Consider the following 72,089-nt stretch of genomic DNA (forward strand, 5'->3'; position numbering starts at 1 on the left):
TTGTCAGCATATTGATGATTGAATTTTCTAAATAAATTAATAAATTAATAAAGTGTTATTTGTTATTATTCATCATTTTATTGAACATCTTTAAATGAACTCTTATATGATGAAGTCCTTAGGACTTATTTTATGATAAAAGAGAATTTATCTTCAAGTCCTTAAACCTATTCGCGACCAAATGATATACTGTTACTAGGACGACAACATTATCGAGATTAGGTCATTGTGAGATATATACGTTGGTTGTCCTCTTAACCAAGAAGTACGGAGATACTGATATGTCACACAGGTGAAGTGTAGGAGTACATTTCATTGAACGTGACCAATTCCGGAACACTCTACTGTCGAGAGATGTTCCGAGTGGATATGGGTATAAGTTCCCTCAGACCTGAGATCACCACAGTGATTAGCAAGCAACTCACTGTACTTTAGTACCGGACTAGCAGAATTTTTAATTCTGGGACTGAAGGTTACTGGGTGCAGTCAAGTACTTGCGAAATCAGTGAGTGAGTCAAGATGGAATTGACCACTCCTGAAAATAGGAGATAATACTTTGTGTTCAATTTAGCAAAACCTTTGCCAGGATAATCCTTGTGAGGAGTCACGGGATTTCTAAAGTTGAATCACATCATGGATGCACTGATTACAGAGTTGACAGAACTCTAAGGTCATCCTGGCATTAGGAGTCAAAGGGATGAATTATACAGTAACCATAGTCTAGGGTTCCAAAATATTTGCTTCGCATATATTCGGCCAATCCAGACGTCAGGTACCATTGCTAGATGGTCACATCGATTAGTGCAGAAAGTCATTCCTGTACTATCGGCTTAGGTTCGAACCTATGAGGTCACATGCATATAAGTTTTCTAATTGATCAAAATAGCTGAAAGATGGTTGAGAATCATTCAGGGATAATTTGGTCAATTCGATTGGCAAATTATCTTATAAAATAATTAAAGTAATTATTGAAGAATTAATTAGTAAATAGATTACTAATAAACTCAATTTGATTAAGTAAATGGACTGAGGATGAGCCAAATTGAATTGGATTCAACTCTAGGCTCAATCAGGGTTTTTGACATAATTGGATTAGGTCTGAATCAAGAGGACTTAGGTTGACCAAATTAAATTAGATTAAATTTATGCTTAATTAGGGATTGACCTAATTGGATTAGGTTCAACCCAAGGTAATTGGACACTCCTAATTGTTAGGATTTAATTAAACTAAATGGGTTTGATCTGAAACTGTTCAGATCTTGAAATCCACATGTCACATATCCATGCATGGCGCCATAAATTGATTTTTAATATGATTAAAAATTAATTTAATTTATTTAATGGTGCCATGGGACATGTGGCACACATCAGGGACCTCCTTCATCATCAGATGGGGAGACATAGAGAGATAAATTCATAAAAAGAATTGGATAAGATCAAATTCTCTTTCTTCATGGCATATGTCATCCTTATCTCTATCTCACTTCTAATTAAGTTTGAATTTCGAATTGAAACACCACAAAATCACAACATGACTCCCTAATATGGTTGTGGGTATGGGAGATTGATTGTAATCGAAAGGATAAGGCACCATGATGAAGGGTTATGATGAGATCAAACACATCATGGCGCCATGCATTCAAATCGCCCAACTCCCTTTGAATTTGTTTTTTGAATTCAAATTCCACCAAATCAAGACCATCTTCTGATGGTTGGCATGGAAAAGGGAGGAGAGAGAGGAGGTGGGGCGACATTAAAAGGAGGTCTTCATCCTAGTGGCCGAACAGACCTAGAAAACAAGGAAGAAAGGATAAGTTCATTAGATGAAATTCAGCCTTTCCTTATAGTCGACTTCATCTTCCTCAAAATCGATCTAGCCATAGCTGATAGGGGTCCTCGATAAGAGCTTTAGATCAGATCTAAATCCTCTTCAATCCCTATAAACCATTCCTCCATATTCTTCCAAGAAGGCAGATCAAAGGTTGATAGTGTCAGGAAGATCAAATTTCAGCCTTAAGAAATTCTACGCAAGCTAGCACTTCCGCGGGATTGGATCACTCCAGGAGCTTTGCGTGGATTTTTCATAGAAGCTGTAAGGATCTGTTACATGCCGCAGAAAATTTTAAAAAAATTTCAGATCGCAACAGAAAGGCATGCAAGATCCCGTTCATCGTATGAACGTTTTTTTAAAACTTCGTAGATAGATTATGATTAATTTTTAAACTATTTATAAATCATTAAGAAGATCAGATCTTCACCTTGTGTGGATAAATGATCTCTGCAAATCTGATATACGTGGATTTATTGAAGCTCGATGGAAGCCGCACATGCTTCCGGCCTCTACGGATATCCACACAAAGTAGAGAACAGATCGAAGCTTTCGTATCTTTCCGGGGTGCTAGCTCCCTTGCAGAGATGCCTTTTGATGGCTGAGATCCTCTCCTTTGAATCAACTTTTGATTGCCTTGAGAGGAGGAAGAAGAAGGAAGAACCAAGGAATAAGATCTAAAAGCCTCTGCGCAGCCTTTTTCTTTTTCCTTGTTTTGGAACCAAGAGGAAGAAGGAGGAGGGCTGCCAAGGCTCTTCTTTCTCTTCTCTTGCTTGCGGCTCAAAGGAGGAATAGGAGAGGTGTTGCTCACTGCTGGAAGGAGGAGGAAAAAACCATAGGTCAGTACCCTGATGAGAGCACAAAAGTGCGATCTAAGTACCAATTAACTCAGCCTAATGCTAGCAAAATAATGATAAATGATAGGTGTTAACATTTGCATGATTAAATATTTTATCTTTAGCACTTATTATAATTTTTATCATTATTTTATATAAATTCATCTCTTTCCAGCTGCAGAACAGAGTCCATGACTCTTCTTCCGCGCACCCGAGCGACTTCCCATATTCTGCGATGCAACCCAAGCTTCCAGCCATCTGTAGTCAATTGACTTTGTGATTCCAAATCAGCATCATCCCAAGCGCCAGCATCAGTTGTTTTCCATCTTCACCATCCACGTTCCAGCGCATCCATCTTATCCTTCCATGAAGTCTCTCAGCATCTCGTGCGTCCCAGCTCTCGTGCACAATTTTAGGATTTTTTGCTGCATCCGTGAGCCAGCTCTCCCGAGTTCCCAGCTTCCGTGATCGCGATTCATCCGCGCTTCCCAGCATCTCCGCATCCCTCCGCGTTGCAACCCCCACGTTCGATTTTTCATCCTTCCATTCGCGAGCATCACTAGCAGTCCACCCGCATCCGAACACCATCGATCAATGTTCGCTCCTTCCGCGTTCGCTCCGCATTCTCACCCTCTGTGTCACAGATCCCAGCATCCCATGAAGCTTCCCAGCGTCCGACCCCTCATCCCGTGTTCGTGCGACCTCCCAGCATCCGCGTCTCAATCCCCAGCAAAGATCCCGCTTCATCTCATGTTTACAGCATGTATTAGCTACGATCAATCGTCCGTGATCAACCTCCCAGCTCTCGGAATCCACGATCAGATCCCCCAGGCGATCGCAATCTTCCGGAGTCTCAGGTCCTAGTCATCCCGTCTGCCTCTTCCAGCATCTATTTCACGCACCCCCAGCTGATCACGTGCGATTCTCAGCATCCCGATTGATTTCCTTCCGGATTAGCATCCATCCGTTGATCTCCACTGCGAGAAATCAGGGAACATTGCTAGCCCTAGAGCTCTTGAACTATATGAGGTTCCTCTCTCGGCTGGGAAGAGGAGGAGATCTCATTTGAAAAAAAAACAGAGCTTCAGCCATTTTGAAAGAAAGAAAGAAAAAAAAAGGGGAAGAAACAGGGGAGGCCCTATTTTTCCAAAAAGAAAAGAAAAAAAAAAGAGAGGGAGGATAATGTTTTTAATGGAAGGCTAAAGTCCTAGGTGATGGTGAAAGTTAATCCTAGGTTCTTCGGTATTAAGCATGCTGAATTATTTTTTTTTAAAAAAAAATCATGGCTGAACCTGATCGAGTTGCCTACATACCCCTTCATAAGGGAGATCAAGCCATACGTAGTTCTTTTTAAGTTTTAAAATGCAGCGGAAGACAGCATTATCGAGATTAGGTCATTGTGTGACATATACGTTGGTTGTCCTCTTAACCAAGAAGTATGGAGACACTGGTATGCCACACAGGTGAAGTGTAGGAGTATATTTTACTGAACGTAACCAATTTCGGAACGCTCTACTGTCAAGAGATGTTCCAAGTGGATATAGGTATAAGTTTGGCCCTCTGACCTGAGACCGCAACCTATGACTAGCAAGCAACTCACTGTACTTTGGTACTAGACTACCTGAATTTTTAATTCAGTGACGGAAGGTCACTGGGTGCAGTCAAGTACTTGCGTAGTCAGTTGTGAGTCGAGATGGAATTGACCCCTCCTGAAAATAGGAGATAATGTCTTGTGATTAATTTAGCAAAATCTTGGCCATGGTAAATCCAGTGAGGAGTCACAGGATATCTAAAGTTAATCACATAATGAATGTACTAATTATAGGGGGTAATGAGCTCTAACTCATCCTGGCATTAGGAGTTAAAGGGATTGAATTATACAGTAACCATAGTTCAAGGTTCCAGAATATTTTCTTCGCATATATTCGGCCTATCCGGACGTCGGGTACCATTGCTAGATGGTCACATCGATTAGTATAAGAAGACGTTCCTATACTACCGGCTTAGGTTCGAACCTATGAGGTCACATGCATAGAAGTTTCTAGCTTGTTCAAATGGCTGATTGATGATTAAGAATCATTTAGAGATAATTTGGTCAATTCGATTGACAAATTATCCTAAGCAAAAGTTGCATTAAAATAATTATTGAATTATTGAAGGATTAATTAGCAATTAGATTGCTAATGAACTCAATTTGATTGAGTAATTGGGCTTAGATTGAGCCAAATTGAATAGGATTCAATTTGAGCTACATCAGGGTTTGACCTAATTGGATTGGGTTCAACCCAAGTAGATTGAGCTTGACCCAATTGATAGGACCTAACCCAATTGGATTAGGCTTGATCTAAATCAATTAAAAGAACTTATTTGATAAGAATTATGAGTCCAAATAATCAGAATTGGATAAGAAGAAGAATCCCTAAATTTTAGGAACCCATCCTTATCTTCTTGGAGAAGAATGACATCTTGATTTATCCCCAATATTTTCTATGCCTATCCTCTTTATTTTTGGCCAAAAATTGGCATGAGAAGAGAGGAGGCGAGGGGCTATATTTTCTATAAAAATGGGGCCTCAAATCTTCCTAAAAAGATTTAGATGATTTTTCTAATTTGTAGGGATTGCATGGTGCATGAAAAAGGGTGGTCTGCGACTGAACTTTGGATGCATGAATTCCTATCTTTTAGGGATCCAAAATGCACAAAATTTGGATATGTTTATCTACTCTTAGCTGCCAAATCATCAAAATTTTTTGAGGATTTTATCAGCCAAATTAATTGGCTAAATTAGGTGTGAGGCGTGGGAGGGGTCTTTTGGCCATAAAAGACCCCCATACCTAGGGTTCAAAATATACAATATTTAGATGTTTCAAAAAATTCTAGAAATTTTTTTTGAGGGCCTCCATCCCTTCTTCTCCTTCTTCCTCACGTCCATCCTCCATCTTCTTGAAGAACAATCAAAGGTTGAGTGTTTAGAAGGAGAAAGCTTCAGCCATTGCAGCGTTCCTGCGCGAGCTAGCACTCCCGCGGAAGACGATCTACCTAAGGCTTCGCATGTACTTCTCATAGAGGCCATTCGTGTGCATGGATGCGAAGTCAAGGATCAGATTCACAAGTTTCTTCCATCATAAAAGGTATTAATGCTATATTAATCTTTTATTTTGAAGTCAGGATCTAGGTCCGATTCTCCGAGGTTTTACCCTCCTTTGGGGCTCCTCACGGAGTTATCTCTAGAATTCATTCGATGGATATTCGAAGATTAATTGAAATAGAGTGTTTATCTTTCAGATCTGATAGTTAATCATGCATAAAGTTTTAGCATAATTGTATAAATGATTCCGGCATAATCCTATGTATTTTTACAATGCTGATTTCTATATTTGATCTTGTAAGCATGCACGAATTAAATTGTTTGATTCGATTTTTTTGCTGCATTTTTGAAACTTAAAAAGAACTACGTATGGATTGATCTCCCTTGTGAAGGGGTACGTAGGCAACCTGATCAGGTTCAGCCATGCTTTTTTTTTTTCAAAAAAAATTAGTATGCTTAACACCGAAGAACCTAGGATTCAATTTCAGTGGTATCAGAGCTAGGTTCGTGTTGAAACTTTTATGTTTTAATTCTTGCAATTAAATCTGAAATCATGAACATGCTTTATATTAGATCTAAAGTATTTTTTATGATTGATTTAATTGCTGATTATGCATGATCAACTAGATCTGAAATTTTGAATGCATATGATGCATGTTTGTGTTAAGATTTGTAACATAAACAAATCTGAAATTATAATAATATTTAGATTAGATCTAAATAAAATTAATGATTCAATTGATCTCTAATTTTAAAGAACAAATCAGATCTGAAAATAAATAAAAAAATACATAAGATGTATGTTGTTTTGAATTAATTCATGAAGTTATGTATATGTGATACATGAACATGAATCATAAGGATTTAATCATGAATTAAATCTGATTACATATGATTAATTACAAATACTCGGATATGAAAATAAGATTTAAAAATTGAAAGATTGTAATTAATATGTAATTAAAAAAAAATATGCAATGATCAAAACTTTTATAAGTCTATACTTAATTGAGAATTAAGTGTTATGAAATAGAATTGTGACTCAACTAAATGAAATTGCATAATTCTTGGGGCATTTGGGTTAGCTCAAATCAAGTTTTTAGGATTGGGTTAGACCTAGGGTTAGAATCAAACATGGTCTAATTAAAGTTAATTGATCAAATCTAATTAAGTAGTAACTAGATTAGGTCAAATACAATAGTTGTAGATTGATCAATTTCATGTTTTTGATTAGACCAAGATGAAATTTGATTTAGGCTCAGAGGTAGAGCCCAAGTCATTTGAGTGATCAAATCAAAATTGATTAACCAGTTGGTGTCTAAGGTAAGTTTGGCAGACTTGACCGGTGGTTTTTAATTGGGAGCTACTCGCACTGATTTGTCTTTATCGAGTTAATGGCATATCCCTTCCACCGATCTCACTTACCTGGCCAACATGGTCAATCACATTTTGATTGGATCACTTAATGATTCGAGTTAGCCCATGCCTATAAAGAAAATTAGTTTGACTGATTTAGGTGCCTCCTTAACCGGTTTGAGTCTAATCTGATTTGGTGAATTTAGTGGGAGAAGTTAGACTAACTGGATCTTCTCATCTATCCTAATTATGAAATCCTCTAAAATTATTAGGTCCTTAAAATGAAATGGTTATGGAGAAAACTAGGTCATAGCCTTCCGTTAAGTTGGGTGATAATGGGTCCAATATTTTGATAATTATTGGAGGCGCGACACGCCTGGTACTTATCAAGCATTGGAATTGTCATTTAATATATGATGAGTTGAGTGTATCTTCAATAGGGGGTCCGGTGAGCCGAGCCACACTCGAGGTTGGTCGTTTATTAGTTGATTAAACTGAATCCTATCATTTAATGGTTGGACTTAACTGATGAGTTACGTACTGTTCGATGCAACGTTCGCAGCGAAATTCGAACGGAACGTCGTTCATCGTATGAACGCGCCTCAGATCGTAGAATTAAAAAAAATTTCTGGATCCAAATCCAGAAGATCTTTGAACTCATTAGGAAGGAAAGATTTGGATCTGAGGAGGGTTAATTAAGATTTATAAAACTAAAACAAAAATCAGAAGTTATTAATTTGAAGATCTGATCTTCAAAAATTCTGCAGGTGTAGAACACCGCAGCCTGATGATCTTTCTAGGTTTCTGATTAAGCCGCACACATGTCCAGCCTCTACAGGTATCCACACGAGGATTTAATCATCTGAGATAAGGTCTTACCGGAGTGCTAGCTCCTTGCAAAGACCTCTCATGACAATCATAAGATGTTGGAAGAAATCTGCAACATACCTCCTTGAAGAAGAACCCTTTCTACTTTGATCTTACTCGCAACGGAGGAAGAGGAAGGAGGAACCTTTGCGCATGGATCTTCCTTGCCTTGATGCCATGGAAGAAGAGGATGCAGAGGACCCCCTTGCTGCCGTGGAGAAGAAGGAAAAATGGGCTTGGGCGTGGAGGAAAGAACTCCTTCTTTCTTTGGGCGAGTTGATCTCTTCCTAGGTTCTTCTTCTTTCTTTCTTTCCAACACTTGGAAGAAGATGAACTTGATCTCCCTTGCTGCCGTGGGAAGAAGAGAGGAAGCCTCTTGCTGCCGTAGGAAGGGAGAAGAAAAGAGAAAGGGAGGAGTGAAGAGGAATAGAAGAGAATTGATTCATAATGTCTTCCTTGCTACCTTTTTATAGATTGGGTTTAGGGCTTCTTCTAATCTTATTAGGAGTATGAGACTATAACCCACCCTTAGATTAATGCCAAGTGTCCAATCCTTATGCTCATAGATGCATAACATGTGTCCACTTAATTAATTGATTAATTTTCTAATCACATTAGGATTCCTAATCTCATTAGGAGAATTAATTAATTTGGAAGCATGCATCCTACGACGCCATGTGGACTTTAAAGTCCGCATAGTATGAACACGACTTAAGTCATATTCATCTTACGACAACATGTGGTCTTAAAAATCCGCACAAACCTTGGTTTAATCAAATTGACCCAATCATGAACCCAAATCAATTTGGGTCGAACCCAATTTGATTTGGCTCATTAAATTAGCCCAATTGCAATCCAATTGCAATCAATTCCACTTAATTCTTCTTTCATTAACTCATTAATACTTAGTGGGTTAATTCAATCACCAATCATATTGATAACTGATTTATATTGTGATTCCAAATCACAATTATGATAGTCTGATTAATTAAATCCTCTATGCGTGTGACCCTGTAGGTTCTAGTCTGACTGATAGTGAGACATATTGAGATCTCCATCTCAATATCACTGAAACTTCTTTCAGTGGACTGAAACGATTTCAGTTCTACTCTCAGGGTTCACTGATCACCAAGTGAATACCTTTGAGTCTCACAATCCACTAGTGACACCTAGCAGTATGTGGTGGCAATCCGGCAGAATGGAATGTCTGAATCTCTAGGTGCAGTTAGCGTATGATACAGTCCCTCTATCATGGATCCCGACATGACGGAGGTTATGGATATCTCGTCAAACCCCATCGTCCGTCATATGTCAAATTTATATGACTTCTAGTTTGAGATATGGAAAACTCTTTTTCCAAAATACCTGGCCAGAAATTTATCGAACTCAGTCTCATAAATCACATAGGATCACTCCTAATCTATCAAGATCGATAGATCCCATCTAGATGCAACCCTATTCCAAAATGAACCTACTGTAGCCAATCCGCACTACAAGGACCCAAATGGCTAGGGCCCAAGTTCACATACTCGTCAAACTATAGCAACCTTACAGTGAATAGCTGAGGCATCGTAGGTTAAAGAACCAGTCATACAACTGCAGCATAAGTAGTCATTGACGAGTGGATAGACATCCATATGACTACTATCTTTGGTCACGCTTAGTACATTGTTTTCTAACAAGCACTTGTATAATCACTCCAGTGTCTTTACACCATGGACTCGAGACTCGTCCATCTAACTAAGTGATCTGTGCACTAATCTCAGCAAATCAATCACCGTCCCTCGTGATGGATCCATCGATCAAGAGCATTTAGAAATTAATCCCTAATGACACATGCCTCAAATTCTCAACTTCTTGAGAATATGTGTCATCATCTATTAATTTTTTGGACGATTTATGGACACATACAAATATGAATGAAAAACAAATTGCCCAATCTTATTTATTAATAAGTGTCAAATTACAAATTTATGCCTCGAATTATAAATATGCGTCAACCACATTGGCTTATAGGGCATACTTCTAACAATCTTCCACTTGCACTAAAGCCAATCAGACAAGTATTTAAGTCTCATTTTTTCAAGATGGACTTCTAATTTCTTCTGACTCAGCTGCTTAGTGAATGGGTCCGCCACGTTATCAGTGGAGTCTACTCTCTGCACCTCTACATATTTCTTTTCGAGGTAGTCGCGAATTAGATAAAATCGCTGCTCTATGTGCTTGGACTTATGGTGAGACCTCGGCTCCTTAGCCAGTGTTATGGCACCATTGTTGTTGCAGAAAAGGATTATGGCATCTGACGACATGACTCCTAGCTCTTCGACAAACTTCTTGTATCAGAATGCTTTCTTTGCAGCATCCGATGTAGCAATGTACTCTGCTTCCATGGTAGAATTTGCAATAATCGGTTGCTTGGAACTCTTTCAATTTATCGATTCTCTATTGCATAAGAATACATATACTGATGTAGACTTTCTATCCTCAGGGTCAGCATGAAGTCTGAATCAGTATATCTTTCTACCTTTAATTCTGTGCCTCCCCCAAAGACTAAAAATATATCCTTAGTCCTTCTCAAATACTTAAGGATATTTTTCACAGCTATCCAGTGCTCCTTGCCTGGATTTGACTGATATCTGCTCGTGACACTCACAGCATGTGCTATATCAGGTCGAGTACATAGCATGGCATATATGAGGCTCCCTATTGCCGATGCATAAGGGATCCTACTCATGCGTTGAATCTCTTCAGATGTTTTGGGGCACATCTTTTTGGAGAGATTTATCCCATGCCTTAGGGGTAACAATCCCCTCTTAGAGTTTTCGAACCTTTTCAGCACTTCCTCTATGTACATTTTCTGTGATAGACCAAACATCCTCTTAGATCTATCTCTATAGATCTTAATCCCCAAAATATAAGATGCTTCACCTAGGTCTTTCTTGGAGAACTTCTTAGATAGCTATAACTTGACCGATGTGAGCATGGGAATATCATTCCCAATTAGGAGTATATAATCCATGTACAATACGAGGAATACTATAGCCCTCCCACTGACTTTTTTGTATACACATGGTTACTCTTCGTTCTTGATGAAATCAAACGATTTGATCACATCATCAAAATGAGTGTTCTAACTTTGAGATGCTTGCTTTAGTCCATAAATGGATCTTTGCAGTTTGCAGACCTTGTGATCACCATCACTAGAAGTGAAATTCTGAGGCTGTTCCATATAGATATCTTCCTCAAGATATCCATTAAGAAAAGCAGTTTTTACTTTCATCTGCCATATCTCATAGTCATGATAAGCTGCAATGGCAAACAACATTCGAATGGACTTCAACATGGCTACCGGTGAAAAAGTATTCTGATAGTCAATGCCTTCGCGCTGACTATAACCTTTTGCCACCAACCTTGCCTTATAGGTCTCTACCTTTCCAACCCAACCTATTTTTCTTTTATAGATCTATTTACACCCAATAGGTACTATACCCTCAGGCGGATCTACTAAGGTCCATACTTGGTTGGAATGCATGGAGTCTATTTCTGACTTCATTGTATCCGTCCATTTTTTAAAGTCGATGTCTAACATCACTTCATTGTAGGTCTTGGGATCGTCACTATGATCTCTTTCTCCCATGAGGAACTCTGATAAGTGCTGACTAATCTATAATTTAATATTCTTTTTCCAGCGCTTATCAATGTTCTTAAATAGATAACTACTTATTTCACCATAAAATTAAACAATCTTTGAAATAAATTTAAAATATGGTAAGAAGTAAATAATTCACATGTCCCCACCTTCCGAGCGTACCAGCCGGCATGTCTCAGTTCAATAACATTGGGTTTGAGCCTAATGCCCAGCTGCCATGCATGCATCCAACTTCAGCCATCCGGATTGAGATCAAGTACTGTCCACTGTCCGTGGCTCCCCAAGCAATCCAACGGTTCAGAAATTTTCGTCTTCGCATCATGTTTCCAAACCAAGCGAAACGGGGAGATTTTTTTAAATCCACACGGCTGCCTATGTTCACGTCAAAACAGAGCAAGAAAAAAATCCATTCTCCTTCACAGCACTGAAATAGGGGAAACTTCTTCCCAAATTGTCTAGCCGTTCTTCCATTCCGTCTGCGTATCAGCCCGCGTGCCAGATCCATCTATGAGGCATCTTCATCCCCGGGTATTCCGCCATCAGCTGCGTGCAGCCAGCATCCCAGACCATCTGCTCGTTCTAGCGTGTTCACAGCAGCAGAATAGCAGCCCCACCTCCCGCGGACGATCCTCTACTTCTATTCTCTCCATGATGCATCCAAGATCCCGGCATTTCAGCCTCTCCCGTTGTCCATGATGCATCCAGATCCACCTCCCGTAACTCCAGCACCCCAGCGAAGCTGTGAGAGTCTTTCCAAATTTCCTCACGCATCCGTTTCTTCTTCAGCCAGCATCCCAGACGACCCAATCCCAGCCGCATCATCCTCTTCCGCGTGCGACCCGAATGATCGCCTCCTCCCAGCGATCCCGCAGCACCCTCCATTCCGGATCTGCTCCTCTCAGTGTCTTAGCCTCCTCTAGCCATCTGCGATCCATCCCGGCCGCCCATGATTCTCCCCCAGATTTCAGCAGCCCGTGAGTATAAGAGAGGAGGGGAGGCCATCGGTTGAAGAGGGGGGCTGCACAGAAGGATTTTCAGAAGCAATCCTGAGGGGGAGATCGATGATCCTAGCGTGGAGCAGCATCTCAACAAATCGACCAACGTTGCCGAGCATCATGAGCGGCTAAACATCTAGTCTAGGGCTGGATGAAGCCCTAGCAATGTATCAAGGCATTTGTAGTTCTTACTCTTTTATTTTTTTTGGAGCTTGTTTAAATTCTAATTCTCAATGAAAAATCCTTCTATGATGTTTAAACTTTGAGCATGCTATTTACTATTCATGTTTGTTAAAGTAGTCTAAGATGATCCATGCCTAGGAAGATGACATGTACTGCACTCTAAGTTAGCATAATTAGGTAGACACTTCTTGTTATACCTAAGATGATCTTCCTAAAACTCCTTATGATTTTATTTTAAAAGGCTTGTAGCCAATTTGCATGCCTCTCCAAAAGATAAAAAAAAATTAAGAATACAAACCCTGATGCAATGCTATGTGGTGGACTCCAAACCCTAGATTCATTTACTCTGATAAATTCTAATTCATACTAATAGATTAATTTAGTTAAATCAAGTTAGCAAACTCTTCTTCTTGATTTATTTTTAAAGAAAAATAACTTATTCTCCAATTTCTGTGGACCGACACCCGTAATCACTATCCTGTAGGATACGTGCTATTGCATGGTTTACTTTTGAAATTGAAAGAATTGATCAATTTTTGGCGCCGTTGCCGGGGTTTGCTAGCATAGTTGTTTTTCTCTTCATAAAATATATATATATATATATAATAAAATAAAAATATTTTCTATTGTTGTTACTTTTCTTATCTCTTTTTTTTCTCTTACTAATTTTTGATTTTTCTTTTGGTATTATTTGATCAAGAATCGAAGAGGAAATCTGGAACGATCAAAAAGGGAACTACTGGAAAAGGAGTGCTGTAGAAGTTTGCCTGGAAAAAAAAATTGCTGGAAAAATTTCCTTTGGTAACCTCTGAACCTTTATTATTAAAATTGATTTCCAATTAGCTTGAAATTTTGTAGTGATTGTTTGATTTTAATTTCAGCAAAAGTGTGAATGCATGCTTGATACACATACACCAATTAATCCGCACATAGTAAGGGCAATCACCCCAACAAGATAAGAACTAGATTTCATCACCAGATTCTTGCCCAAATCAGATGAACCAATTCGCACATAGCTATCACTTTAATTAAAATCAATTAGACGTTGGCCCCTAGGGACATTCGAGCTCAATAGGATGAAGATCACCGAAAGTTGCACCAATTTCGCTCTGTGGCTCAGTTGATGTCTAGGCAAGCTTTGTCCCTATAAGGGAGACAGTTCATCTGTTTGAGGCAAGTGGTTTTTAAGTAGGACCTTTGCAAATGCATCATGACCCCCCCACTTACTTGGGAGCTTACCTGGTCAACTCAGTTCATTAGACCGGATTGGAGGCTTAGGTGCCCTCTTCAAACTAGTTAGGAGCTATCTAGTGACTTTAGGGCAAATACAAGGATTTGATGTATTTTTTTGCATGCTTGACTGATCAAGTACTAGTTTATGCAAGGAAGTCGTTCTAGAGTATGTGACTTATTACCTTTTGACCCTGAAATAGAACAGGCCCTTAGAAATATTCGAGCTGAGATCAGAACATTAGAATCATTCCCATCTCCTAAGATGGCTGAAGAACAATCCAAACTCCTAAGGAAGTACTTTACTCCCACCATTTACACTTCTCCATCTTGCATTCGATTACCTGAGTTAGCAGCTGTACAATATGAAATAAAGTCTAGTGTGATCCAAATGCTCTCATCTTTTTATGGGCTCACCAACGAAGACCCATATAAACACTTAGATGAATTTCTTGAGATTTGCACCACTGTCAAGATCTAGAACTTCACTGATGATGCTCTGAAACTTAGATTATTCCCCTTCTCCCTTAAAGATAGAGCCAAGTAATGGCTGAATTCTTTAGAAGCCAATTCAATTCGTTCCTGGGATCAAATGCAACAAGAATTTCTTAAAAAATACTTTTCTATAGGAAGAACGAACCAATTTAGGCGTGCCATCACAAGCTTCTCCCAAACTGAGGGAGAAGAATTTCATGAAACTTGGAAGAGATTTCGGGACCTAATCCGTAAATGCCCACATCATTAAATACCTAAATGGCAGCTAGTGCAATGTTTCTATGACGGATTGACTGAACGAAACCGTCAGATGATCGATGCTGCATGCAGGGGGGCTTTTATGCTTCAAAATGAGCATGAAGCATGACAATTATTTGAAAATCTCAACGAAAACTCACTCCACCATGCTTCCTGTTCTCGTCAAGCACTCTCGAGTTTCCAAAGAAAAGGGACCATTTGTGAAATAAGTCATTCTATGGACCTGTCTAGTAAGGTAGATGCATTGTCCCATAAGATTGACCAATTGATGATAGGAGGATATATCGTTAGCTCTTCCCAAGCACAAGTGTGTGCTATCTGTTCTAGCCCATCGCATCCTATTCATGAGTGCCCCTCAGCACCCCAATTTTCCGAACTCGTGCAAGAATACATCAATGCTGCTCAAACACAGCCCAGACCGGATAATGACCCATTTTTCAATACCTATAACCCGGGATGGCGGAATCATCCAAATTTTTTTTGGAAGCAGCAAGCTTTGAATACTGCCAAACCCTACTTCCAAAATTTTCAAAACCCTCAGAATTTTCATCTCTACCGTCCCTCAACTCAATTTCAACATCCTCCTCCTACAACCCAAACAAATACAACCTCTGAGGAGAAAGTGTTGACTGCCGATCATTAGGTAAATGCCCGTGAGTCCCGACATCCACAAGTGACACCTAGCAGTATGTAGTGACAACCCAGTAGAATAGAATAATAAACCTCTAGGTGCAGTTATCGTATGATACAGTCCTACTATCGTGGATCCCTACAGGACGGAGGTCATGGACAACTCGTCAAACCCTATCGTCTGTCATATGTCAAGATTTATTCGACTTAAGTTCGAGAGTAGAAAACTCTTTCTCCACTATTTTTACTGCCCCGGCCAAGGTCTTATGAACTCAGTCTTATAAATCACATAGGATCTCTCCTTATCTATCAAGGTCGATAGATTCTATATAGGTGCATACCCTACTCCTACAGTGAACCTACTGCAGCCAATCTACACTGCATTGACCCATATGTCTAGAGACCATGTATATGTGCAATCAAACTACAATAACCTCACTGTAAGTAGCCGAAGCACTGCAGGTCAAAGGACCAGTCACACTACTGCAACATGAAGCAAGTCACTGACGAGTGGATAGACATCCAAGTGACTTCTTGTCTTGGTCACGCTCAGTACCCTTATTCTCTAACAAGCACCTGCACTATTACTTCAGTGTCCCTACACTGTGGACTTGAGTCTCGTCCATCTATAAGGAAAGCGATCTATGCACTGATCTTATCAGATCGATCACCATCCTCGTGATGATCCATTGATCAAAAGCATTTAGAAATTAATCACTAATGACACATAGCTCAAATTTTCAACTCTTGAAAATATGCGTCATCATCTTATTAATTTTTTGGACGATTCATGGACACATAAGAACATGAATGAAAAGAATGCCCAACTTAATAAATTCATAATAAGGTCAAGTACAAATTTATATCTCAGAATAAAATAATGCATCAGCCAAATTGGCTTCTAGGACATACTTCTAACAATCTCCCACTTGCACTAAAGCCAATCAGCCAAAAACCTAAAGCCCCATCTTCTCAAGATGCGCTTCAGTTTTCTGCCGACTTAGCTGCTTAGTCAATGGGTCCACCACATTTTCTGTGGAGTCTACTCTCTGATTTTCTACTTATTTCTTTTCGAGGTAATCGCTTATTAGGTTAAACCGCCGCTCTATGTGCTTCAGCTTCTGGTGAGACCTTGACTCTTTAGCTAGTGCTATGGTGCCTTTGTTATCGTAGTTGAGTGTTATGGCATCTGATGACATTACACCTAACTCAGCAATGAACTTCTTAAACCAGAAGGTTTCCTCTGCACCCTTAGATACGGCTTAACATTCAGCTTCTAAGGTAGAATCTATAATGATCGGTTGTTTGGAACTCTTCCAATTTACTGAACCATCATTGCACATATTCTGATGTAGACTTTCTATCATCAATATGTGTGCATCCTTCTACCTTCAACTCTGATATTCTTCCAAAGATCAAGAACATGTCCTTTAGTTCTTCTCAAGTACTTAAGACTGTTCTTTATATCTATCCAGTGCTTCTTGCCTGGATTTGACTGATATATGCTCGTGACACTCACAGCATATACTATATCATATCATGTACATAGCATGGTATACATGAGGCTCCCTATAGCTGAAGCATAAGGGATCTTGCTCATTCGCTGAATCTCTTCAGATGTGTTGGGGCACATCTTCTTGAAGAGATTTATCCCATACCTAAGGGATAATAATCCCCTTTTAGAGGTTTCCATGCCAAACCTCTTCAGCACTTCCTCTATGTAATATTCTATGACAGGACAAGCATCCTTATAGATCTATCTCTATAGACCTTAATTCTCAAAATATAGGATGCTTTTCCAAAGTCTTTTATGGAGAAATCCTTAGACAACTATACCTTGACCTAAGTTAGCTTGGGAACACCATTTCCAATTGGAAGAATATCATCCATGTACAACACGAGGAATACAATAGCCCTCCCACTAACCCTTCTTATAAACACATGGTTCCTCTTCATTCTTGATGAAATCAAACGATTTGATTACATCGTTGAAACGAGTATTCCAACTCCGAGATGCTTGCTTTAGTCCATAGAAGGACCTTTGCAGTTTGCAGACCTTGTGATCACCATCACAATATCTCATAATCATATTATGCTGCAATATCAAGCAATATTCGAATAGACTTCAGCATGACTACAGGTGAAAAAGTATCCTGATATTCAGTGCCTTCGCACTGACTATAACCTTTTGCCATTAGCCTTGCCTTATAGGACTCTACCTAGCCATCCGAATTTAATTTTCTCTTGTAGATCTATTTACACCCAATAGGTACTATACCTTCTGGTGAATCTACTAAGGTTCAGACTTGGTTGGAATGCATGGAGTCCAACTCTGACTTCATTGCTTCCAGCCATCTTTCGAAATCGATGTCTAACATCGCCTCATTGTAGGTATTGGGATCCTTACCTTGATCTCTATCTCCCATGAGGAACACTTCCTCTACATCCTCTGTAAGCATACCTAAGTACCTTTCAGGCGGATGGAAGATCCTACTAGATTTACGAGGTGGAGGAGGTACTACGTGTACTGGCTTAATATGAATAGGTTCTATAAGCACAATGGCTCGTTACTTTTCAGTGACTTTCTCTTAGAGCTTATTTTTCCTCCTACTGTCTCTATCAAGGATAAACTATTTCCATGAAGATAGCATGTCGACTCACAAACACTTTGTGATCCTTTGGGACGTAAAAATTGTATCCTAATAACTCTTTTAGGATATCTAATAAAATAAGCATTAATTATCCTATCCTCTAACTTGTCCGCCTGTTGTCGCTTGACGTGGGCTGGACATCCCCAAATCTTGAGATGACCAAGACTCGGCTTCTTACCATGCCATATCTCATACGGTGTGGTAGGAACAGACTTAGAGGAAACACTATTCAATATGTAAATAGCTGAAAATAGGGCATCTATCTAAAGAAACAAGGGTAAATCAGTGAATAGAGTCTGATTCCTCCTCTCTGACACTCCGTTGATCTGAGGTGTACCAGGAGGAGTCCATTATGAAACTATACTATTCTCGTTGAGATAATCACGAAACTCTCCACTAAGGTATTCACCTCCTCGATTTGATCGAAGAATCTTAATGAGTTTTTCTATTTATTTTTCTACTTCATATCTTAACTCTTTGAACCTTTCAAAAGTTTCAGATTTGTGGATCATACACATATCCATACCGTGAGTAATCATCGGTTAATAAAGTAAAAATTACAACCCCTAGCCTGCACATCGAATGGGCTACACACATCAGTGTGTACTAGGGTAGGTATTTTAGTAGACCTCCCTGTGACCTACAAAGGATAATTTGGCCATCTTTCCTTGAAGGCAGAATTCACAAATCGAATATGACTCGAAAGTCAATGAGCCCAAAAGCTCATGTTTCTCCAATTTGTTTATTCTATCTTCTCCTATATGGCCAAGCCTGAGGTGCTACAAATACTTTAGATTTATCTCATTTCTGGATCTATTAGATCCTATGGTATTTACTGTTTGCTCAAATACATTCACAGATACATCCATATGTATGTGATAGAGACTGTCAATCGTAAAACCACGTTGAACCGATTTATTTCTCAAATAAATGGAATAGTAGTCTTATAAAAATCTTTCTGTGCTAAACAAGATACATAAATCAAATTTCTGTTAACAATAGGTAACAATCCCTAAGTATCCTGAGCATTTCTGACATACCTTCTGAAGGTTTGTCACCCTTCATGTTCTTTATGCTTCTCATGTATGTAGGATAGTTCCTTTTCCAATGGCCGTCCATTATGCAATGGAAACACTTTTCCTTGCAATTGGCCTTTTTCTTGGAACTTCCTTACTTGGCTTCTTGTCCTTTTTCTGCTTCTTTGCAGGCTTCTTTTTCTTCCAGATAGACTCTCTCTTGGAAGTAGAAACCAACTCGACAGCGAGAAAGGGATTGAATTATACAGTAACCATAGTTCAGGATTCCAGAATATTTGCTTCGCATATATTCGGCCTATCCGAATATCGGGTACCATTGCTAGATGGTCACATCAATTAGTGTAGAAAGTCATTCCTATACTACCGGCTTAGGTTCGAACCTATGAGGTCACATGCATAGAAGATTTCTGATTGATCAAGAAGGCTGATGAATGTTTAAGAATCATTCAGGGGTAATTTGGTCAATTCGATTGGCAAATTATCTTATAAAATAATTAAAGTAATTATCGGAGCATTAATTAGTAATTAGATTGCTAATGAACTCAATTGGATTGAGTAATTAGACTAAGGATGAGCCAAATTGAATTAGATTCAATTCTGGGCTCAATCAGGGTTTTTGACCTGATTGGATTAGGTCTGAATCAAGAGGACTTAGGTTGACCAAATTAAATTAGATTAAATTTGTGCTTAATTAGGGATTGACCTAATTGGATTAGGTTCAACCCATGATAATTGGATCATTCTAATTATTAGGATTTAATTAAATTAAATAGGTTTGATCTGAAACTGTTCGAATCTTGAAATCCACTTGTCACATATCCATGCATGGTGCCATAAATTAATTTTTAATATGATTAAAAATTAATTTAATTTATTTAATGGTGCCATGGGACACTTGGCAACATCAGGGACCTCTTTCATCATTAGATGGATCGAAATGGAGAGATAAATTTATGAAAAGAATTGGATAAGATCAAATTCTCTCTCTTCATGACATATGTCATTCTTATCTTTATCTCACTTCTAATTAAGGTTGAATTTTGAATTTAATCACCACAAAATCACCACGTGGCCCTCTAATCTGATTGGGGGCATGGAAATTTCGAAATTGAAAGAGGGAAGTGGCAACATGATGAATGGTTTAGATTAGATCAAGCTTCATCATGTAATGGCACATGAACTTGAATTTTGAATTCAAAATTCAAAACCCCACAAAATTCTCCACAAATATGGGATGGTTGGCATAAAGTTAGAGGGGATAGCAACATTAAAAGGACCTCCATCAGCTGGTGGTCGAATTCAAGTAAAAAAGAGAGAAAAAGAAGAAAAAAAAAGGGAAAAGAAAAGAGAGGAACCCTAGTTCATGCATGGAAAAATTCTACATTCAATCTAGCTGACTTCTTCCTCCTCTAAGTCCATCGCGCCATTAGTGTTAGGGGTCCCTGATAAGAGTTTTTAGATCAGATCTAAGTCCTCTTCAATCCCTATAAACCTTTCCTCCAAGTTCTTCCAAGAAGGCGGATCAAAAGTAGATAGCGTTGGGAAGATCAAATTTGAGCCTCAAGAAATTCTGCGTAAGCTAGCACTTTCGCAGGATTGGATCTCTTCAGGAACTTCGCGTGTACTTCTCGTAGAGGACATTCGTGTGCATGGCTGCGAAGTCAAGGATCAGATCCATAACTTTCATCCATCATAAAAGGTATTAATCTAGCATTAATCATTTATTATGGTGTCAAGATCTAGGTCCGATTCCCCGAGGTTTTACCCTTTTTTGGGCTCCTCACGGAGATATCTCCAGAATCCATTCGATGGATATTCGGAGATTAATTGGAATAGAGTTCTTAAGTTTCAGATCTGATAGTTAATCATGCATGAAAGTTTTAGCATAATTGTTTAAATGATTCCGGCATAATCCTATGTGTTCTTAAGGTGCTGATTTCTAGATTTGATCTTGTAAGCATGCATGAATTAAATTGTTTGATTCGGTTTTTCCGCTGCATTTTTGAAACTTAAAAAGAACTACGTATGGCTTGATTCCCCTTATGAAGAGGTACGTAGGCAACCCGATCAGGTTCAGCCATAGTTTTTTTTAAAAAAAAAATCAGCGTGCTTAACACCGAAGAACCTAGGATTCACTTTCAGTGGTATCAGAGCAAAGGTCCAAGAGTTGTGATCGATCTTCGGAAACTCTCACGCGTGATCATGTGACGAAGCGTGGCTCTCCATCCGGAGGCGTATAGAGATGCGTGCTCTGATAGGTATACATGGGTGTCATCCTATTTTTAATAGGACCGAACCCATGTAGGAGTGGAGACTCCCCCTAACAGTGGTATCAGAGCCAGGTTCATATTTAAACTTTTATGTTTTAATTTTTGTAATTAAATCTAAAATCATGAGCATGCTTAGATTAGATCTAAAGTATTTTTATGATTGATTTAATTGCTGATTATGCATGATTAAGTAGATCTGAAATTTTGGATGCATATGATGCATATTTGTATTAGGATTAGTAACATGAATAAATCTGAAATCATAATATTGTTTAGATTAGATCTAAACAAAATTTATGATTTATATGATCTCTGATTTTAATGAACAAATTAGATCTTGAGGATGATAGTGTTATTTTGATGATTAACAAGCAATTATCTAGAGCATGCTATAAGTTAAATTGATACTTCATTTATAAGTTCATTACTCTCAGTATATTTGTTTAATTGAAAATGGATAAATGGCCTTGTTCATTTGGATGAATCTAACCTTGAGAATGCAGCAAAGTGTGGTTTGAGTCGACCCATAGGTTGATTGGGTCGACCCCGGCACATCAAGAAGTCATCTGGCACACTCCTGCAAAAATGGCACAAATGAACAGTGAGTTGGGTCGACCCAAGGTAAGCATGAGTCGACCCAACCTTGAAGAACCTCAAAAACACAACTGAAGAATGCTCTCTGGATTTACTGAGAGGGTCGACCCAAACAGTGGTTGAGTCGACCCAAACCCTGAGAGGGTCGACCCAAAGGCAAGACAGAAAGATAGACAGAAATTGGATCTCTGGAATTACTGAGAGGGTCGACCCAAGAAGAAGTTGAGTCGACCCAAGTGGACTTTGAGTCGACCCAAAGAATGGTTGGGTCGACCCATGGGAAGGAAGGCTGAAATTGAAGTTTCTGTGGTTTCTGAGAGGGTCGACCCAAGGAATGTTTGAGTCGACCCAAGGCAAAGTTGGGTCGACCCAAGGACAGGTTGAGCCGACCCAAACACGGGCTGAACATAACGGCTAGTTGTGCAGAAATGCTTTTTGGACTCCCAACGGCTATAAACGGCTAGTTTCTTCAATCCAACGGTCAGAAAGGACTATTTGGAGGTTGGAGAAGTATTTAAGAGGGAGTATTCATCAGAGGAAGCAAGCTTTTGGGAAAATACATCAAGTGCATTCAAGAGAGAACCCTAGCAAGGCAAGCTTCATCCAAGTGCTTCATTCAAGAGTCAAAAGAAAGGGGTTGAGCAGATTCAAAGAGTCATCAAGAGCTCCATCCTCCCTTGAAGAGTGAAGCATCCTTGACAAAGAAGAGCAAAGCGACTTCAAAGCGATAAATATTTTCTAACTCTTCTTTGTAGTTCATATTGTTTTATATGCTCATTTAGGAGTTTGAATCTTTTCTTTTTATTTGTTAAACACTTTGTAAAGGTTCGTTGGTGAGCCCGCAAAACCAACAAAGGTTTTTGGTGAACCCAGAAAACCAAGTGTATACGTTCGTTGGTGAGCCCGCAAAACCAACAAAGATTTTTGGTGAACCCGGAAAACCAAGTGTATAGGTTCGTTGGTGAGCCCGTAAAACCAACAAAGGTTTTTGGATTGTGAGCCCGGAAAATAATCCAACTGTAATCCGCGGGATTATAGTGAATTCCCAAGGAGACGCTTGGGGAGTGGACGTAGGTGCTAAGGAGAGCACCGAACCACTATATATTGTTGTGTTTGTGTTGTGCTTGTGCTTACGTTTATTCTTGCATCATCTTCTATCTTTGCACTAGTTTAAATCATTCAAATAGTTTAAGGAAGCATCCACCGCACTTAATTAAGAAAACGTTTAAAGCACCAAAATTTAGAAGAAACCAATTCACCCCCCCCCCCTCTTGGCTTGTCACCTTGGGCAACAAGTGGTATCAGAGCAAGGTGCTCTAATAGTACTCATTGATCTCACAATCAAGAGTTAAAGATCATGACAACCCAAGTGGGATATTCTATGAGTGAGGGACAATTAATTGATAGACCTCCACTATTTGATGGTATAAACTACACATATTGGAAAGCACGCATGCGCATTTTCATTCAAGCACATGACTACGATTTATGGAGTATCATAGTCAATGGGCTACACACAAACACTAATCATGATAAAGAAAGGGCTCAGCAAAATGCAAAAGCCATGAATATTCTATATTGTGCATTGGATGATAGTGAACTTAATAGCATATCTTTTTGCATAACTGCTAAGGAAATATGGAATATGCTTGAAGTTAAATATAAATGCACTAACGTTTCTAGTGAATTTGAAACTAGTTCCGAAGAAGAAGAGCATCAAACTGAAACTGAAAATCTATGCTTTGGAGCACATGAAGATGAGGTATGTACTCGAACACAAAGTGATTTCTCATTCAAAAATCAAGTACATACTGAAGCTCAATCTGATTTTACATTTGATGAACTTCATGATGCTTTTTCTGATTTATACTTAGAATATAAGAAGCTTAGTTTAAAGAATAAAAAGCTAAATCAGAAAAATCTATCTCTTGCTGAAAGCTATAATATAACTCAGAAAAATAATAAATTACTTTCAGAAGACAATGAAAGGCTAACTAAAGAAGTTAACAAATTTAAGCCTATAGTTGAAAAATTTACTATCAGCTCTGAAAAACTGAACTTAATGATAAATTATCAAAGAGCTGAATTTGAAAAGGCTGGATTAGGATATCAATCTTGGTACACACAAAAATCCCTTAATGATATATGTGTTAAATCCTCCACTATCTATCCTAAAACGGATTCTAATTTATCTAATGAACCTAATGAACAAAAACATAAAATTAAAAATCCATCATCCACTTATATTAAATCAATGTTTGTTAAATTTAATAAGAGTATGCAGAAATACATTCCTTATAATCCTAAATTCTGCAAGCCTATGGACAAAATAGCCATTAAGAAAATATGGGTTCCAAAAGGAACAATAATAGCTAACCTACAAGGACCCAAAAGAGCTTGGGTTCCTAAGTTGAAAATCTGAATATTTTCTGTAGGTGTGTCTAGCACTCAAGGCTCCAACAAAAGATGCTAATTTAGAAATTGGGTGCTCTAGACATATATTAAAGAATGAAACTTAAAATATACTTTAGAAAAATAATTGAAATGAAAAGAATAATGAAATTAGTAATCCTTGCATCTCATCATTCTCTTTGCCTTAGTATCTAATTAAAACATAAATTGGAGGTATTAATCAATTTTGTGATATAGGTAATATTTTTAAAAATATAATCAAATCACTTCATTTTATAGTATGCCTTACTTACTGCTGGATAAGTTGCTAAATGATTAATCAATTTATTAAGAATAACTCTATGAATTCTCTATCTACTTGATTGAGAGTTTTTATCAATGGTATTATCTTATTGATCATAGACATGAGAATGTATACTTGGTATGCCTTTAAATATATGCACTATGAATACCAAGATTAAAGAAACCACTTTTGGTATATAAAATCAACTCATACTAGTATGGACTTAATCTCAAAAGACCTTGTCATTGGTTCACTTAGATTAATTTTTGCAAGGTCAAAGTTTGCTATGTATGTCATCTAGAAAAATAAACTAGAATCATTTCTAAATTTGAAAATATTGTTTCCACCTTTTAGCCGTTGGAAATTCTCCATAAGAACTTATTTGGATCTCTAGGATTGTGAACCTAGGAGATAAGCTCTCTAATTTTGTAATTATGGATGATTTCTCAAAGCTAATGTTGGTTTTATTCTTAGCACTTAAATTGAAATATTTTCTGCTTTGGCACAAACTTATAAAAGGTTTCAAATGAAAAAGGTTTGCAAACTATGAAAATAAAATTGTATCATGGCATAGTTTTGAAAACCAATTTCTTATTAAGTTGTGCACAGAAAATAATATTGAATACAATTGTTTCTACACCAAGAACACCATAAATAAAATAGGGTTGATAGAATCCTTGAAGAAATGAAAAAGACAATGTTGTATGATAGTCATCTACTTAAATGATTTCTGTTAAAGGCTATCATCATTGCTTGTCATACATATGGTTTCTATTAGAAAACTCCTTTTGATCTTCTGAAAAATAGAAAATGATATATTGTATATCTTTTATATTTTTCAGTCATACATGTCATGCTTGATATGTTCTTATGAAAATAATGTCAAATCTGATAAAACAAATATTTCTTTGGATATCACTCTTCAAGCAATGTATATTGAAAATTCAATGAAAAGATACTAGTTGTAGAAATATCAATTCATACTATTCTTATTAAAACTAGATCCTTTATTGAGAATATAGTTTATCATTTTGATTCTATGTAACAATCTGAATTTTGATAGAAACAACTGTTTAAGATAATTTGATTAAAACTTAGCTAGCACGTCTTATTGATAATTATCTTATGCAAATAGAATCTAAGTTAAATTGATTCTGAAAACAAAAAAAATTTGATTTAACTTTAATGAATCTTTCTATTGCCTCACATGCTTGTCCTTGAACCATTTTACTTAATGAAGTTATCTCTTTAGTTCAAGTGACTTGTGCTTGCTTATACTTAGGCAATCTCTTGAGTAAAGTGACTCAAATTCAATTATTGTCATGTCTCATGTTGAGTCATCTAGTTAAGAAATATGTTGTATGAATGTTTTTGTATCCTAGAGAACCTAATGAATTGCCTTCAAGAAAAGAAAAAGATTTTGCTAATGATACAGAATTTATCAGCAAGAAATTTCAACTTGAAGGACACATCGATGAAAGATACAATAAACATTCCCTTGCAAACAAAAAAAAGAGAGAGATTTTCTTCAGCCAAGGGTGTAAAGAATCTAAAAGGTATTTGGCTTGAAGAATGCTAAATGCATTAGTAATCTAAACTTTTCTCTTGCAAGTTAGTTGAGCAAAATCAATAGTGTGAAATTATATGATTGCATGATTAAACCTTTAATTGTTGATCATCTTGATATCATGCTTCATTCTCATGCTAGTAATAATTGTTTCATGGTGTGATTAAACTACCTTTTTCTATATAATGCATAACCATGAAATACACAAGCTTATGCCTCAAACCTCTAATTCAAAATAACTTGTGATAAGCTATGAATCATTGGGCATAATGAAAATGCTGTTTGCATGGTATATATTTATATGCAGCATATTAGATTAATTTTTTATTCTGCTCTTTCATGTAATTACTTGAAATAATAAAAAGAAAGAGAGATAAAGAAAAGAAAATGAACAATTATTCAAGGGAATACTCCAATCTTTAGGAAAAGCAAAACAAGCATAATATATTTGGCACATTTGTGAGACTAATATGAACATTCCTTTTGGAAGAGATAAAATCTGTAATTAATTACATAAAAAGTTTGAAGTGAACATTTTAACCCTTCTATATTGCTCATCATAGGGATGGTGCTAATGGGGAGGCTAGTGGTAGTACCCGGCACTATTTGACCCAACTATTCGGTGTAGGGCATATTAGGGACGGCACAAGAGGAAGGCTAGTGGTAGTACCTCGTGCCCCTTCCAACTCCACCGGATAGGGAGCAAATAGAGTATAGAGCATAGAAAAGTAAAATCAAAAGAAATGAAGATTAGAATATTCACTGAGTGGTTAAAGGAAGAAATTCAAAAATGAGGAAATGAATGACAAGATAAATGAAAGTATATAAAAAGCTTGTGAAAAGCCAAATGAAGTTTCGATCACTTGAAAACACACCTTAAGGATAAAAGCTTAAATTTAATTTAAAAATGCTTCTATCGTTGCGTTTTTGTAACTTTCATTATATACTTCAATGATTGCATCATTTTGGGGAATAACTCAATATGATTTCTAGATGAAATCTACGGTTTAAGAAAAATAGAATTACTTTGGATACCTTGGTTGGTTGCTCCGATACGCATATGAAACATATCATTTTTTATCTTATAAGTGTACTGAAATTGGTCTAAATGATGTGTTTTTCAATGATCTTGATTGCAAATAAATGGTTCTAAACATATGATATTATTTTGATATTAAAAAGATTTATGGTGCTTCATATATACATTGCTGAAAAACTATGACTAAGAAATTATTTTTTTTTTCCTCTCCTACATTATTAAAGACTTCTATCAAAATATATATGTATATATATATTATTAAAAGAGTGAATGATCTTAAGTTTAGAAATATTTCAGCTCACTCAAATGATTCTTAAAAGAAAGAAAATGTAAATGCTTTTGAAAGAATTTGAGCTTCAAATGAATTATTTTCTGATTAATATTTCAGTACATTTTCTCAAAGATTAAGAGGAAGCATAACTTGTTCTTAAAAGATTAAAAAGAGTGATTGCTATAAATTTTGAATAATTCTAGATCACTCTACATTCTTGATATCATAAAGTTTCAGTTTTATTCACGTTTATTATTAAAATCTGAAATTCAACAAAAGATAAGAATAATTAAAGAAGAATGCATCTTTTAAGGGGGAGCTTTAGATATTCAGTATCTTATCCTAAAGTTACTTTAATTTGATGCATACCTTGAATTTTATGGATTGATTTTGATGAACCTCCTTATATTGCAAGACTTGCTTTAATTATATAATAAGTTTATACCTTGAGATGAGTTCTATAAAGGTTGTCTTATCTCAAACCTTGAGTCTTATGAAAATAAAATATATTTTCGAGATTGACAATTTTATTGAACAAATTCTAAAACTCTTAAATGGAATGATTAATTAAGGAGGAGAAAGAAAATTTCAGAGGGAGAGATCATATAGAACTTAATCGTATAAATTCGCATCTAAAGATGAGACAAAGAATACTAAATGTAAAGTGGTATTAAACTTTGTGCTTCATTGAATATCTTTTGAAAGTTGGATTTCCATCTGTATTCATCGGTAAATCATTTATTTCTGAAAATTTAATTGAAAAGGATTCCATCTGTCTTAGTTTTGAAAATTTATCTTGGAATCTACTTATGAGTTCTTATTGGCTTGCACTTTGGTGTTTCAATCCTGAGCCAATTCATTTTAATTGATTTTGATGCTATGATCTTTAAAGGAGTAAAAGAAAGTTTTTAAGAGAGCTCTAAAAGAACTTTCAAAGCCTTGAATTTTATATCCTACATTGCATAAATTCATATTTTGGTATCTATGCTCCAATACTTTTATATCATGAAAGAACTTTGAAGTCATTAAGAATTAAGGATTCAACATAATTTTATGTTTTTCGAGTATATAAGTTTTGATCTTTATTTGCTCTTATACTATACTCTAAAAATTAATTAGATTGCTCTCATCTTGTTATATACTTAATATATATATATATAAAGATGTTGAGTTTTCATTCGTGCCTTCTTTGAATATTATTCTTGATACTCCTTGAAATAACTTGAAAAAGATTCCATCTACACTTGATTTGAAAAATATCTTTGGAATCTACATTTAGAGATCACTTCTGGCTTACATCCTTAATATCTCATTCCTAAAGCCAAACACATAGAAATAAGATATCATTTTATTAGGGATCGTGTGCAAAATGGAAACATATGTATTGAGCATATATGTACTGAAAAACAATTAGCCGACATATTCACAAAATCCTTGAGTGAAGATAGATTCTGCACGCTAAGGAGAGAATTAGGTATATGTGATCCTTTTTATTGAAGAAATATAAAAGGGAGCCAGTAGTCTCATGATACATTCCTCCAATTTCTAAAAATCCATGAAACATGAGTCAAACTTGTTATCTATAGATTTCTTACTCATGTATCATTGTCCCAGAAAGAATTTATAAGGATTGGAAGCAAGGAAAATTTTTAGAAGCAAAAAGGAAGAGAAAAGAAAAATACTGCACTTGGGTCAACCCAACCTGGAATAGGGTCGACCCAACGTTGAGTCGACCCAAGAAGTTTCTTGAGTCGACCCAACGTCGGGATCCCACTGTTAAAAGGGGGACCCGTGAGCTATCTAGGGCACTATTTGCCCTTGTCCTCTTCTGAAAACCCTATTCCCCACTCTCAAATCTTCTCCAATCATCTCCAAACAGTAGATTACTTCAAGATCTTGGAGAAATGGGACCCAAGAGAGTCGTAGCCAAGCGATCCGGGAGAGTCTCATGATCTTGTTTAGAGCCTAGGATATGTATCTAGTTCTCATATGTATTTTGTGTTTATCATGCATCTTTAAACTTTGATTAAGGAACATTGTATCTGCTTTTGTTTTTGGTCTGAATGTATGAAAATGATTCCTATTTTGATCAATGAAGTTTGAAGTTTATCATTTATTGCATTTTTTCCTATGTATCTTTTTGATGATAACAAAAAGGGGGAGAAGTAAAGAAAGAGTACTTTAGGAGAAGCAAAGATCATCTTGGCGGAGAAGTAAAGAAAGAGTATCTTAGGAGAAGTAAAGGAAGAAGTAAAGATATCTTTAGAGTAAATAGAGTAACAAAAAGGGGGAGAAGTAAAGAAAGAGTAATAAGAGGAGAAGTAAAGAAAGAAAGAGAAATAATTTGTAAAACAAATTGAAAATCATATAGGAAAGCATATACATCCAAGGGGGAGCAATTTGCAACAATGAAAATGATCAACTCAAAAATTTATATCAAATTTCAGAATTTGGCACACATAAATTCAGAATTTGGCACGCACCTCTCGCACCCCGATACATAGCCTGAAACTCATATTATCTCAAATTTTTGAAGTTTCATCGCTAATGAATTATAAATGAAAGGGGGAGCAATTGAAAGAGTCAAATTGGCAACATTTAAATGATATAGGGGGAGATTTCACAAGTATATATGAAAAGCTGAAATTCAGCAGTTTAATCCCTTTTATAAACTGATTTTAAAGACAAGTATCAATAGGCTTATACTCTTTATTTTGTAATCATCAAAAAGGGGGAGATTGAGGATGATAGTGTTATTTTGATGATTAACAAGCAATTATCTAGAGCATGCTATAAGTTAAATTGATACTTCATTTATAAGTTCATTACTCTCAGTATATTTGTTTAATTGAAAATGGATAAATGGCCTTGTTCATTTGGATGAATCTAACCTTGAGAATGCAGCAAAGTGTGGTTTGAGTCGACCCATAGGTTGATTGGGTCGACCCCGGCACATCAAGAAGTCATCTGGCACACTCCTGCAAAAATGGCACAAATGAACAGTGAGTTGGGTCGACCCAAGGTAAGCATGAGTCGACCCAACCTTGAAGAACCTCAAAAACACAACTGAAGAATGCTCTCTGGATTTACTGAGAGGGTCGACCCAAACAGTGGTTGAGTCGACCCAAGCTTGAGTCGACCCAAACCCTGAGAGGGTCGACCCAAAGGCAAGACAGAAAGACAGACAGAAATTGGTTCTCTGGAATTACTGAGAGGGTCGACCCAAGAAGAAGTTGAGTCGACCCAAGTGGACTTTGAGTCGACCCAAAGAATGGTTGGGTCGACCCATGGGAAGGAAGGCTGAAATTGAAGTTTCTGTGGTTTCTGAGAGGGTCGACCCAAGGAATGTTTGAGTCGACCCAAGGCAAAGTTGGGTCGACCCAAGGACAGGTTGAGCCGACCCAAACACGGGCTGAACATAACGGCTAGTTGTGCAGAAATGCTTTTTGGACTCCCAACGGCTATAAACGGCTAGTTTCTTCAATCCAACGGTCAGAAAGAACTATTTGGAGGTTGGAGAAGTATTTAAGAGGGAGTATTCATCAGAGGAAGCAAGCTTTTGGGAAAATACATCAAGTGCATTCAAGAGAGAACCCTAGCAAGGCAAGCTTCATCCAAGTGCTTCATTCAAGAGTCAAAAGAAAGGGGTTGAGCAGATTCAAAGAGTCATCAAGAGCTCCATCCTCCCTTGAAGAGTGAAGCATCCTTGACAAAGAAGAGCAAAGCGACTTCAAAGCGATAAATACTTTCTAACTCTTCTTTGTAGTTCATATTGTTTTATATGCTCATTTAGGAGTTTGAATCTTTTCTTTTTATTTGTTAAACACTTTGTAAAGGTTCGTTGGTGAGCCCGCAAAACCAACAAAGGTTTTTGGTGAATCCGGAAAACCAAGTGTATAGGTTCGTTGGTGAGCCCGCAAAACCAACAAAGGTTTTTGGTGAACCCGGAAAACCAAGTGTATAGGTTCGTTGGTGAGCCCGTAAAACCAACAAAGGTTTTTGGATTGTGAGCCCGGAAAACAATCCAACTGTAATCCGCGGAATTATAGTGAATTTCCAAGGGGACGCTTGGGGAGTGGACGTAGGTGCTAAGGAGAGCACCGAACCACTATATATTGTTGTGTTTGTGTTGTGCTTGTGCTTACGTTTATTCTTGCATCATCTTCTATCTTTGCACTAGTTTAAATCATTCAAATAGTTTAAGGAAGCATCCACCGCACTTAATTAAGAAAACGTTTAAAGCACCAAAATTTAGAAGAAACCAATTCACCCCCCCCCCCCCTCTTGGCTTGTCACCTTGGGCAACAGATCTGAAAATAAAAGTGAAAAAATATATACATAAGATGTATGTTGTTTGTATTAATTCATGTTGTTATGTATATATGATGCATGAACATTAAATATAATGACTTAAACATGAATTAAATCTGATTACATGTGATTAATTACAAAAACTCAGATCTGAAAATATATTTTAAGAATTGAAAGATTGTAATTAATATGTAATTAAAAAGAAATATGCAGTGATCAAAACTTTCATAAGTCTAAACTTAATTGAGAATTAAGTATTATGAAATAGAATTGTAACTCAATTAATTGACATTGCATAATTCTTTGGGCATATGGGTTAGCTTGAATCAAGTTCCTAGGATTGGGTTAGACCTAAGCTTAGAATCATACATGGACAAATAAAATTAATTGATCAAATCTAATTAAGTAGTAACTAGATTAGGTCAAGAAAATTCTAGGTCAATTTACAATAGTTGTAGATGGATCAAGTCCATGTCTTTAATTAGACCAAGATGGAACTTGATTTAGGCTCAGAGGTGTAGCCCGAGTCATTTGAGTAATCAAATCGAAATTGATTAACCAGTCGGTGTCTAAGGTAAGTTTGGCAGTTTTGACCGGTGATTTTTAATTGGGAGCTACTCGCACTGATTCGTCTTTGTCGAGTTAATGGCATATCCCTTCCACCGATCTCACTTACCTGGCCGACATGGTCAATCACATTTTGATTGGATCACTTAATGATTCGAGTTAGCCCATGCCTATAAGAAAAATCAGTTTGACTGATTTAGGTGCCTCCTTAACCGGTTTGAGTCTAATCTGATTTGGTGAAGTCAGTAGAAGAAATTAGACTAACCGGATCTTCTTATCTATCCTAATTATGAAATCCTCTAAAATTATTAGGTCCTTAAAATGAAATGGTTATGAGGATAACTAGGTCATAGCCTCCCATTAAGTTGGGTGATAATGGGTCTAATATTTTGATAATTATTGGAGGCGTGACACGCCTGGTACTTATCAAGCATTGAAATTGTCATTCAATATATGATGAGTTAAGTGTACCTTCAATAGGCGGTCAGGTGAGCCGAGCCACACTCGGGCTTGGTCGTCTATTAGTTGATTAGACTTAACCCTATCATTTAATGGTTGGACCTGACTAGGGTATTCGGTGGAGGCGCCACACGCGTGCCGAAAAACCTAGGGCAAAATTATCACTAGAAGTTGCTTGGTGAAGCAACTGGTTTAGAACCTACCAATAGGTGCATATGGGTTAGCCGAGCCACACTCGGGCCTATATGCGATCTATTGGGTTCTAGTGCCCACTAAAGAATTAGGAGTAATTTTTCAAATTGGAGGTAGAGGCTACCAATTTGTATAAAATAGTGGGAGTATCTTTAGACTAAAGTCCAAGTCTACTGTGTTTAGTCAATTTATATACTAATAGCCAAATTTTCTTTTATGTAGAAATGGCCACAAGTTTGTCAATTCGCTCATTATTGGACAATGACAAGTTGACTGGTCCTAACTTCAATAATTGGTATAGAAAGCTGAAAACTCAGCATAGTCAGACCAAAAAGATTAAGAATGACCAAAGTCAGGCAGAATGCTTCTATTGTAAGAAGCAGGGGCATTGGAAGAGGAATTGTCCTTAGTACCTTACCTCACTTGACCCGAACAGGCCAAGCAAGAGAAAAGGGCAATCAGTTGCTGATCAAGGTATTTATATGATAACACCTTGTAATTTCTCTATATGTGATAATTCGACCTGAGTATTAGATACTGGAAGTCCGTTTAATATATGCAATTCGTTGCAAGGACTTCAGGTCAATGAGAGATTTAAAAACAGTGAGAGATTCCTAAATGTTGGAGATGGAAGATCTATTCCAGTTCTAGTTTTAGGAAATCTCAAACTTATTTTCAATTCTCATGTAGTTGTCTTGAGTGATTGTCACTATTGTCCTACGTTCTTATTGAATGTAATTTTCGTAGGCCTTTTGGCCATGAACGGTTATGAAATTTCAATAAAGAAATGTTCTTGTGATATCATTATGAATGGTGTTACTGTAATGAATGGACGATTGAGCAATGGCATCTACTTGTTATCACAACCTGTTAATGTAATGTACATGTCAAGTAAGCGTCCTAGAATAGATAATGTCACGGATGTCTACCTTTGGCATCATAGGCTAGGTCATATTAACAAGAACAGGATGAACATGTTAAGTAAAGAGGGAATCCTCAATGTTAATGATTGTGAATCATTGACAACCTGTGAATCATGTCTTCTTGATAAAATGACCAAATCATCTTTTACCGAAAAAGATGAATGAGCTAGTGATTTATTGACCCTTGTACATTCTGATGTATGTGGGCCAATGAGCACAGATACTAGAGGTGGGTATTCATATTTCATTACGTTTACATACGACCTTTCTAGGTATAGTTATGTCTATTTAATGAGACATAAATTTGAAGCATTTGAAATGTTCAAATTGTATCGTAATGAGTTTTTGACATATCTAGGAGAGAATGGAATTCTCTCCTAATGGACTCCTCCTGGTACACCACAGTATAACGGTGTATCAGAAAGAAGAAATCGAACTCTGTTAGACATGGTTCGATCCATGATAGGGTTTGCAAGTCTGCCCATATTCTTTTGAGGATATGCACTTGAATCAGCCTGCTACATTCTAAATAAGGTTCCAAGTAAGTCTGTAAATAAAACACCACATGAGATGTGGACTGGACGTAAGCCAATGCTCTCTCACCTTAGGGTTTGGGGGTGTCCGGCATATGTCAAACGTTTGAAAACAGACAAACTTGAACCCAAGTCTGACAGATGTTTCTTTGTTGGTTATCCTAAAGAAACTAAAGGATATTACTTCTACTTTGTTGAAGAACAAAAGTTGTTCGTAAGCAATAGAGCTGTTTCCTTAGAGAAAGAATTCCTTAGTGAAGGAACTAAAAGCTCTAATGTTGAGCTTAGGGAAGTTCAACATGTAGAAGACCTGACACCATCCACTGAGCCAATTGAGTCGGATTTGATTAGATCAGATCCAGAACCCATCTTAGATGCACCATTAAGGCGATCAGGTAAAGTACCACGTCAGCCAGACAGATACTACGGTTTCTTGGTCCGGGACGGGGATCATGTCGAACTTGATGAAAATGATGAGGATCCGATCACCTATATGGATTCTATGCAGAGGCATGACTCTGATGCATGGCTTGGAGCCATGCAATCCGAAATGAAATCCATGAAGGTCAATGATGTATGGACATTAGTTGACCCACCCGAAGGGATTAAACCCATAGGGTGTAAGTGGATTTTCAAAAGGAAACGGGGCGCAGACGGAAAAGTAGAGATCTATAAAGCCTATCTGGTTGCTAAGGAATATCGTCAACGTTATGGTATTGACTATGACGAGACGTTTTCTCCTGTGGCAATGCTTAAATCCATTCAGATTATGCTTGCGATAGCAGCACACTTAGATTATGAGATCTGGCAGATGGATGTTAAAACCGCTTTTCTAAATGGAGATTTAGAAGAGGAGGTGTATATGATGCAACCTGAAGGTTTTGTATCTGCAGATGAGTCTAAGGTGTGCAAGCTTCAAAAATCCATTTATGGATTAAAGCAAAATTCATGGAGTTAGAATATATGATTTGACAAGGTGATCAAATCATATGGCTTTATTAAGAATGAAGAGGAACCTTGCATTTATAAATGGGCAAATGGTTCAGTTATCATATTTCTTGTTTTGTATGTGGATGACATTCTTTTAATCGGGATGACATTCCTGCATTACAAGGAATAAAGGTTTGGCTATCATCTCAATTTGCCATGAAGAATTTGGGAGAAGCATCTTACATCCTAGGGATGAAGATCTATAGAGATAGATCTAGAAGATTGCTTGGATTATCCCAATCCACATACATTGATACTATACTGAAAAGGTTCAGTATGATTAATTCCAAGAAAGACTATCTTCCAATAGGCCATGGAATTAACCTCTCTAAAAGGGATTGTCCGACAACCTCTCAAGAAAGAGAGAGTATGGATAGAATTCCATATGCTTCGGCAGTGGGATCTATAATGTATGCCATGACATGTACTAGACCAGACGTGGCATACTCACTAGGAGTAGTGAGCAGATACCAGTCTGATCCAGGTAGCAACCATTGAAAGGTTGTAAAAACCATCCTAAAGTATTTGAGAAATACTAAAGATCAGTGGCTTGTCTACGATGATTCTGACTTAAAACTTGAGAGATATACTGATTCAAGTTTTCAGTCAGATCAAGATGATAGCAAGACCGTGTCGGGATATATCTTCACTCTTAAGGGTGGGGCCATCTGCTGGAAGAGTTCCAAGCAGCATACAGTGGCAGATTCTACATGTGAAGCAAAATACATCGCAGCATCTAATGTAGCCAAGAAAGCTGTATGGTTGCACAAGTTCATCACCGAGCTTGGAGTGGCACCTTCCATTGATGGTCCAGTTCCTATATTTTGTGACAACACTAGAGCCATAGCTCAAGCAAGAGAACCTAAAGCACATCAACGGACCAAGCATATTCTACGTCGCTACCACCTGGCTCGAGAGATCATCGAACGAGGTGATATTGATCTTCAGAAGATTGACACAAAAGAAAATCTGGCTGACCCATTTACCAAAGTCCTCGGCATCAAAGAGTTCAACGAACACAAGTCAAAGATAGGTATTAGATACTATGCCGATTGGCTTTAGACTAAGTAGAAGTTGTTGGAAATTGTATCCTAAGAGTCAATCGTCAGTGTGCTGATGATTGAATTTTGTAAATTAATTGACAAATTAATAAAGTGTTATTGGGCATTGTTCATCATTTCATTATACATCTTCAAATGAACTCTTATATGATGAAGTCCTTAGGACTTGTTTTATGATAAAGAAGGATTTATCTTCAAGTCCTTAAACCTGTTTGCGACCAAATGATTTGCTGTTAATAGGACGATAGCATTATCGAGATTAGGTCGTTGTGAGACATATACGTTGGTTGTCCTCTTAACCAAGAAGTATGGAGATATTGATATGTCGCACAGGTGAAGTATAGGAGTATATTTCACTGAACGTGACCAATTTCGGAACACTCTACTATCGAAAGATGTTTCAAGTGGATAGGGGTATAAGTATCCCTCAGACCTGAGATCACTACAGTGACTAGCAAGCAACTCACTGTACTTTGGTACCAGACTAGCAGAATTTCTAATTCTAGGATGGAAGGTTACTGGGTGCAGTCAAGTACTTACGAAATCAGTACGTGAGTCAAGATGGAATTGACCCCTCTTGGAAACAGGAGATAATGATTTGTGTTCAATTTAGCAAAACCTTGGCCGGGGTTATCCTTATGAGGAGTCACAGGATTTCTAAAATTGATCACATAGAGGATGTACTTATTACAGAGTTGACAGAATTCTAAAGTTATCCTGGCATTAGGAGTCAAAGGGATAAATTATACAGTAACCATAGTTCAGGGTTCCAGAATATTTGCTTCGCATATATTCGGCCTATCCGGACGTCGGATACCATTGCTAGATGGTCATTTCGATTAGTACAAGAAGTTGTTCTTCTGCTATCGGCTTAGGTTCGAACCTATGGGGTCACACGCATAGAAGTTTCTAGGTTGATCAAATGGCTGATTGATGATTAAGAATCATTCAGGAGTAATTTGGTCAATTCGATTGACAAATTATCCTAAGCAAAAGTTGCATTAAAATAATTATTAAATTATTGAAGGGTTAATTAGTAATTGGATTACTAATAAATTCAATTTGATTGAATTATTGGACTTGAATTAAGCCAAATTGAATTAGATTCAATTTGGGCTAAATTAGGGTTTGACCTAATTCGATCGGATTCGATCCGAGCTGATTGGGCATAACCTAATTGATCGGACTTAACCCAATTGGATTGGGCTTGACTCAAGTCAATTAAAAGTCCTTATTTGATGAGGATGAAGAGTCCAAATAATCAAAATTTATTATGGAGAAGAATTTCTAAAATTTAGGACCCTAGCTTTCTTTCTTGGAGAAGAAAGACATCTCATCCTTATCCCTAAAAGCCGTGGTTCCTATCCTCTTTATTTTTGGCCAATTTTTGGAGTGAGGAAAGAGGAGGTGTGGGGATATTTTCCATAAAAATATGTTACCTCAAATCTTCCTAAAAAGATAGGAATCAAATCCCTAATTTGTAGGGATTGCATGGCGCATTAAGTAGGGTGGCGTGCTGCTGAAGTTTGGGGTGCAATAACCCCCTAATTTTTAGGGATTCTTAGCACAAGATTTGTTCATCTCTTAGCTTCCGATTCACCAGAATTTTTGGAAATTTTATCAGCCAAATTCGTTGGCCAAAAGAGGTGTGAGGCGTGGGGGGTCTTTTGGCTATAAAAGGACCCCCACGCCTAGGGTTTGCATAAGATGGTCTTTAGAAAGGGTTCTAAATTCTGAAAAAATTCTGAGAGCCAGCCACCTTCTCTCCTCCTTCTTCTCCTTCATCTCCATCCTTCATCCTCTCGAAGAAGAATCAAAAGTTGAGTGTTTCAAGGGAGAAAAGTTCAGCCACTGCAGCACCTCTACACGAGCTAGCACTCCTGCAGTTGTGGATCTTCCTAGAGCTTCGCGTGGACTATCCGTAGAGGCCGGACGCGTGTGCGGCTATATAAGGTGATCAAGGCATCATCAAAGTTCTCAAAGCAAAAAGGTATGAGATCTGATCTCATTAAAAATTGAGATTAAAAATCAACTAGGTTGCTGAAATTCTACATGACTACATGTTAGACATAGAATCATGCCTACTTGTTTAGGATAAATGTTTAAAGTTCTGGATCTATTTTTGTTGTAAAGATATGATCTCTAGCATGCATAGGAATTAAATAGTTTAATTCATGCTTCCGCTGTAAAATTTTTAAAAATATATGCATGCGACCATCAGGGTTTCCAACAATAATCACATTAGATAATCTAAAAAGAAACTAAAGTTTTATTTAGAACCCAATTCACCCCCCTCCTCTTGGGTTGTCTACTCGGCAACACGAACTTAAGGGCTGATGGCTTTTTTCTTGCCCTGTATCCCATTGGCAAGGATTGTGACCGTGTTCGACCCATTTTAGACCTAAGGATGGGAATGATGACTCAGTTGCACTAGGGCCTTCTGATCTCCCAGTGCACGAGTCTACTGTAGCGGTTGCTACAGCTGCAGTTACTGATGCTAGTTGGCAGCTATTTGCTGTAGGTTCTAGATGGCGACGATAAGCATATGAACTTGCTGCATGAGTTGATGGAATTGCTTAACGATGACCAATTGGTCAGGCTATGGCTCTTGCAAAGGAGGAGCCCACCGAGGGCTCTATAAAGAGCTATTTGACTCCAGGGCTGCATCTTGCTAGGCGGTTGTGGTCTCCGCCTAGGTTCTCCTTGATTTCATGGTTGTGTGTCATCCGCTCAATCGATCATACCTCCAAAGATGGGATCAAGGTTCTTCCTCTAGTGCCAATTTGTTACCACTGAGAATCGATTCGACCCAAGCGTGAAGATGGTGGTGGTCACTAGAGATCTCGGCTCATCTACCGTCCGAATCGAAGAGATTGGACAGGATCCCTACACAACTCTACAGTGATGCTCTAGTGGAGTTGGATGGTGGAATAATGGCTTCGTATGGCATTTTTTTGGCTCCGATCTGATACATCAAAAGCAAAGAACTTTACTCATCGAAGCGTTTCTGGCGAGAGATCCTCTGATGCCTAAGTTAAACACAACTCTCAGAAAATAGGAAGAGACTTAAGAGGAGCGAAAAAAACAATGCAAGAGAGTTAAAAGAGAACTGACCTAGAGAGCCCTAAAAAATGCAATATATAGACGAGGATTGGAACCCATCACCGAATGGTTTAGAGCTATATGCTGGTTAATAAGGCAATAAACCATGCAACTCATCTGTAAATCTCTTCTGTCTTTTTTTGGTAGCGGAATTTGCTTGGGTATCGTATTTGTTAGAAAATAGTTAGCAATATGATCGAGTTGTTACTAGTTGTGTAGAGAATTTGAGATGCAGAGAACTTTTTGTACTCTTTTTAAGTAAGTCATATGGTAAATTTTGAATGATTCATGCTGATAAATAGTAAGCTTTCATAGTAGGGTCATCCTATTGGTACATGTCAGTTCGTATCAAATTATAATCCATCCATTTAGAGGAATAGAATATTTATTAACATGACAACAAAAGAAGAAAAAATTAAACCGAGAAAGACATGGGGCATTCCTGTCCTTGTATATGCCAATAAATCCACTTCTTTAGAAAGCGACCTTAATTCACCGCGAAGCAATGCCTCGGCCCTTTCTCCTCGATCTCCATTCTTCGTTTCTTCTCGACTCTTCCTTCCGTCTTCGTCCCGGTCTCCTCTCTGTCCCTCCCTTCCGAGCAATCCCTGCGAGAATCCAAAATCGAAAGGACTTTGGATCGGTCGAAGCTCTCAGCGAGTCTCCCATGGCGACCATCGGCCGCAACAATCTCAGTGCCAAGCTCGTGAGTCAACCCTCGCTTTCCCTCTTTCTCTCTCCCAATTCTCCTCCTTTGGTACCAATTACCTGACCTTTGCCGTCGATCTTGGGATTCCAGGTCCTGTTGGGCGATATGGGCGCCGGGAAGTCCAGCCTTGTTCTTCGGTTCGTGAAGGGCCAGTTCCTCGAATTCCAGGTCTCCTTGCATCCGTTTTTTGGGGGGTTGTGTCGATCTTGGTTCGGTTGCTGAGGGTTTTGGGGATTAGGGTTAGCGTTTGGTTCTCATCCTCTTTGAGTTTGATCGCAGGAGTCCACGATCGGGGCAGCTTTCTTCTCGCAGACGCTGGCGGTGAGCGACGCCACGGTGAAGTTTGAGATTTGGGACACGGCGGGGCAGGAGAGGTACCACAGCTTGGCTCCCATGTACTACCGCGGTGCTGCTGCTGCCATCATCGTGTATGATATCACCAGCACGGTGCGGTCACGACCATTGAATCCCAATTCCGCTCCTTCTCTTTTGATTCGATTCAGTACTCTTGGGGCATTTTGATTCATAAAATAGGGGTATTTTTACTGAGCTTTTGATAGATACTGTCTGTTTTCTTATCTGCCTTTTCTCTATGGTTTTCAGGATTCATTTGAGAGAGCTAAGAAATGGGTTCTAGAGCTACAGAAACAAGGTCAGTTTCATTCTCTGTTTGACCTTATGTTGTTTGATTTTTTTTTTCTTTTTTAATCCTCAGTTCAAAACTGAAGGTGCAAGTCTAGAATCTGTTAGTCTTAATTGATTTGTAAGACAATGTGGATGCCTTGTTCTAGGTAATCCAAACATGGTAACTGCTCTTGCGGGAAATAAATGTGATTTGGAAGATAAAAGGAAGGTGACAACTGAGGCAAGTTCTTCAAATTAATTATTTATCCCTACATTTCTAATTGATTTTCATACTTCTGTCTTTATCTCGAGGATACTTTGCTTCTCCTTTTTGGGTGGCAATAGTTTCAATGAGTAAAAATAACATATTCCACTTTCTGTTATCTGTATTAAGCACGTATATTCAGCTGCTGCATTGTCCTTATAATAAGGATAATACCTCTGGATTAAAGTTATAGTTTTGAGACATATTTATGCACAGTTGTTTTGTATAGTGGAAGCTAAGGGAAGATAATTTGCAAAAGGGGAAATGCGAGGGATGGATCATGCTTGATGACTTGGCTATGGCCATCTAGGGTTAGTTGGGTCTGTTTGGTAATGTATGAACTGCATAATGTCTGTTGGGTCACATATGGACTCAGTCTTTCATAGAGGAAGTTCTTCATCCAGATAATTTTAGTAGGCTCAAAGGATAACATTAGTTTTGCATGAACATGGATGTTGGAAGCAGTTAGTCACGCATTCAAGCATCTGACCTGGCAAAAGGAGAAAGAAGGAGAAAAAGAGATATAAGGGCACATAGAAAGATGATTATTTTAATATATTATAAATTTGATTTTTGAAATTATTTTATAGTAGAAATTGTTAGAAGATATCATTTGCTCTGGTGTTTAAATATACATGTTCTTTTTCGCCACAAGAAATATGTATGTTCCTTGTCCAAACTCCAAGTTTAGTTCAAGTATAATGGAAATTTAGTATTATGAACATTTATTTTTAATGCATATATTCTTGGCCAAGCTCCAAAAACAATAAAGTGAATTTCCAATGCCATTATGGTGGGTCAAACTCATTGTTGTAAAAGGCAACTCTCCACTCAATTGTAATCTATACTACTATTAAAAATGATGGTTAAAAATTAGGGAATATTTCTTATTGATTCTGTTTGTCATTTTTTATACCAACAATATTATCGCACTTATCTTAGAAAATATGTTAGTTTCCCATTTGGTCTCATCTGTGTTAACTACCACATGGGAGCTTTCCCTATTTTCCAATTACAACAGACTACGTTCATAAAAGCTCCCAAACAAATTGAACTCTATCTCTTTATTTGATTCAACTTCTAAATAGATTAGACTCTATCACTCTCTCCTTTCTACCCTCAAATGTGCATTTCATGTTCTCCATTGCTAATGAAACCTATAAGCTAAGATTCTCATAAGTGATGTTCATGCATATGTGACTTGCAAATTGCATCTATCCTGGATGCTCCAAGGTTGATGTGAGAGAGTCTAGGTAACACATAAGATGTGATAATCGAACATTTAATGTTGTCTTAGAATCATAAATGTTCCTAGCTGTGTGCAGTGACCGAGTAAACGGCATAGAAGATTTTGAAAGATGTTAAATTGCTATCAAGGAAGCAAAACATGTACTTGGTAATAAATATGCAACATATGATGATGTAGGTTATAGTTGACTTTTACTAGAAACATGAACTATTTGTTGAGTAGCTAAAAAAAAGTAGAAATGTTGATTATATATGCTCCATTAAGGCTCAGGTTGGTTGGTGAGGGACTGAGAGTTTGAAAGTTGAGGTTGATTACTGATTTTCAAACCAAGTCAGTGTTGATTATAGTAATACTGGTTTTGTTAACACTTACAAGACCTATCTACAAGATTATGACATAAATAAGTTGACAAATCACCAATGCTACCTGGACTATCACTTATGCAATAGCATGTTGTATGTGTCTTCATTGGATTGCTTAAATCAACAATTGACTTTGAAGTCAAGTCAAATTTGATTGTAGTAACAATTAAATGCAATCTATATGTACAGCACTGATCTGCAATGTAATAAATTGAGTAAGTTCAGATTTTACCCAAAATAATTGTATTTCTTATTGTCCAATTACCGTCATCATGTATTTTATTTATGCATTCACATGCAGACAAAGACTGACTTGCTGTTGCTAGGGCTGCAGTTGGTCGAATACACTAGCCCACTGGATAGCATCAAACGGACCTATAATCTGAAAACATACCAGCGCTAGCCTTATCTGAGTCATTTATGGAGCTTATTTAGTATGAGTGGAAGCACAATCACTAGACCTTTTTAGTAGCTGCTTTGTGTTAAGCTCTGTATAGCAACCAAGTATTGAATCCGACCCAAGGGACCAGAACGTGGATGAACATATAGCATATTTGGCGACATCATATTGATTATGAGTTATGACATGCATATTCGAATTGGATTCTTATGTTAATGGTTAGGAAAACAATTATTATCCAGAGCTTGCTGAATTATCAATTCTCCCCCAGTTTTGCCTTTTATCTTACAATTGAACTTCAATAAATTGAACTTACAAAGACTCCACCTTTATTTGTAGATGGCCCTTCTTTTCCTTGTCAAAGATACACTTGCCAGCTTCAGTGATTTGAAGCTAAAAGGAATCTGCTCAACTTAAATACACATCTGGATTAGGAAATTGAACTTTATGGGGCTGTATGTGCCTGTGCAGGAAGACCCTGATCTACTCTACATATTACTAGCCTATTGATTTTAAAACTCTGTCAAGTTAAATTATAGGAATTTGTTGACATCCTTATCTAAATAGGAGTAAAAATTTACCAGGGCAAGTTAAAGCACTAAATCTCCTTCCATGTCTAAAAATATGTATTCAAAACTCTCCGACAATCTAATGTAACATGTCAAAGAGTCCAATCTGCAAATCAAGAAATAAAAGCACTGAATATAAATCAGGAATCATGCCCATATCTGGAGCAGTTCTCCGGGATCCAAACTGAAATACTGTTGGATGTCTTCTCATGGTCTTAACTGGACTATGAATCTTCTGGGTCCCAAACTCAAGTATTATTTTGTTTCTTTCTTTAGTAATCATAAAGGGTTGTCTTGCATTAATGTGTACACAACCTCTGGAACCAGTGTAGAATAGTTCAACTGGTATACTGTGAAAAGTGAAAACATTAAAAAAATTGTTGGCTGCATAATAAGATGGTGGATTGTTAAGATATGTAATTTGTTGAACCATGTTGACAAGCCATGTTGTATCATTTTGTTTATGGACTGGATTAAGAAATAATAATGTGTTTCATATTAAGTTTATCTTAAATTGAACTTCGTGCAATTCTCACTTCAGGTTATCATGATTTTTGAGATCAAGTGCCATTATGTTAAGTTTGTTTATAATTATTTAAAATGTTTTCTTTGTGCAATCCAGCTTTTACATGAGATTGCAGTTTGAAAACACTGGTAATTTAGTTTTTGGCAATGATGAAATAGGATGCATGACATTATAATTATGCTGTTTGGTTTGCAATTAATTGATTTTTTTGATGTGTGTAGGAAGCACGCACATATGCCGAGGAGAATGGTCTTTTCTTCATGGAGACCTCTGCTAAAACAGCCATTAATGTGAATGACTTATTCTACGAAATAGGTATAACTTTAATTTCCCTTTTCCTTATATGGGAAATACAAGTTTATTGATTATATATAGTCAGATCTTAATTAAGAATTGAATGAGTAACCTTGAGCATGAATAAATTAGGCACTGATATTGCTGCATGCTCTTATATTTTTATAACATTCATCCAACTCATGATCCCACTTGGACCAGTTATGTCTCAGTATGATTAATTTGATTAAAAAATGAAATGTCTCCAATGTTGTAGAACAAAATTCCATTTTCGTTGACAAGGTAGTGCAATAAACAGTCAAATCAAGTCCCTGGAATTCAGTGGTTGTGGAAGGAGATTATTGTAGTCATCAACTGAAAATGTCATATCTGGTTTATAATTGAATTGTTTCACCATTGCCGTGGAAAGACTTAATGCAGGCCTTTCTGAGTTATTGAGATTCGATGCTGTCACAATCTTTTTAAAGAATATAATTGCAGTCCAATCCTTTGCTATTGTAATTGTAAAATGGGGATGTGATGATCTGCAATATTTGGACATTTTTTTATGAGTTTTATTATTTGCACTCAATGATGTTATTGTTTGTAATTTTCTGATATTATTGTATATACTGAATTATCTTATGAATTAATGGGTTGAAGGGAACTCTTTGCGGCTTTTGGTCACTGCAGTTGAGAATAGTATGTACTGAAAACTTCCATTATTTCTTGTTTCATGAAAACAAGGAGAGAGCTGTTACACACCCAACTGTTTTTCAAATTTTGTAATCTTTCAGGTGATTGAGTTTGCAAGGATAGCAGCTTAACAACCTTTTTTCCTAACTTCTTTCGTTCTACAAAGGATGTTCTAGATGAACAACTACATAACCTGCACTCTGCATTGTGGTGAAACTAGTATGTCATTCAATCTTTCAGGAAAGGATAAATCAAGCAATCAAACCCATTCAATTACATCAATTACATCTCTTTAAACCTCTTTATTTTATTTTTTTGTAGAGTTACTAATTACTGAGTATGAGCTTATAGGTAATTTCTTGCATTTATGTATTCTTATGATCCATTAAATTCCCTGAAAATTTTCTGGGTACCCATCTGTGACCATTTATTGCACTGCTAATTATACCTTCACTGGTCCAGTCATATGGTTTAAGTTTGTTTATTTACGGTCAAATATAGATTTTAGGTTACTTGGTCAGGCTTTGATGACCCTTCTCTCTGTCAATAAGTCTGATCATAGTCACATATGCATTGGTCAAATAAACTTTCTCAGCAAGAATGAAGACCATTCATGGCTTTTGATCTGTTGTTATCTCTGATTTAATGATTTTCTTTAGAGAATTTCTTTGAACCATTTAAGAAGTATTGCTTATGTGCAGGGCAATAAAGTTGCAGGTTTTGAGATCTTGTGTGAGGTCTCTATGGGTTGGGTATTGTAGAGTATGGTTCTTATCCAATATATTTGTTTGCGTATTCTTTGACATTGTCTTCTTCAAAATGTGGCTAGGTTCTATTCATACTTAGATTACTATTTACTTCTTTAAAATGATAACTGAAATGAAGAAAAGAAAATCTAAAGAGTGAAGTTACATTTGCTTAGAAAATGAAGTTGGTCTACCTGAAAAGACCAGTCATGTCAAAAGATATTTTTGGCTATATACGACATTAAGCAGTCCTTAGACTGAACATATGGGCGTCATATTATAGGTTTATATTGGCAATCTGACAATGTTATATTAGGGTTGTTATTGCTGAATATAATTATTCTAACTGTTTCAAAAGGCTTATTTGGGGGTCTTAAAAGCTCAGGCCTCAAGGAGGCCCTCGAGAAAATCTTGAAGGTTATAACTGGGAATATCATGGAAGAAGGCTCATGCGAAAAACACTCCTTTCACCTTTTACAGAAAGTGTGCATGTTAGGCTTCCATTAGTTTAATAACCATCAAAGAGAAGATATGGATCATTTTAGTTTTAAAATGATGTTATCTGTGGATTAGTTCTAAAGTATGGTAGGATATGTTATTGTGCACTAACCATAAACGTATATGCATGTTAATTTTTTTCAACTATGCTACCCTCTCTACCTGTTATGTCAAGTTCAAATGTATTAGCGGCATCCATCTTTGCTTATTTTCATATTTTTTTCTTAAACTTTTCCATGTTCAGGAAAATCTGTGAGGCTTATGCCTTAGGATTGAGGCTTCGGCCTCGCCTCATTCAGAGTTTTACACCTCCACATTTTTAAACATTGATTGTCCCTTCCTTTTTCTTTCTTTTTCTTTTTATGGTAGGAAACAAATCATTTCTTTTCCTTCATCTTCTTTCATTTTATGAACCTCTCTTGCTATAAATTAATTGTTGTAGTACTTGGAAAAATTAACCAGTATGAGGTGAGTTGTACTCTAATCCTATCTCATGAATTTCTGATTAGTGGATATATGACTGAGGTATGCTTATGTCATCAAAGTTTTACTTTTTCTTAACTGTGAATTTTGTTATATCTTTTATTTCTTAGATAATATTTTCTTTTTTTCAGGATTCTCATCCAGTATGAGATGAGTTATACTCTAATCCAAATTATCTCATGAATTTCTGATTAGTGGATATTATGACTGAGGTGTGCTTCATGTTATTGTGGGTGTGGATACCAAAGTTTTAGTTTTTCTTAACTGTGAATTTTGTTTATCTTTTATTTCTTTGATAATATTTTTTTCAGGATTCTACAGCAGCCTGTATATATGATTTTAAGATCCATTCCTTTTTGTATTCTGTAAACAGCCAGAAAGTTGCCTCGTGCTCCACCAGTTCAGCAGCCAGCAGGGATGGTTCTTGCAGATAGGCTGGTTGACCGATCTCAAGCTTCGGCATGTTGTTCTTAGGTATTGAAAAGCATGAACATGATCGTTGTTGTAATGTGGTGTATTAGGCCTTTGTGTTCATCTCTAAGGGTAGGCAAGTTGAATGGGCTAAGGTGTACATGTTAGACATGCAGCAGTCTTATCAAGTCAAAGCAATTTGGTTTTGCAAAAATCTTGGTACCAAGAATGGTGCCTATTAAGGTGTCCCTTTTGAGACCAAAGACCATGCCTATTTGAAGGTTATGGAGACTGATAAGAAGCTGGAATAATCTTTATAGATAGAATGATCGTAAATCCTGGTCTTCTTCTTCCTTTTCTTCCTGGTGCTCTTTCTCTCTCTGTCTCTGTGCGCATGCGTGCGCATGTGCATGCCCACCTTTTCTTCCTGGTGCTCGTTCTCTCTCTGTCTCTGTGCGCATGCGTGCGCATGTGCATGCCCACACATGCACGTGCAAGTGTCTGTTCTTCATTTAATTACCAAGTTGCCAAGGGATGGTGTTTTGGTTGTAGATTTTAATTAAATAATGGAAAATGAAGCCTAACTTTTTCTGTCTCATTTGCTACTTTTCTAGTTTAATTACCTTACTACTGTACTTTTTTTCCTTTGCCTTTATATTCATTTCAATAGTTAGATAAACTTTATGATCGTGTGCATGAAGCTGTTTTTCCAACCTTATCCCCAATTGGTTACCATTCTTGCAGGTTTTGGGTCATCAACTGTCTGAAGGAAATTAACAGAATAATGTCTTTGGAAGTGCAGCAATGAAGTCATGAAATGAGGAAGGGAAGGTTAAAAAAGTATATATATTTGTAAATTGTTCCGCTACACCTCCCATCTGCATTAGGGAAGAATGTATCCTATTTCCATCATCTGTTTCTGGACCCCGCAAATGAGCAGAAAATGTCATGTGTGCTTTTTCAAAGACCTGTAAGTGTTCAGTTTGGTGTATTCAGTGTTTTGCTTCCTGGAAATCAACACTTCTACATTGACAACTAATGAAGAATTATTTTTGCATAATGGTAAGGTTGTTTTGTGGTGATATTGGTAAGAGCTTGAAATATGGGAGCAGTCTTTCTACAGGTAGGAAGAAGCCTATGTACATTAGACCCTCTCATGCCTTGAAATTACGGAAGCCTTTCTAATTATTTTTAGGGAAAAATATTGAGATATTCCTTCAAGTTTGGGCGAGCAGCATTTTGACTCCAAATTTTAAAAACATTTCAATTAGATGCCGTGACTTATTTTTTTGTTGCAATGTGGCCCACATAACTTCTTTTTTGGATGTAATATGGCTCAGTTGTCTATCAGGTAATGATCTGTGTAAAATATCTAAATTACCCTTCATTTGTTGGGAGTATTATTAATTGGAAGGATGCTGGTTTGGGGGAAGGGTTGCCAGGTCTCTCGACCTCCCAACCAATCCTTCTCTTTGTATCTCCTCTACTGTTCCAAGACAACTGAAGCTCTAATCGACTTAGGATTCCATCTCCACGGGCACAATAGAAATCCACGAAGATGAGCTTATCACCAGCTAGTGGGCAGCTATGTTAAAAGGAGGATGCACACATCGAGCGTCAAGTAGGTAAGGCTTTTGTATTTTCGCTTTCAACCTGGTTGGTATTTGATGATGCTGGATATTGTATTATTTAGTATTCCCTGTAGTACTTCTGCATCAGTATAGTTTTGGGGATTTGTAAGAGTTTTAATGATTGTAGTAAAATGTTCAAGTTGTTTATAGTTTCTCCCAGGATTGTAGCTGAAGCTTATCTTTTGTTTGCGGGCCACCTACCATGTATATTGGAAAGCATAAAATAAAGGCAAACGACCATTGCAACTTTTGTCTGCAGGCCACCTTCCTTAAAGTTGTTCAAAGAATCTTTATTAGAAGATTCTTTCTTTACCATTTTAATCCTTGCCAAATGACCCGTTGCAGTCTTCCAAACTTTGTTTGATACACTCTGTAGACTGTCCTATAGACATTTAGCTATTGGGGTTGTTGTGGTTCAAATTTGGCCAGAGGGTGACCACGCGGGAGGGGTCGAGGGAGCCACCGGTGGTTGGAAGGAGTAGACGGGAGCCATCTCCTGTGCGACGACCGTGGACCTACACAAAGCCTCACCGGTGTTTCCGATGGGCCTTCCGACGATCAAATTAGAGTGGGGTAAATTTGGTCCAGCCAAAAAGTTCCTTAGAAGTTACCTGACCGAGCTATTTATAGTCCCGGTAGAGAGGTTCAGGTGGCAGAGGCACTGTTGGCCCTCATCATGAGGGGGCGTGGCTCTGAGTCGGATGATGCGCAACTTAAGCTGGTTGGTGGCGTATAGTACTGCCCGTTCTTGAGAACAGTAGGATGTTAGACAGTCATAGCAGAGTATGGCCGGAGTAGTCAAGGTATCGTCTGACTGTTGAAGGTCGGCTATCGAGACGTGGCACGGTAGTGTTGTAATGTACGGCTACGTAGATGGGCGTAGGTGCGCACATAGGTGTGGTCGTTGGCGAGGCCAAGCCCGTTGAAAGGTCGTATCATGCGTTTGACGAGGTTGGCTTGACGGGTGCTGAGAGTAGCTCAGCTTCTGGATTCCGAGGTGTGCTCGGTGGAGCTCCCTGAGCTCGAGGGTCGGGGCGTACTACTAAGTAGGCGCCTCGAGCTTGGTCGGGGCGGGTCGGCGAATACTGGAGGCATCCCGAACATGATCGGGGGAGTCGGCGAATATCTGAAGTTGGTGGAGCTTTTGGCGGAGTTCGAAGTCGAGCCGAATCTGAGCCGAAGTGAGGATTCAACCAGTTGGCGTTGACGTTTATTGGGCAGAAACTAGGCGGCCTTTTAGCTGTGGGCTGGACGATCCATTTTGCCCCACATCATTTGCCCCCCCACTTCCGAGGTCGAGCTACCCTACAGCTCGGATGATGGAAGTAGGCAGATTCCTGATCATCCAGTGCTTCAATCGAGTAGGTGAAAAGAGGCGCGTACGGAGCTGTGTATACCTCGGCGCATTTCATAGCTGGAAGCTCGATGTCAGACTTGGGAGGCTCGAGCTGCCAGATTTTCCTGAGTAAAATCCACCGTAGAAATTTTTCAGTGTTCCATGTGGGCATTTCTTTTTGAGGGGTTGCTGGAGTAGGACGAGGAGGGTTTCGACCATTAATTCTCCATCCCTCAAAGCATCCCGTCTGGCGGAATGCGAGAAGCCGACCATTAATGCTCCTTTCTCCAAAGCGTCTCATCTGACGGAATGCAAGAGGCCAGCCAACAACATTTCGAGCTCCAGAGCACCCTCCATAATGATCAGCATTTAGTGGGGCGATTTGGGGGGATTTGTTGAGGCCGTCTTATGGCCTGCCACGTGGCGAACCCCAGCTCGTCTGATCATTTAGGCTACCTGATCGAGGCCACTGCAGTGGCCTATATAAAGCCTAGAAAAGGGGGGTCCAGGATCGTTGCTTGAACCCTCCCCCACACTTCTGGTTTTCTTCCTTCAGCCGCCATTGTCGTGGTGTTGGAGCTTTCTTCCGGGCACTATGGGAGTTTTCTATCAACCTTTGCACCGGGCGTTGCTTTCTCCTCCCGGCGGGCATTCTCCTTCTTTGCTTGACCACCCTTTCCGGTGAGCTTTCGGGTAAGTATTTTATCCCTCCTTTCGGTCGCTCGGAGAGTGATAAGTGCTAAATAATGTATAAATTAATATCTTATTAATAACACTTATCATTATTTTAATTCACATATTTTGTAAATTTAACTAAAAAAATGTGTTGCCTTCATCATTGCATTTTAATAAATTAAAGGTAATTCATGTTTTACTCATTTATTTACTGGTCAAGTTTAATGTGTGCAGGTCGCGTTTGCAGCTGAACCCATGTCCATGTCACCCTTTAAGTGCTTAGAGATCAAGCTTCCACGTCATCCCTTTCCTCCCCTGTTTTAAGCTTCAAAACAGAGTCAATCCCAATCCTCTTTTCATCACGAATCATAGCCACGTCTGTTGAGTCCAGCATCCACCACCCCAGCTCTTTCGAAGCCCCTGCATCCCAACTCATCTCTCATCCTATTCTTCGGATCAAGCTAGTGAACCCGAATCCCAGCCGCATCCAACCATCGGCAGCATCCCAAAATCAGATCTCAGCCTTCCTTATCCCATGTTCTTAGCTTCTGCATCCCCTGCATCCGAAAACAAGTTCGTCTTCTCTGAAAATCAAGCAGCCCAGCATCTGCGATCGATCCCATGTGAAGTCTCGGATCCCGCTCCACGGACGAAGATCACGCATGCATGACCTCCGCAGCCCACATCCCGTTCGTGATCTTCTCCTCTCCCGTTCGCGATGACCTTCAACCACCCACGGATAAGTCCCAGTCGATTCTAGCTCTCTCTTCCATCCTTATTCAGCCAAATCTCCTGCATCCCAGATTAGCCCTTCCTCCCAACTTCCGAATCCAAACTCCATCCCATCTATGTTTGTTCCCAGCATCTTCCTTCTCCCTTGATTCATTCTTATCTTCCCAATTCTTCCGGCATCCCTTCTCAGCCGTGAACACCATCCCGCGTTTCCCACAACGTCCACATCTTCCTCTGCTTCTGAACCAACCCATCCTCTGAAAGTGAATCCTAGGTTCTTCAGTATTAAGCATGCTGATTTTTTTTTTTTTTGAAAATCATGGTTGAACCTGATCGGGTTGCCTACGTACCCCTTCATAAGGGGGATCAAGCCATACGTAGTTCTTTTTATGTTTTAAAATGCAACGGAAAAATCGAATCAAACAATTTAATTCATGCATGCTTACAAGATCAAATCTAGAAATCAGTACCTTAAGAACACATAGGATTATGCCGGAATCGTTTAAACAATTATGCTAAAACTTTCATGCATGATTAACTATCAGATCTGAAAGGTAAACATTCTATTCTGATTAATCTCCAAATATCCATCGAATGGATTCTGGAGATAACTCCGTGAGGAGCCCCAAAGGAGGGTAAAACCTCGGAAAATCAGACCTAGACCCTATCTCCAAAATAAAATATTGATATGGGATTAATACCTTTTATGATAGAAGAAACTTGTGGATCTGATCCTTGACTTCGCAGCCACGCACAAGAATGGCCTCTACGAGAAGTACACGCGAAGTTCCTGAAGAGATCCAATCCTGCGGAAGTGCTAGCTTGTGCAGAATTTCTTGAGGCTGAAATTTGATTTTCCCAACGCTATCAACTTTTGATCCGCCTTCTTGGAAGAACTTGGAGGAAAGGTTTAGAGGGATTGAAGAGGACTTAGATCTGATCTAAAGACTCTTATGATCAGGGACCCCTAACACTAATGGCGTGATGGACTTAGAGGAGGAAGAAGTCGGCTAGATTGAATGCAGAATTTTCCATGCATGAACTAGGTTTCCTCTCTTTTCTTTTTCCTTTTTTTCTTCTTTTTCTCTCTTTCTTTCTTGAATTCGACCACCAGCTGATGGAGGTCCTTTTAATGTTGCTATCCCCTCTAACTTCATGCCAACCATCCCATATTTGAGGAGGATTTTGTGGGGTTTTGAATTTTGAATTCAAAATTCAAGTTCATGCGCTATTACATGATGAAGCTTGATCTAATCTAAACCATTCATCATGTTGCCACTTTCCTCTTTCAATTTCGAAATTTTCATGCCCCCAATCAGATTAGAGGGTCACGTGGTGATTTTGTGGTGATTAAATTCGAAATTCAACCTTAATTAGAAGTGAGATAAAGATAAGGATGACATATGCCATGAAGAGAGATAATTTGATCTTATCCAATTCTTTTCATGAATTTATCTCTCCATGTCACCCCATCTGATGATGAAAGAGGTCCATGATGTTGCCAAGTATTCTATGGCACCATTAAATAAATTAAATTAATTTTTAATCATATTAAAAATTAATTTATGGCGCCATGCATGGACATGTGACAAGTGGATTTCAAAATTCGAACAGTTTCAGATCAAACCCATTTAATTTAATTAAATCCTAACAATTAGAATGATCCAATTATCATGGGTTGAACCTAATCCAATTAGATCAATCCCTAATTAAGCACAAATTTAATCTAATTTAATTTGGTCAACCTAAGTCCTCTTGATTCAGACCTAATCCAATCAGGTCAAAAATCCTGATTGAGCCTAGAATTGAATCTAATTCAATTTGGCTCATCCTTAGTCTAATTAGTCAATCCAATTGAGTTCATTAGCAAACTAATTACTAATTAATCCTCCGATAATTACTTTAATTATTTTATAAGATAATTTACCAATCGAATTGACCAAATTATCCCGAATGATTCTTAATCATTCATCAGCCTTCTTGATCAATCAGGAATCTTCTATGCGTGTGACCTCATAGGTTCGAACCTAAGCCAGTAGTATAGGAACGACTTCCTACACTAATCGATGTGACCATCTAGCAATTGTACCCGACATCCGGATAGGTCGAATATATGCGAAGCAAATATTCTGGAACCCTGAACTATAGTTACTGTATAATTCAATCCCTTTGACTCCTAATGCTAGGATGACTTAGAGCTCACTGTCAACCCTATAATTAGTATATCCATTATGTGATTAACTTTAGATATCCCGTGACTCCTCACTGGGATTACCCTGGCCAAAGTTTTGCTAAATTAATCACAAGATATTATTTCCTGTTTTCAGAAGGGGTCAATTCCATCTCGACTCACAACTGACTACGCAAGTACTTGACTGCACCCAGTGACCTTCCGTCACTGAATTAGAAATCCAGGTAGTCCGGTACCAAAGTACAATGAGTTGCTTGTTAGTCACAGGTTGCGGTTCAGATCAGAGGGCCAAACTTATACCCATATCCACTCGGAACATCTCTTGACAGTAGAGCATTCCGGAATTGGTCACATTCAGTGAAATGTACTCCTACACTTCACCTGTGTGGCATACCAGTGTCTTCACACTCCTTGGTTAAGAGGACAACCAACGTATGTATCATTCGATCACGAACAAGTTTAAGGACTCGAAGATAAATCCTTCTTTATCATAACATAAGTCCTAAGAACTTCATCATATAAGAGTTCATTTGAAGATGAAATGATGAATAATGCCAAATAACACTTTATTAATTTGTCAATTGATTTACAAAATTCAATCATCAATATTGTTGCCCAAGGAGACAACCCAAGAGGGGGGGTGAATTGGGTTTGGATTAATTATTGACAAATTAAAACTTGATTAGTAAATAATTAAATCTAATGCAAGCAGGTTAATTAAGCTACTTGATGAGGAGATTGGAAGAGACAAATAGCCAATGCAAACACAAGAAAATTTTATAGTGGTTCGGAGCCAACCCTTGCTCCTACGTCCACTCTGAGGATGATAGTGTTATTTTGATGATTAACAAGCAATTATCTAGAGCATGCTATAAGTTAAATTGATACTTCATTTATAAGTTCATTACTCTCAGTATATTTGTTTAATTGAAAATGGATAAATGGCCTTGTTCATTTGGATGAATCTAACCTTGAGAATGCAGCAAAGTGTGGTTTGAGTCGACCCATAGGTTGATTGGGTCGACCCCGGCACATCAAGAAGTCATCTGGCACACTCCTGCAAAAATGGCACAAATGAACAATGAGTTGGGTCGACCCAAGGTAAGCATGAGTCGACCCAACCTTGAAGAACCTCAAAAACACAACTGAAGAATGCTCTCTGGATTTACTGAGAGGGTCGACCCAAACAGTGGTTGAGTCGACCCAAGCTTGAGTCGACCCAAACCCTGAGAGGGTCGACCCAAAGGCAAGACAGAAAGACAGACAGAAATTGGTTCTCTGGAATTACTGAGAGGGTCGACCCAAGAAGAAGTTGAGTCGACCCAAGTGGACTTTGAGTCGACCCAAAGAATGGTTGGGTCGACCCATGGGAAGGAAGGCTGAAATTGAAGTTTCTGTGGTTTCTGAGAGGGTCGACCCAAGGAATGTTTGAGTCGACCCAAGGCAAAGTTGGGTCGACCCAAGGACAGGTTGAGCCGACCCAAACACGGGCTGAACATAACGGCTAGTTGTGCAGAAATGCATTTTGGACTCCCAACGGCTATAAACGGCTAGTTTCTTCAATCCAACGGTCAGAAAGGACTATTTGGAGGTTGAAGAAGTATTTAAGAGGGAGTATTCATCAGAGGAAGCTAGCTTTTGGGAAAATACATCAAGTGCATTCAAGAGAGAACCCTAGCAAGGCAAGCTTCATCCAAGTGCTTCATTCAAGAGTCAAAAGAAAGGGGTTGAGCAGATTCAAAGAGTCATCAAGAGCTCCATCCTCCCTTGAAGAGTGAAGCATCCTTGACAAAGAAGAGCAAAGCGACTTCAAAGCGATAAATACTTTCTAACTCTTCTTTGTAGTTCATATTGTTTTATATGCTCATTTAGGAGTTTGAATCTTTTCTTTTTATTTGTTAAACACTTTGTAAAGGTTCGTTCGTGAGCCCGCAAAACCAACAAAGGTTTTTGGTGAACCCGGAAAACCAAGTGTATAGGTTCGTTGGTGAGCCCGCAAAACCAACAAAGGTTTTTGGTGAACCCGGAAAACCAAGTGTATAGGTTCGTTGGTGAGCCCGTAAAACCAACAAAGGTTTTTGGATTGTGAGCCCGGAAAACAATCCAACTGTAATCCGCGGGATTATAGTGAATTCCCAAGGGGACGCTTGGGGAGTGGACGTAGGTGCTAAGGAGAGCACCGAACCACTATATATTGTTGTGTTTGTGTTGTGCTTGTGCTTACGTTTATTCTTGCATCATCTTCTATCTTTGCACCAGTTTAAATCATTCAAATAGTTTAAGGAAGCATCCACCGCACTTAATTAAGAAAACGTTTAAAGCACCAAAATTTAGAAGAAACCAATTCACCCCCCCTCTTGGCTTGTCACCTTGGGCAACAAGTGGTATCAGAGCAAGGTGCTCTAATAGTACTCATTGATCTCACAATCAAGAGTTAAAGATCATGACAACCCAAGTGGGATATTCTATGAGTGAGGGACAATTAATTGATAGACCTCCACTATTTGATGGTATAAACTACACATATTGGAAAGCACGCATGCGCATTTTCATTCAAGCACATGACTACGATTTATGGAGTATCATAGTCAATGGGCTACACACAAACACTAATCATGATAAAGAAAGGGCTCAGCAAAATGCAAAAGCCATGAATATTCTATATTGTGCATTGGATGATAGTGAACTTAATAGCATATCTTTTTGCATAACTGCTAAGGAAATATGGAATATGCTTGAAGTTAAATATGAATGCACTAACGTTTCTAGTGAATTTGAAACTAGTTCCGAAGAAGAAGAGCATCAAACTAAAACTGAAAATCCATGCTTTGGAGCACATGAAGATGAGGTATGTACTCGAACACAAAGTGATTTCTCATTCAAAAATCAAGTACATACTGAAGCTCAATCTGATTTTACATTTGATGAACTTCATGATGCTTTTTCTGATTTATACTTAGAATATAAGAAGCTTAGTTTAAAGAATAAAAAGCTAAATCAGAAAAATCTATCTCTTGCTGAAAGCTATAATATAACTCAGAAAAATAATAAATTACTTTCAGAAGACAATGAAAGGCTAACTAAAGAAGTTAACAAATTTAAGCCTATAGTTGAAAAATTTACTATCAGCTCTGAAAAACTGAACTTAATGATAAATAATCAAAGAGCTAAATTTGAAAAGGCTGGATTAGGATATCAATCTTGGTACACACAAAAATCCCTTAATGATATATGTGTTAAATCCTCCACTATCTATCCTAAAACGGATTCTAATTTATCTAATGAACCTAATGAACAAAAACAGAAAATTAAAAATCCATCATCCACTTATATTAAATCAATGTTTGTTAAATTTAATAAGAGTATGCAGAAATACATTCCTTATAATCCTAAATTCTGCAAGCCTATGGACAAAATAGCCATTAAGAAAATATGGGTTCTAAAAGGAACAATAATAGCTAACCTACAAGGACCCAAAAGAGCTTGGGTTCCTAAGTTGAAAATCTGAATATTTTCTGTAGGTGTGTCTAGCACTCAAGGCTCCAACAAAAGATGCTAATTTAGAAATTGGGTGCTCTAGACATATATTAAAGAATGAAACTTAAAATATACTTTAGAAAAATAATTGAAATGAAAAGAATAATGAAATTAGTAATCCTTGCATCTCATCATTCTCTTTGCCTTAGTATCTAATTAAAACATAAATTGGAGGTATTAATCAATTTTGTGATATAGGTAATATTTTTAAAAAATATAATCAAATCACTTCATTTTATAGTATGCCTTACTTACTGCTGGATAAGTTGCTAAATGATTAATCAATTTATTAAGAATAACTCTATGAATTCTCTATATGCTTGATTAAGAGTTTTTATCAATGGTATTATCTTATTGATCATAGACATGAGAATGTATACTTGGTATGCCTTTAAATATATACACTATGAATACCAAGATTAAAGAAACCACTTTTGGCATATAAAATCAACTCATACTAGTATGGACTTAATCTCAAAAGTCCTTGTCATTGGTTCACTTAGATTAATTTTCGCAAGGTCAAAGTTTGCTATGTATGTCATCTAGAAAAATAAACTAGATCTTTTATTGAGAATATAGTTTATCACTTTGATTCTATGTAACAATCTGAATTTTGATAGAAACAACTATTTAAGATAATTTGATTAAAACTTAACTGGTATATCTTATTGATAATTATCTTAAGCAAATAGAATCTAAGCTAAATTGCTTTTGAAAATAAGAAATTGGTTTGACTTTGATAAATCTTCTTATTGCCTCACATGGGTGTCCTTGAACCATATTATTTAATAAAGTTATCTCTTCAATTCAAGTGACTTGTGCTTGCTTATATTTAGGCAATCTCTTGAGTAAAGTGACTCAAATTCAATTATTGTCATGTCTCATGTTGAGTCATCTAGTTAAGAGATATGTTGTATGAATGTTTTTGTATCCTAGAGAACCTAATGAATTGCCTTCAAGAAAAGAAAAAGATTTTGCTAATGATACAGGATTTGTGAGCAAGAAATTTAAACTTGAAGGACACCTCGATGAAAGATACAATAAACATTCCCTTGGAAACAAAAAAAGAGGAAGATTTTCTTCAGCTAAGGGTGTAAAGAATCTAAAAGGTATTTGGCTTGAAGAATGCTAAATGTACTGGTAATCTAAACTCTTCTCTTGTGAGTTAGTTGAGCAAAATTAATAGTCTGAAATTATATGGTAGCATGATTAAACCTTTAATTGCTAATCATCTTGATATCATGCTTCATTCTCATGCTAGTGATAATTGTTTAATGGTGTGATTAAATTGAAGTTTACTTTTTTCTATATAATGCATAACCATGAAATACACAAGTTTATGCCTCAAATCTCTAATTCAAAATAACTTGTGATAAGCTATGAATCATTGGGTATAATGAAAATGCTGTTTGCATGATATACATTTATATGCAGCATATTAGATTAATTCTTTATTCTGCTCTTTCATGTAAATTACTTGAGAATAACAAAAAGAGGGAGAGATAAAGAAAAGAAAATGAACAATTATTCAAGGAAAGTAAAATCTAAGTAAAGGCAAATACTCCAATCTTAAGTAAAAGCAGCGCAAGCATAATATATTCAGCATATTTGTGAGACTTGTGTGAACATTCTTTTGGAAGGGATAAAATCCGTAATTAATTATATTTAAATAGAGAGAGTTTGGAGTGAATATCTTGTTGCTAAAGAGAACAGTTTAACATTTCTACATTGCTCATTATAGGGATGGTGCCAATGGGGAGGCTAGTGGTAGTACCCGGCACTATTTGACCTAACTATTCGGTGTAGGGTATATTAGGGACGGCACAAGAGGGAGGCTAGTGGTAGTACCTCGTGCCCCTTCCAACTCCACCGGATAGGGAGCAAATAGAGTATAGAGCATAAGAAGGTAAAAATGAAAGTATATAAGAAGAATCAAGTCAAATTTTTAATCACTTAAAAACACACTTTAAGGATGAAATCAGTACAAGATTATATTTAAATAGGAGGAGTTTATTTGAAAAGAATTGATTTTGATCATTGACATGCTTGCTCTTAATATTTTAATGCATGACTTAACACATAATATATTTTGCATATGGCATGATGTCTTGAATTATGGGTTCTCAATATTTTGTAATGCTCCATGCTTGGACAATTTGATTAAATGTTTGAAATACTACATAAAATTTTTATTTGGTATTATTGAAAAGAAATTTCAGAATTGTCGTTCACAATCATCTTTAAAATCTGAAAGTTGAATAAATTTGTAAAAAGGAGAAGAGAAGGATATCTCTATTTAGGCAAAATGAATTGATTTTGTTTTATCCTTCAACTTGCCTAACTTTGGTATATAATGTTCAAATTCATACCAAAACTCAACATAAATACGAATATTCTGAATATGCTCTTATATGTTTGAAATATGTGTTTTCAATCGTAATGATTTAAGATGAGCTACAATGTGAAGATACATATCTCAAATTACAACTTTGAAAGCCTCCTTGAGAATCTTTATGAAATTCAGAATCTGATTTTGTATAAAAGCTTAAACTCAATATGAATTTCTAGATAAAACTACAGCTTAAGAAAAATAGAATAATTCTGATGCCTTGATTGCTTGCCCCGATACGCATCTGAAACATATCATTTCTTATCTTCAAAGTGTACTAATATTGGTCTGAATGATGTGTCTTTCGATGATCTTGATTGCAAATAAATATTTTTAATATATGATTTTATTTTGATATTGAAAAGATTTATTGTGCTTCATATATACATTGCTGAAAAACTTTGATTAAGAAATTGAGTTCTATAAATATATATACTTCAATGATCATCTATATGTTTTTCCTCTCCTACATTATTAAAGACTTCCATCAAAATATATATGTATATATATATTATTAAAAGAGTGAATGATCTTAAGTCTAGAAATATTTCAGCTCACTCAAATGATTCTTAAAAGAAAGAAAATGTAAATGCTTTTGAAAGAATTTGAGCTTCAAATGAATCATTTTCTGATTAATATTTCAGTACATTTTCTCAAAGATTAAGAGGAAGCATAACTTGTTCTTAAAAGATTAAAAAGAGTGATTGCTATAAATTTTGAATAATTCTAGATCACTCTACATTCTTGATATCATAAAGTTTCAGTTTTATTCACGTTTATCGTTAAAATCTGAAATTCAACAAAAGATAAGAATAATTAAAGAAGAATGCATCTTTTAAGGGGGAGCTTTAGATATTCAGTATCTTATCCTAAAGTTACTTTAATTTGATGCATACCTTGAATTTTATGGATTGATTTTGATGAACCTCCTTATATTGCAAGACTTGCTTTAATTATATAATAAGTTTATACCTTGAGATGAGTTCTATAAAGGTTGTCTTATCTCAAACCTTGAGTCTTATGAAAATAAAATATATTTTCGAGATTGACAATTTTATTGAACAAATTCTAAAACTCTCAAATGGAATGATTAATTAAGGGAGAGAAAGAAAATTTCAGAGGGAGAGATCATATAGAACTTAATCGTATAAATTTGCATCTAAAGATGAGACAAAGAATACTAAATGTAAAGTGGTATTAAATTTTGTGCTTCATTGAATATCTTTTGAAAGTTGGATTTCCATCTGTATTCATCGGTAAATCATTTATTTCTGAAAATTTAATTGAAAAGGATTCCATCTGTCTTAGTTTTGAAAATTTAACTTGGAATCTACTTATGAGTTCTTATTGGCTTGCACTTTGGTGTTTCAATCCTGAGCCAATTCATTTTAATTGATTTTGATGCTATGATCTTTAAAGGAGTAAAAGAAAGTTTTTAAGAGAGCTCTAAAAGAACTTTCAAAGCCTTGAATTTTATATCCTACATTGCATAAATTCATATTTTGGTATCTATGCTCCAATACTTTTATATCATGAAAGAACTTTGAAGTCATTAAGAATTAAGGATTCAACATAATTTTATGTTTTTCGAGTATATAAGTTTTGATCTTTATTTGCTCTTATACTATACTCTAAAAATTAATTAGATTGCTCTCATCTTGTTATATACTTAATATATATATATATATATATAAAGATGTTGAGTTTTCATTCGTGCCTTCTTTGAATATTATTCTTGATACTCCTTGAAATAACTTGAAAAAGATTCCATCTACACTTGATTTGAAAAATATCTTTGGAATCTACATTTAGAGATCACTTCTGGCTTACATCCTTAATATCTCATTCCTAAAGCCAAACACATAGAAATAAGATATCATTTTATTAGGGATCGTGTGCAAAATGGAAACATATGTATTGAGCATATATGTACTGAAAAACAATTAGCCGACATATTCACAAAACCCTTGAGTGAAGATAGATTCTACACGCTAAGGAGAGAATTAGGTATATGTGATCCTTTTTATTGAAGAAATATAAAAGGGAGCCAGTAGTCTCATGATACATTCCTCCAATTTCTAAAAATCCATGAAACATGAGTCAAACTTGTTATCTATAGATTCCTTACTCATGTATCATTGTCCCAGAAAGAATTTATAAGGATTGGAAGCAAGGAAAATTTTTAGAAGCAAAAAGGAAGAGAAAAGAAAAATACTGCACTTGGGTCAACCCAACCTGGAATAGGGTCGACCCAACGTTGAGTCGACCCAAGAAGTTTCTTGAGTCAACCCAACGTCGGGATCCCACTATTAAAAGGGGGACCCGTGAGCTATCTAGGGCACTGTTTGCCCTTGTCCTCTTCTGAAAACCCTATTCCCCACTCTCAAATCTTCTCCAATCATCTCCAAACAGTAGATTACTTCAAGATCTTGGAGAAATGGGACCCAAGAGAGTCGTAGCCAAGCGATCCGGGAGAGTCTCATGATCTTGTTTAGAGCCTAGGATATGTATCTAGTTCTCATATGTATTTTGTGTTTATCATGCATCTTTAAACTTTGATTAAGGAACATTGTATCTGCTTTTGTTTTTGGTCTGAATGTATGAAAATGATTCCTATTTTGATCAATGAAGTTTGAAGTTTATCATTTATTGCATTTTTTCCCATGTATCTTTTTGATGATAACAAAAAGGGGGAGAAGTAAAGAAAGAGTACTTTAGGAGAAGCAAAGATCATCTTGGCGGAGAAGTAAAGAAAGAGTATCTTAGGAGAAGTAAAGGGAGAAGTAAAGATATCTTTAGAGTAAATAGAGTAACAAAAAGGGGGAGAAGTAAAGAAAGAGTAATAAGAGGAGAAGTAAAGAAAGAAAGAGAAATAATTTGTAAAACAAATTGAAAATCATATAGGAAAGCATATACATCCAAGGGGGAGCAATTTGCAACAATGAAAATGATCAACTCAAAAATTTATATCAAATTTCAGAATTTGGCACACATAAATTCAGAATTTGGCACGCACCTCTCGCACCCCGATACATAGCCTGAAACTCATATTATCTCAAATTTTTGAAGTTTCATCGCTAATGAATTATAAATGAAAGGGGGAGCAATTGAAAGAGTCAAATTGGCAAAATTTAAATGATATAGGGGGAGATTTCACAAGTATATATGAAAAGCTGAAATTCAGCAGTTTAATCCCTTTTATAAACTGATTTTAAAGACAAGTATCAATAGGCTTATACTCTTTATTTTGTAATCATCAAAAAGGGGGAGATTGAGGATGATAGTGTTATTTTGATGATTAACAAGCAATTATCTAGAGCATGCTATAAGTTAAATTGATACTTCATTTATAAGTTCATTACTCTCAGTATATTTGTTTAATTGAAAATGGATAAATGGCCTTGTTCATTTGGATGAATCTAACCTTGAGAATGCAGCAAAGTGTGGTTTGAGTCGACCCATAGGTTGATTGGGTCGACCCCGGCACATCAAGAAGTCATCTGGCACACTCCTGCAAAAATGGCACAAATGAACAGTGAGTTGGGTCGACCCAAGGTAAGCATGAGTCGACCCAACCTTGAAGAACCTCAAAAACACAACTGAAGAATGCTCTCTGGATTTACTGAGAGGGTCGACCCAAACAGTGGTTGAGTCGACCCAAGCTTGAGTCGACCCAAACCCTGAGAGGGTCGACCCAAAGGCAAGACAGAAAGACAGACAGAAATTGGTTCTCTGGAATTACTGAGAGGGTCGACCCAAGAAGAAGTTGAGTCGACCTAAGTGGACTTTGAGTCGACCCAAAGAATGGTTGGGTCGACCCATGGGAAGGAAGGCTGAAATTGAAGTTTCTGTGGTTTCTGAGAGGGTCGACCCAAGGAATGTTTGAGTCGACCTAAGGCAAAGTTGGGTCGACCCAAGGACAGGTTGAGCCGACCCAAACACGGGCTGAACATAACGGCTAGTTGTGCAGAAATGCTTTTTGGACTCCCAACGGCTATAAACGGCTAGTTTCTTCAATCCAACGGTCAGAAAGGACTATTTGGAGGTTGGAGAAGTATTTAAGAGGGAGTATTCATCAGAGGAAGCAAGCTTTTGGGAAAATACATCAAGTGCATTCAAGAGAGAACCCTAGCAAGGCAAGCTTCATCCAAGTGCTTCATTCAAGAGTCAAAAGAAAGGGGTTGAGCAGATTCAAAGAGTCATCAAGAGCTCCATCCTCCCTTGAAGAGTGAAGCATCCTTGACAAAGAAGAGCAAAGCGACTTCAAAGCGATAAATACTTTCTAACTCTTCTTTGTAGTTCATATTGTTTTATATGCTCATTTAGGAGTTTGAATCTTTTCTTTTTATTTGTTAAACACTTTGTAAAGGTTCGTTGGTGAGCCCGCAAAACCAACAAAGGTTTTTGGTGAACCCGGAAAACCAAGTGTATAGGTTCGTTGGTGAGCCCGCAAAACCAACAAAGGTTTTTGGTGAACCCGGAAAACCAAGTGTATAGGTTCGTTGGTGAGCCCGTAAAACCAACAAAGGTTTTTGGATTGTGAGCCCGGAAAACAATCCAACTGTAATCCGCGGAATTATAGTGAATTCCCAAGGGGACGCTTGGGGAGTGGACGTAGGTGCTAAGGAGAGCACCGAACCACTATATATTGTTGTGTTTGTGTTGTGCTTGTGCTTACGTTTATTCTTGCATCATCTTCTATCTTTGCACTAGTTTAAATCATTCAAATAGTTTAAGGAAGCATCCACCGCACTTAATTAAGAAAACGTTTAAAGCACCAAAATTTAGAAGAAACCAATTCACCCCCCCCTCTTGGCTTGTCACCTTGGGCAACACACTCCCCAAGCTTCACTTGGGAGTTCACTATAATTTCTTGGATTACAGCCAGTTGTTTTACGAGATCACTATCCAACTTGTTGTTTTCGCGAGATCACAACAAACTCGGTTGGTTTTCACAGGCTCACCGACTAGAACCATCCGATTGTTTTTCCAGGATTACAATCAAACCCTTACACCGTTGGTTTTTCCTTTGGCTCACCAACAAACCTTACAACCCTTGATTCAATCTCCTGATTGAATCAAGTAAGAAAAATAGTTTGGGAAAAGATATAAGGAAAGCTTCTTAAAAAGCAAATATGAATCAATATGAATAGAGTAAACTTAGAAGCCCTCAAACAGATTTCGGAAGAGGAAGAAAGGGCTTCTCGAACTCTGAGTCTCCTCTTTGAGTGCACTGAAGATTTGATGTCAGAAGAAGAGCCTTGAATGCGAAGGAAAAATTTCTAGGAATGAATTGAATGCGTTTCTTCCTTCTTTTGCTTGTCTTTTCTCTCAATGGACTCTTGGTAGTTGGAAATGCCTTAATGCACAGATAGAGTAACTCTCTTGTTGTCTACTACTATTTACTCTGGCTATTTAAATAGTTTCTTTTGAAAAATAGTTGTTAGACACTGATTTGTAGCCGTTCTGCACAGTCTGCACCTCCTGACAATGTATCCGTTGGGGTCGGATTCGACTCGTTCGATCTAGAGTCGACTCGGCTGTTGCTGGAGTCGACTCATGCTTTACTGGAGACGACTCGTCCACTGTTCAGGATTTGAATTAAAGTGCTGTCCTGACTTGGAGTCGACTCGGTCCAATCCTGGAGTCGACTCGCCAAGATCTGGAGATGGCTCGGCATTTTGGAGACGGCTCGTTCTCAGGATTCCAGAGATTTATTTTTCTGCATTTCTCTCTCGAGTCGACTCGGATCCTCTTGGAGTCGACTCAGCTCTCAGAGCCCGAAAAATCGATCCTCTGTCTGTTGATCTGAGCTGCCTCGGAGTCGACTCGCACTTTGTTGGGGTCGACTTGGCTGACTTGGGGTCGACTCTGGAATTCTCGAAGTCGACTCGTTCACAGGGTCACTAAGTTTGGTTCTCTGCCTTTCAGTCCGCTTTCCTCTGAGAGTCGACTTTGGTATGATTAGGAGTCGACTCGCCAAACGTTGGAGTCGACTCGCATCCTTCTAGAGTCGACTCGGTAACAGGGTCTAGAAAATACCTTTCTGTCTTTCTGTCTGTTACTCCTTGGAATCGACTCGGATCTGTAGAGAGTCGACTCGTCAAGCATCGGATCAACTCGAAACCTTCTGGAGTCGACTCGCTGACAGGATCTGAAAACCATCTTTCTGTCTTTCTTTTTGTTCTCAGTTAGAGTCGACTCGTAGAGTATCGGAGTCGACTCGAGCTGGTGCCAGAAACTCTGAACCATTTGGAGTCGACTCGTAATCTTCCGGAGTCGACTCGAGAATCAGCCCTTGGTTCAAATAGGGTTCAATACTTGTCCAACTTAATTTGAACCAAAGCTTGAGGCACTTAATTGAAAATATACAAATATATGCCTGAAGTACTAGATTGAGTTCATTATTATAACATAAGATATACTCAAATGCCTTGAGCTCATCAAAATCAAATAGAGGTTCAATCAATCACTCCACAATCTCCTCCTTTTTGATGATGACAAAATATTGAGTATTTGTAAAGTGAATTGCTCAGACATGAATTGACTTGTAGTAAAGTTTCAAAATGAATTCAAATGTCTAGTCATTTAGTGTATCCAAAATTGAAAGGTATGAGTCAGTAAACTTTGAAATTAAGGCTCTCCCTTTCATTTGGAATTAAATAAGTCTTCAGAGCATACACTCAATTGTTTGGCTTATATTCTTTCAATTTAAATTGCTTATAATTTTGATTCTCCCCCTCAATATTTGCATTCTCTTTTGTTCGAACTTTGTTCAGATTTTTTTATTAAATTTCTTTTGATTAGAGAGGAAAAAATCTGACAATTTATTCTTTAATATGATTCAACTAATCTCCGAATATCCCTTGAATAGATTCTGGAGATTACTCCTTGAGGAGCCCTAACAGAGAAATAATCAGCGTCGAGGTATTGAATCCACTAAGAACAAATTACATTTTTGCTTAAAAATGTTTCTTTTGTTTATATCCCTTTGCTTAAGAATGTTTCTTTTGTTTATATCCCTTTACATTTTTCTCTCCCTTTTTGTCATCACATCAAAAAGCACATAAAACATAAAAAGATAATAAGTCAAATTGCATAGATTTTTGAAGAAAAATTTCTATTCATTATAGTAAGTACAAAAATGAATACATATTAGAAAAGTCTTCAAGGGACTGTACATCATAAAATCAAAAATACACTAGGGTCGTCTAGTAGTGGAGGATGTGGCTCCCATACTCAGTCTAGTATGTCGCATGACCAAGCTTATCCCCTCAGATACATTCCCTAGTTGTGTGATGATCTCCGAGGGGGCCTTAGATTGTATCTCAGTTAGCTGGGTCACATTCTCCTGAATAGTGTCAAGCTTGAAGATTAAGGTATTTGCAAGCCTTTCCGCACCTTGACTTTGCCTTCCAAGCTCCTCTCTGATGCTGTCTCGCATATGTCTCGTGTCTTCCTTAATGGCTTGAAGGCTCAAATACTGACCCTGGACCAGGTTCCTCATGTGAGACATCTCCTCTCTAACCTCTGCGATCATCATAGATACGGCTACTGTGGAGGGGATGACATCAGTGGAAGGAGCACTAAGTGGACCTCGCATCTCTCTCACTATCTCATCTCTCAGCTCCCGGAGCTACTCAGGGCTGATCCTGACCTCTAGGGGCTGCTGAGGTGGTCCTGGTCATGGTCAGTTGGGAATGAGGGGCCAGAAGTGGATGAAAAAGTGGGAGGAGCTGTGTAGTGGTCCTGGTCATGGTCAGGGCTAGGTGAATGGTGAGTAGTAGGGTCAGATGGTGTGGATGAAGATGTTCTCCTAACCCAAACTCCCTCTACTTTATGGAAGCCCATTTTGTGAAGAGTCCCCTCACCCATATGATCAGTGTGCCTGAGGGAGCGTGTGGGTTCTCCCTCAAGGACAGGGACCTCTAATTCCCTAAACATAAGTGTAAAGAGCATGCCGTAGGGAAGACTTAGCCTAGGCTTATTTAAGGGTTCATAGAGATACCTATAGATTAGCTTTGGAAAGTTTAGGGGAATGTCATGTAGAATGTATAACATCAATGCTAGGTTCTTTTTTGAGACAAAGTCAAACCGACCAGTCTTAGGAAAAAGGGTCCTAGATATGATGCTCAGGAGGAGTCGCATTTCAGCCGAAAGCTGATTTGCAGACACCTCCTCTATGGGGGATTGGGGTGGTCTTCCTAAAATGGCCGTAAGGGCCTCTGTCCTGTCTGTGGGATGTGTGGGAGCGATCCCATCGCGAGACAAGTGGAGGATCCTAGCAATGAGATCTTCTGAAATGAGAATGGGGACATTGGCTACTACCCCTTGGACACCACCGCCACCCCTTGTGACGGTCCCATAAAATTTCCTAACTAACCCTGGGTAGGTAGGGAGGTCAAGAGAACAAAAATATTCTAAGTTTTGGGCTCTAAGGTGATTCCCTAGGTTGAACCCTTCCTGGGAGAGGAAGTCAAAGTTGACTTGTCTTCCAGTAGAGACAACCCTCTCGGCGCACGGTTGCCAGGGAACCGTCCTCGGCGGAGAAGGAACCGGAGGTGATGGCCTCATGGGTTCGTTTCTCGCCTTGGACCATCTCTCGGTGCCGCTCGCGGAGAGAGGTCTCTTCCGGCTCAGGACAATTGCTTTTCTTGGCATTTTTGACCTAATACGAAAGGATGGACTCGAAGGACGGAAGAAAACAAGAAAGAAATGACGGAAAAAAGGGTCGGGGATGATGTAGGAGACGACTCTAGGTTTTTGAACAGTGGCGGCCGAGAATAGAAGTGGAGAAAAGGATATTTTACTTAGGGTTGAAAGTCGGATTTCCGACCTCGAGTCGACTCCGGTAAGTCGCGAGTCGACTCGATCTCGAGTCGACTCCTAAATATGCGCGAGTCGACTCCTCCACAAGCCGACTCTAAAATCTATTCGAGTCGACTCGAACTCTGGCACACGCTTAGAGTCTTAATCAATTCTGCTCAAAATGTAAGAAATGTAGAAATCCTTAGAATTTATACAATGATTTGATGATCACTGACGTGAAATCCTATATCCAACATAAGCTAATCATCAAAATTAATGAATTATAGGGGAGTATCAGTCGAATGGATCAATCACTCCTAATCCTCTTCTAAGAATACAAAAACGATCTTCACTTAAGGATTTTGTGAAGATGTCAGCAAGTTGATCATCAGTACACACGAATTCAAACACCACATTACTATTTAATGCATGATCTCTTATGAAGTGATGTCTTATCTCAATATGTTTAGTTCTTGAGTGTTGAATTGGATTTTTAGTTAGATTTATAGCGCTTGTGTTATCACAGTTTATGAGAATCTTATTTTGTTTAATACCATAATCTTCAAGTTGTTGCTTAATTCATAAAATTTGAGCACAATAACTTCCGGCAGCAACATATTCGGCTTTAGCCGTAGATAGTGCAACCGAGTTTTGTTTCTTGCTAAACCATGAGATCAAGTTTTTCCCTAAGAACTGACATGACCCGCTGGTGCTCTTTCTATTAAGTTTGCAACTAGCAAAATCAGAATCAGTGTATCCTACTAGGTTTATGTTTGATTTTTTAGAGTACCATAATCCTATATCTTTTGTTCCTATTAGATATTTAAAAATTCTTTTTACTGCGATTAGGTGTGATTCCTTAGGATTAGATTGATACCTAGCACACATGCATACACTAAACATGATATCAGGTCTACTTGCTGTAAGATATAATAGTGATCCAATCATACCTCTATATAGTTTTTGATCTACGGACTTACCTGATTCATCTTTGTCTAACTTGCATGATGAGCTCATGGGAGTGCCAATTAATTTGTTTCCATCCATATCAAACTTCTTTAACATTTTCTTGATGTACTTAGCTTGATTGATGAAGATTTCCTCCTTAGATTGTTTGATTTGAAGTCCGAGGAAGTAGTTCAATTCTCCCATCATGCTCATCTCAAATTCACTCTGCATTAATTTAACAAATTCTTCGCAAAGGCAATTGTTAGTAGCACCGAAAATAATGTCGTCTACATAAATCTGTACTACCAGCTTATCTTTATTTTTCCTTTTCAAGAATAGGGTTGTGTCAACATTTTCTCTAGAAAATTCATGGTCTAATAGAAATTTTCTTAGTCTTTCATACCATGCTCTAGGGGCTTGTTTTAGACCATAAAGTGCTTTGTTCAATTTGTAAACATGATTGGGGTATTGATGATTTTTAAAATCAGAAGGTTGTTCCACATACACTGATGCAGGAGCACCTTCCTCATTCTAACGGCGTGGGACATTGGGTGAGGGGTGAAAAGAATTTGAGTCCAAGAACAGTTGAGTCCAAGCTGAAATTAGATTGAGTCCATGCAATAAGTGATTTGATTCACAATGGGTTAGCCTCTTCACAATGAATTAAATTGAGTCCAAGGCGTGAATGGGTCCATGGCTAATTAGAAGTGGTCACATGTCAAAAGAAAGAGAAGTTCAACCATGAAGACCTCTCACATGTGGAAGAAATTCAGAGTTCAAATCCAGTTGAAATCTGTGACAGATTGAACACCATATGGTATTTTGAAGATTTTGGGAGCTACAGAAGTCTGATTAAGTTGATTCAAATTTTGTTGGAAAGTAGACATCCATAGTTTTCCAATGACTATAAGAACGTAAAATTTGGAGATCAGATGAAATTTGAAGAGTCTCCCGAACTTCATGCTGATGTTGGTACCCGAGAAGGAGTTCCACCTAGATTCCAACTCGTGGCATGCGGCTGAATTCCTTTTGATGGGTTTCAATTCACATGCCATAAGGAATGGATTCCTAGGTGTCTAGGCTTAGGTGTCAAGGCCTTTGATTGGTCAATTAGAAAATTTAAATTTTGAATTGAGTCCTCATGTAATTAGGAGTCCAATTTAAAATTCTGTGTAGTCCTTATCCTTATCCTTTGCCAACCTTTCTTTCTATATAAAGAAGGGTATGATGAATGAAGTTAGTTTCTTTTGGATTTCGAAATTCCCTTTGTTTACGTGAGGAGGGGCAAGTCCCTTGCTTGGTGCGATGCTAAGAGGCTGAAGAAAGAGGTGGGACGCCTCCCTTCAAGTCTTCAAAATTTGAATTAGTTTGGATGAGATTTCCAAAACTAATTCATCCTTATCCATTCTCTCTCTCCCTTGTTTCACGCTTGTTCCCGTAGGTGCACCTCCTTGAGTGCCACATCAGCATTTCAGCACCTCCCTCACGCCCAAGACTCCTTTCCCACGTCCTCCTCTAAGTCCTATTGCCATTAGGACTCCACACAACCCAATTCAGCCTAAAAAAATTGGTCTAGCCAATTTCAGCCCCACAAAAATTGGTGCCTAATTTTGGTCCATTGGCTGACCCTCCTTGAACCCAATCTCGCCAACCAGCAACCCATCTTCTTCCTCCTTCCTTCCACCACAAAGAACCCTAGCCTCCATTGCCATTGCTTTGGAAAAAAAAAAGAAGAGAAGAAAGATTCAGCCATCCTCAAGAAGAAAAATCTGCAGCCCACCCCGATTGCGTCAATTAGTATCAGAGCGAATCCTTGTCGCCATGAGTACTAGAAGTGGTCGCCCCTACAACAATGAACGACAACGTGCTGAGATGATGGCCGAGCTCATCCGTCAAGTGGCGGCCTTGAATCAGAAGGTGGAAGTTGTTTGGGATCGTCTCTTCCCCGAGCCAAACAATCTTGAAGATGAACATGCTATCCCCGCACAACCTGAAAATTCAGAAGTGCCATTTGGAGGAGACCCCGATGTTGAAGCATTCTCCCCCAGGGGTCTATCACCCCAAAGGCCACCTAGGGATCAGCGGATGCCCCCTCCATCAATTTCAGACATTCCTCATATGGGGAATAATTTCAAGAATCCCAATGTTCATCAAAATCAGCGGGAGCGCCATGATCTCGACGATGTCATGAAGCGGGTTCGTGTAGAAGTTGCTGATTACAGCGGAAGCATGGACCCAACCTACTTTCAGGATTGGTTGATGTCTCTCGAAGACTACTTCGAATGGTTCAGCATGCCCAATGAAACCAAGGTGCGATTCGTGAAGATGAAGCTCAAGGGCCAAGCACGCATATG

At 37.8% G+C, this 72,089-nt stretch overlaps 1 protein-coding gene across 3 annotated transcripts; it reads left to right on the forward strand.

Annotated features, from left to right (window-relative positions):
- Positions 1-40,159: 40,159 nt before the first annotated feature.
- Positions 40,160-49,272, forward strand: LOC103702698 (ras-related protein RHN1-like). 3 transcript variants are annotated; one of them, XR_015987864.2, is made up of 9 exons: positions 40,160-40,383; positions 40,477-40,554; positions 40,666-40,833; positions 40,990-41,038; positions 41,178-41,255; positions 44,607-44,696; positions 47,451-47,551; positions 48,233-48,458; positions 48,556-49,272. XR_015987864.2 is itself a non-coding variant. In XM_088723275.2 (8 exons), the coding sequence occupies exons 1-7, from the start codon at positions 40,183-40,185 to the stop codon at positions 47,549-47,551; spliced, it is 765 nt and encodes a 254-aa protein (XP_088579401.2). In that variant the 5' UTR covers positions 40,160-40,182; the 3' UTR covers positions 48,233-48,548. The 3 variants fall into 3 exon arrangements, 1 of the variants encoding a protein (XP_088579401.2); XR_015987866.2 differs by lacking the exon at positions 48,556-49,272 and adding an exon at positions 47,209-47,289 and having other exon boundaries at positions 48,233-48,548; XM_088723275.2 differs by lacking the exon at positions 48,556-49,272 and having other exon boundaries at positions 48,233-48,548.
- The last annotated feature ends 22,817 nt before the right edge of the window (positions 49,273-72,089 follow it).

The sequence above is a fragment of the Phoenix dactylifera genome, chromosome 6 (assembly GCF_051530095.1).
Source record: "Phoenix dactylifera cultivar Ajwa chromosome 6, Ajwa_hap1_PhDact_Kaust_v1.1, whole genome shotgun sequence".
NCBI classification, from domain to species: domain Eukaryota; kingdom Viridiplantae; phylum Streptophyta; class Magnoliopsida; order Arecales; family Arecaceae; genus Phoenix; species Phoenix dactylifera.

Bases quoted from the DNA above. Each gene is read 5' to 3' on its own strand.
- LOC103702698 (XM_088723275.2), top strand. From the start codon at position 40,183: ATGCCTCGGCCCTTTCTCCTCGATCTCCATTCTTCGTTTCTTCTCGAC. The intron at 40,384-40,476 runs GTGAGTCAACCC...TTGGGATTCCAG, and splicing joins ACAATCTCAGTGCCAAGCTC to GTCCTGTTGGGCGATATGGG. The intron at 40,555-40,665 runs GTCTCCTTGCAT...GTTTGATCGCAG, and splicing joins GCCAGTTCCTCGAATTCCAG to GAGTCCACGATCGGGGCAGC.